General features: G+C 45.5%; 3 protein-coding genes and 4 non-coding genes across 11 annotated transcripts in view; 3 read left to right on the top strand and 4 right to left on the bottom strand.

The window, feature by feature from the left end:
- Positions 1 to 7,929, top strand: part of LOC142889467 (inactive rhomboid protein 1-like) — a 29,347-nt gene extending 21,418 nt beyond the window's left edge. For 4 of the 5 annotated variants that reach the window (XM_076028229.1, XM_076028228.1, XM_076028230.1 and 1 more), the window contains 15 exons: positions 233 to 439; positions 1,707 to 1,829; positions 2,575 to 2,717; positions 2,799 to 3,047; positions 3,137 to 3,248; positions 3,369 to 3,443; positions 3,833 to 3,994; positions 4,289 to 4,389; positions 4,492 to 4,555; positions 4,739 to 4,833; positions 4,956 to 5,031; positions 6,210 to 6,310; positions 6,399 to 6,552; positions 6,637 to 6,860; positions 7,141 to 7,929. In XM_076028229.1, the coding sequence (XP_075884344.1) occupies positions 233 to 439; positions 1,707 to 1,829; positions 2,575 to 2,717; positions 2,799 to 3,047; positions 3,137 to 3,248; positions 3,369 to 3,443; positions 3,833 to 3,994; positions 4,289 to 4,389; positions 4,492 to 4,555; positions 4,739 to 4,833; positions 4,956 to 5,031; positions 6,210 to 6,310; positions 6,399 to 6,552; positions 6,637 to 6,860; positions 7,141 to 7,336 (2,082 nt within the window). In that variant the 3' untranslated portion in view covers positions 7,337 to 7,929. The remainder of the gene's footprint in view (positions 1 to 232; positions 440 to 1,706; positions 1,830 to 2,574; positions 2,718 to 2,798; positions 3,048 to 3,136; positions 3,249 to 3,368; positions 3,444 to 3,832; positions 3,995 to 4,288; positions 4,390 to 4,491; positions 4,556 to 4,738; positions 4,834 to 4,955; positions 5,032 to 6,209; positions 6,311 to 6,398; positions 6,553 to 6,636; positions 6,861 to 7,140) is intronic. The other variant, XM_076028231.1, reaches the window with a different exon arrangement.
- Positions 678 to 749, bottom strand: trnac-gca (transfer RNA cysteine (anticodon GCA)). The gene has a single exon. It is a non-coding gene; the product is annotated as a tRNA-Cys (tRNA).
- trnac-gca (transfer RNA cysteine (anticodon GCA)) lies at positions 5,247 to 5,318 on the bottom strand. Its single transcript has one exon. It is a non-coding gene; the product is annotated as a tRNA-Cys (tRNA).
- trnac-gca (transfer RNA cysteine (anticodon GCA)) lies at positions 5,543 to 5,614 on the bottom strand. The gene has a single exon. It is a non-coding gene; the product is annotated as a tRNA-Cys (tRNA).
- Positions 7,930 to 8,052: 123 nt separating the features above from the next.
- Positions 8,053 to 8,146, top strand: trnai-uau (transfer RNA isoleucine (anticodon UAU)). Its single transcript has 2 exons — positions 8,053 to 8,090; positions 8,111 to 8,146. It is a non-coding gene; the product is annotated as a tRNA-Ile (tRNA).
- A 24,642-nt stretch (positions 8,147 to 32,788) lies between these two features.
- On the bottom strand, positions 32,789 to 37,535 carry foxj1b (forkhead box J1b). Its single transcript, XM_076028226.1, has 3 exons — positions 37,139 to 37,535; positions 36,335 to 36,993; positions 32,789 to 35,578 (listed from the first exon to the last, which is right to left on the bottom strand). The coding sequence occupies exons 2-3, from the start codon at positions 36,911 to 36,913 to the stop codon at positions 34,676 to 34,678; spliced, it is 1,482 nt and encodes a 493-aa protein (XP_075884341.1). The 5' UTR covers positions 36,914 to 36,993; positions 37,139 to 37,535; the 3' UTR covers positions 32,789 to 34,675.
- Positions 37,536 to 41,351: 3,816 nt separating this feature from the next.
- ubald1a (UBA-like domain containing 1a) lies at positions 41,352 to 65,866 on the top strand. The gene is made up of 3 exons (XM_076028227.1): positions 41,352 to 41,870; positions 42,789 to 42,848; positions 62,638 to 65,866. Exons 1-3 carry the CDS (start codon positions 41,763 to 41,765, stop codon positions 62,965 to 62,967), a joined length of 498 nt encoding a protein of 165 aa, XP_075884342.1. The 5' UTR covers positions 41,352 to 41,762; the 3' UTR covers positions 62,968 to 65,866.
- The last annotated feature ends 4,832 nt before the right edge of the window (positions 65,867 to 70,698 follow it).

Raw genomic sequence — 70,698 nt, 5'->3', positions numbered from 1 at the left:
TAATATATAGTATCTGGAGTATGGTAATTAGTGTATGTAGTGTCTATAATACTCACAGTGCCTAGGTATGTGTGTGTGTGTGTGTGTGTGTGTTTGTGTGTGTGAATTTCTAGTAGGTATTCCTGATTTCTCCTGTTCTGTTCTGTCCTGTCCTGCTTTTGCTCCCGTTTTTGAAAGAACCTTAACAAAACTCCAACCAACCGTCTCTCTCTGCCCGTCTGTCTCTGTCCAGATCGTAGACCCGCTGTCGCGAGGCCGTGCCTTCCGCGCGGTGGAAGACGTCGACGGCTCGAGCGTCCTGCAGACGCCCGTCACGCCCGGCACTGCGTCGCTCTGCTCCTTCTCCAGCTCCCGCTCGGCCCTCAACCGGTTGCCACGACGACGCAAACGGCAGTCTGTCGCCGTCATGAGTCTCAAAGCTGCAGCGGCGCTGATGAAGGTGTTTGTCATTTTGTTGTTACTGCAGATGATAGTTTACATGTCCTGTATGTAATATACACTACCACTCAAAACTTTGGACTCACCCTATGAATTGAATGTCTTTTCTTTTCATTCAGTTCATTCACATTGCAGTTTGTCACTGAAGGCATCAAAACTACGTATGAACACACATGGAATTATGTAGGAAACAATCAAAGTGTAAAAGGACTCAAACACGTTTTAGGGTAAAAGACTGAAGGGGGCATCCGGATTTGAACCGGAGACCTCTTGATCTGCAGTCAAATGCTCTACCACTGAGCTATACCCCCTCTGTGAGAACAGCACTTTCCCTTTGTTGAGGGCTCTGACACCTATTGTGTGTAGCACCACGCCCCCCTCTACCTGTCACTGTGTGCTACAGTGCATCAGTTCTACACTGAAGGCATCAAAACTACGTATGAACACACATGGAAGTGTATGTAGGAAACAATAAAAGTGCAAACATTTTCTATTTTCTTCAACATAGCCACCTTTCATAAAAAACATTTTTAGAGTTGTTTGACGTGTTTTTCTTTGCTGCATAATTACATACATCTCGCTCATATATTTGATGTGTTCAGTTTCTATCTGCAGTGTAGAAATTTGTAAAGTAAAAAAAAAATGCATGAGAAGGTGTGTCCAGGGTGTGTTGCAGAAGTGCTGGAGCCGAGTTAAGAAAAAAGAAAAAGATACACATTTCAATATTTTAATCTGCTTTATGTCGGGAGATTCCCAGAAAAAAAAAAACCTACATAATTTTTGTTGTGACGTGACCAAAGTGTTCCCACATACAGTCCTGGATTTGTGTGTTCCGGCATCTGAGTGCGGGCCGGTTACATAAACCATTGGATCCGATTGACTCGGCGGCTGCAGATTAAATCCGGGCAGAATATGTTACAGTGGAGCACAGATGTGTTTCTCTGTGTGACCCAGTGGCAGACGCCTCGTCCATGTAAAAGGGGTGGGAGTGGGACGTGTAGTGAGCGCGTGCGAGGGGGGGTTTACCCAGCAGATCAGCAGATGGTCTGCTATAATACACGCGGGATGCTCAGCTATCTGCTGGACATGGCGTCCAGAAACGTAATCTACAGTAATGCGAAGGTCACCGCCGCTGTGTCACCCGGCGGGCGCAGAGGGGGATTTCTCCAAATCGACTCTCCGTGTCCTGCGGCTCTCCGCTCCCTCGCAGGGTAGAATCCACTCCAGGTGACAGTAATCATATGTTGTTGTGCAACCATGTGTGACAGGGCCGGACGCTGGGTGAGAACACAGCTGATCGCCGTTGCCGGCGGAGTTTCATGCCTCCCAGTTTCTTTGAAGACGACACGGTGGACTTCCCCGATGACTTGGACACTTCCTTCTTCACCAGAGTAAGCGGTGACGTGCTCTACTTGAGATTTGAAAAAAAAGAGAAAAAAAAAAGTCAACGTGAACTCATTTTATTCCATGAAGGCCGAGTGTGTAAATTTTTAGCAGCATCTAGTGGTAAGAAAGCAGACTGCATAGAATACATGCTGTCCACATCCGACACCAAATGTGGACTAGATTTCAATGAACTCATACTTTAGTTATATTACTTTACACTGGTGGAAAGTTAAATGTTAAATGCATTTAAATGTCCCAGATTGCACACATTTCAGTTGTCTCTGTTTTATCCTCGTCTTTAGTGGAGTAGCTGCTTGTGTTTATCTATCCAACCAAAAACCCAGCAGATCTCCATAAAAACACCACCTTTAGCTCCGTGTTTACAGTCTCCCACACCAGGGAAATCCAGCCTTCCTGGTACAAGTCACGCTTTGTGAACTTGACTTTGATGGACTTTTCTCATTCCTGGGAAGGTCAGGGACTCTTATCATTGGTATTGCTAGAAAACATTTGGGAAAAGTGATTTTTGCGTAATACAGGAGGTTTACACTAAACAAAGTGGATGAAAGGATTTATGCTTCTTCTAAACAGCTACGCTCCACCTTTAGGTATATTCCAGAGAAAATGATCCAAGCAGTGATTAATTAAACTCCCTTTATGACACCAAAAATATCCACATCTCTTATCTATGCGTGTCGCGTCTTCATTATAGCTCTGGTTTTAGGACTGAGACTGGTTGTGGTCTTTCAGGACGGCCTGCCGGATGAGCTGTCCAGCTACGCAGATGAAGTTTTTGAGACGCCCTCGGAGGCCGGCGCGAACCAGCTGGACGAGAGCGAGCTCACGGGAAGTCCGCTGGACAAGAGCGAGCTGGAGAGGAGTCACCTCATGCTGTGGGTTCAGATCTTAACGAGCCCACCACACGGCTCAGGTCTTCCTCAGTCTCACCTCCATCATCTCCTCCCTCACTGCAGTCCCCTGGAGCGCGGCTGGAGGAAGGCGAAGGACGGCTCCTTGGCCCAACCCAAGGTGCGGTTAAAACAGGAAGTGGTCAGCGTCAGCCGGCAGCGGGGCCAGAGGATAGTGGTTCCGGTCAAGCGGCTGTTTGCCAAGGAGAAGAGGCCGTACGGGCTCGGCATGGTGGGCCGGCTCACCAACCGCACGTACCGCAAACGCATCGACAGCTTCGTCAAAAGGCAGATCGAGGACATGGATGATCACAGGTGATGGCCGCTGGCTTGGTTGGACAGTTTGGTGCGTTTTCTCTGGGAAAAAGAACAAACCTGATTTCACCCTGTGCTCCCAACTCCAGGCCTTTCTTCACCTACTGGATCACCTTCGTCCACCTGCTCATCACCAGCCTGGCTGTCGCCATCTACGGCATCGCCCCCGTGGGCTTCTCACAGCACGAGACCGTTGACTCAGTGAGTTTGCGTTGCCACTTGGTCTGCGACCTGTCTGCTGTCATGGCATCATCATCGTTCAGCACCAAACACTCACAAGTTGTTCAAGCTTTCTTTTTATTTGTTTTTATTTTTTCAAAGGTGTTAAGGAACAAAGGAGTTTATGAAAACGTGAGGTTCGTCCAGCAGCAAAACTTCTGGGTGGGTCCCAGTTCTGTAAGTATCCTGATGTTACTCTCCCATCTTTGATCGTCTGTTCTTGAACCACTGAGCGGTTAAAGGGATAGTTCACTCAGAATTTGGATTGCACCCATTGACTCGCCATAAGTAAACAGCAGTGCACTTTGACTCAAATGGAGCTTCTGTTTGCGTTCTGGTTTCATGCACATTAATTTGGCTCCAATAAGCCTCTGTTGGGTCGACTTCTTCAACTACATGAAACTCAGAATGGCCTCCTGGATTAGATGTCGACTGTGCCAAAGGCTGAGTAGCTACATTTAGATGCTACATCAAAAAGCAGACAAGATGCTCGGCTACTTTTTCAAAGATTTATGAGACGGCAGAGATATTAGCCGTCAGAAATCTGAACGTTTCTTGTCCTGCAGGAGGCGCTCATCCACCTGGGTGCAAAATTTTCCCCCTGCATGCATCAAGACCAAGAGATCCACAAACTGATCCAGGAGAAGAGAGCCAGGGAGAGGGAGTCTGGCTGCTGCGTCAGGAACGACCGCTCCGGATGCCTGCAGACTCTGCAGGAGGAGTGTTCGGTCAGTGTTCTGAGGAGAAGTGACTTTGTTCACCCAGAATATTTATGTTTTTGCTTATTTATTTATTTATTCATTTATTTACTGAGGAAGTCCTTATAGTTCATTTCTATTTGTATTTTAAATACAAAAAAGGAAAAAAAAAGTCAAATTCTAATCATCATAGCATCTACGCTAACCTCATCAGCCATAGCAGGGCTTGCTGCCACTTCCTGTGTTTCGTCGTCGTCTCCATCCGTCCACCATGCAGAGGCAGCTGTCACATGATAAGTGATGAGTGCTGTGTGTCTCCTGCAGAGCACCCTGGCAGTGTGGGTGAAGTGGCCTCAGCACCCCAGTGCTCCCTTCCTGAACGGCAGCCTCCGACAGCATGGTGCAGTCTGCCATCAGGACCCCAGGTACACCAGTAGCTCACCAGTAGGAACTCTTGCACTGGTGTCTAGAGGAGAAATTGATGCTTCCAACTGTTTCATTTATCACCTGACTTTTTGATTTGGCAGAATTTGTCTGGAGCCAGCCTCGGTTTCACCTCACGAGTGGCCTGATGACATCACCAAGTGGCCCGTAGGTCCATTTGCATATAGCACATACTGTAGCGTGGGTGTATGATTTTTGGGTATTGGAAGGCAGGTGTATTCGTATCAAACATTTTAATTTGCTTTAGTCATAAGGGTGTACAGATTGGCTGCCACCGCTGCTCTCAAGACATCCTTGTCCACAAAGACCTTTCTGGTTTTTGACCTGCAGGTTTGTACGAGATACAACTCTGGGAATCACACCAACCTCCCTCACATTGACTGCACCATCACAGGCCGGCCCTGCTGCATCGGAACCAAAGGACGGTAAATGCTGAACTCTTTGTTTCATGTTGGGAAAGAGACGGGACAGAACCGTCGAGTCAAAGACAGTGAGTAACAGCAGCAGGATTCTAAAGACGATTCGTTGCATTGTTGTGTTTTCTTAGATGTGAGATCACTTCGAGAGAGTACTGCGACTTCATGCGCGGCTACTTCCATGAAGAGGCGACACTTTGCTCACAGGTAGGACGAGTGGAGGTGCGCACCATGTGTTTACAGACACTACCAGTCAAAAGTTTGGACGCACCAATTTAATTTAATTTCTTTTCATTCTCATGACTATTGACATTGCAGTTTGTCACTGAAGGCATCAAAACTACGTATGAACACACATGGGATTATGTAGGAAACAATTAAAGTGTAAAATGACTCTAACACGTTTTAGGGTAAAAGACTGAAGGGGGCATCCGGATTTGAACCGGAGACCTCTTGATCTGCAGTCAAATGCTCTACCACTGAGCTATACCCCCTCTGTGCTATACCCCCTCTGTGAGAGCACCACTTTCCCTTTGTTCAGGGCTCTGACACCTATTGTATGTAGATCCATGCCCCCCTCTACCTGTCACTGTGTGCAAAGATATAGTGTATCAGTTCTCACTGCAGGCATCAAAACTACGTATGAACACACATGGAATTTTGTAGGAAACAATAAAAGTGTAAAATGACTCAAACCCGTTTTATGGTAAAAGACTGAAGGGGGCATCCGGATTTGAACCGGAGACCTCTTGATCTGCAGTCAAATGCTCTACCACTGAGCTATACCCCCTCTGTTCATTTAAGCTCTTCAAAATAGCCACCTTTCATAAAATGTATATTTAGCGTTTAACGTGTTTTTCTTTGCCGCATAATTACATACATCTTGCTCATGTTGTCATGATGTCTTCAGTATCTATCTGCAGTGTAGAAAGTTGTAAAGGTAAAAAGAAATGCATGAGAAGGTAGTGTATATTTGTGTTATTTTTATATATAATAAACTTATGTTTCTTATATATTTTTACATTTCAGTTTCAGTTCCTACCTGTGACCCACATTACTCGATCACATATTAATTTATTTTAATCTAGATGACAAAAGCATTGTTTTTCTCATTTTGGGATTATTTGTTGGGAGAAACACAACTCTTGTGGGAACATTGCAATGTACATATCTAATCTTGGCCCTTGAGTTTGACACGCAAGATCCTAGGAACTCTAAAAGTAACACTTACTCACTTTCCTGCTCCAGGTGAGGCTCGACCTCACAACCTCGGCGTTGCTGTGCATGTCACTGTCTTATAAGCGATGCCGCTGGAGCTTGTGAGAAGCTGCAAACAGGCTTTGAAATCAAGTTGAAGCAGCTCTGTGATGGTCTTGCTCCTCCAGGTGGCCTGCATGGACGACGTGTGTGGTTTGCTGCCTTTCCTCAACCCAGAGATCCCAGACCAGTTCTCCAGACTCTGGCTCTCCCTCTTTCTTCACGCCGGGTGCCGTGAATTCACTTCTCCAAAGATTCCACCAAACATTAACGGCATGTTTTCCCAGTATTGACCAGTGCCTGATCTGTGCCCACAGCATCCTGCACTGCCTGGTGTCGGTGTTCTTCCAGATGACGGTGCTGAGGGACATCGAGAAGCTGGCCGGCTGGCTCAGGATCTCCCTCATCTACATGCTGAGCGGCATCACAGGCAACCTGGCCTCCTCCATCTTCCTGCCCTACAGAGCAGAGGTTTGCCGCGACTCCGGCCGACAGCTGCAGGAAATCCCAGTCGCCGCCTGCTGGTCACTTCTCCCCCTGTTTCGTGTCTTTCAGGTGGGCCCTGCTGGCAGCCAGTTCGGGATCCTGGCCTGCCTGTTTGTGGAGCTCTTCCAAAGCTGGCCCATCCTGGAGCGGCCGTGGCGGGCCTTCGCCAAACTGCTGGCCATCTCCGCCTTCTTCTTCTCCTTTGGCCTGCTGCCCTGGATCGACAACTTTGCGCACATCTGTGGCTTCGTGTCTGGGCTCTTCCTCTCCTTCGCCTTCCTGCCCTACATCAGGTGTGATTGTTGTTGTTGCTGATTGGTGCATTTACAAAGTAGAAGCTCGGCGCTCATTAGTTCAGTAGCTGAGTTTGGAGTGTTGGAATAAAACTACTGTCGACTGTGCATAAATGTGGAATCTCTGCTCACCAATGCAATGTCACATACACTTCAAGTCAAAAGTTTGGACACACCCTCTCATGCAATTTCTTTTTTATCTTTACAACTGTCTACACTGCACCCCCAGTTCCACTTTGTGAATGAATAACCTCCCTCGTTTTTTTTTAATCCTGCTCAGCTTCGGCCAGTCTGACATGTACCGCAAGCGGGTCCAGATCTGCATCTTCCTGCTGGTCTTCCTGGCTCTTCTCTCCGCCCTGGCCGTCCTCTTCTACGTCTACCCCGTCAAGTGCGACTGGTGCGAGTACCTCACCTGCATCCCCATCACGGACAAGTTCTGCGAGAAGTACGACCTGAACGCGCACCTTGTCTGATCACCGGCCTCGACTGACTCTGCACTGCTGGATGTGATGCTGTGCAGCTGTGACAGAGTGGGAACATGGTGAATGGAATAATCAGTGCCACAACCTTTTTAATGGTACAACAGATGCAAATTAAAAACTCTATGCATTGGAGCTTCTCCACTGGACAGTCACATCTGCAGTCGACCTTTTTATATTTTTTCCTTACTTTTGTCCAAACTGTTATTGCCTATTTCATTGGCTATCAGTGTTTAAACCTGCAGAGAAATCTGAAGTTCTTATACGTGCCTTCCTGAACCGCAACAACAAAAGCAACAGTGACTTAATGGGATTTGTGGCATTTAAATGACGTTGTGTGCTGTGTGTGAAATCATTCATTGTATTTCATTTTTTTTAGCGACACTTGAAGCTGGTTTTCATCACAGCCTCTGACACATTCAAACTAAATTCTTTTTGTATTAAAACTGAAAAAAACCCAACAGTACAGGGATGCTTTTCTTAACAAAAAAAAAATCTGTCTGTGTTTGTTGTTGAATTAATTTGTCATTTCTCATTTGCTATGATGGCGTTTTAGCCACCTGAAAATAAACGCAAAGAGAATCAGTTTTCGGTTCTTTGTGAGCTCCAATCAAACAAATCAGCTACGCAAAGTTGCATCTTTTCACCTCAAATGCTTCTTGTTTAAATAGAGAATATTCAGGTTGGCTGCTGTTTTGTTGCATTCTGTGGCTCCAGTGGCGCAATCGGTTAGCGCGCGGTACTTATAAGACAGTAACTTGCAGAGTGATGCCGAGGTTGTGAGTTCAAGCCTCACCTGGAGCACTTTCATCTTACTCCCGTTATTGTCATACTTTGTTCATAGTGGCGGTCTAATGTCCATCAGTCTGAAGGCCTCTCAGGAGTAACATGCTGACCCACCATTTCAACAACTCAAATGAACAACTCATTCATTTGAACTTTGTTTGACAGCGGAGTCTCAGACTGGGAGAAAAAGGTGAATCCAAAAAAGAGAAAACTGAAAACCGTGGGGTCTGTGCCCACTGGTAAAGCTGGTCAGTGTAATACTTTAGAACCAGCAACGTATAGATGCTGAGGTTGTGAGAAAAATAAACACTAGAAAATGTTCATAAAATCTAAATGATAAAGTTTAGACATGGAAACTCTAGACTGTCTTTGAGAATGCAGAAGGATCAAATTGAATGCAGAAGGATCAAATTAAGAGGAGACGACGAGAAAACGCTTAGAGGAAACAAAAAAACAAAAAAACACCCAATCAAGATTGCTGGACTCCTGTCCACTAGATGGCACCCTAGGGCAAAAAGCCTAGATCGTGTATCGTCACACACTGCTTAAGCTTCAATCGTAATTATTAGTGGATTGTTACCGTGTCCCTCTCTCTCTCCTTATGAATGTCATTAACTCAAGCAGAGGTTTAGTGCACAACTCTTGTGCTCCCTGCTGCTCCTTGTCGATTGTCCTTTACCAATGGGGTTGTTCATTCTACCTTCTCTTTTTTCCTCCTTGACACACACACACACACACACACACACACACACACACACACACACACACACACACACACACACATGCACGCATGACACGCGAGTGCTCTGACATTCATTAAGTCTTCTGTAATAGAGTCTAAATAAGAGTCCACTAAAGTGGAGAAAGAAGCTCTGACAGCACAAACAGCAGAAGGCACAGGAGTACAACAGACAGGTGCACCTCTAATGAAACCAGAAAGTGCAAATCAACCTTGTAATCTCAGTTACATGTTATTACAAAGCCAAGCATCATCTTCTCCCTTGTTGTGTTTCTTCGCATGCAAATAGAGATAAGGACATTTCCTAAAGGCAACCCAGCAAGCCAGGGTTATTGATTGTCAAACCTTTTGACATTTAGTTCATCAGGTTACTTGAAGGTAGAGGTGGAGGGCCTGCACAGGTTTTCTCCTTAACCTTTTGCTGCTAAATCTCGTTTTTCATGTGTGCTGAAGACACAGAGGAGACCCAGCCGGGGCTGATGCTGCTTTTTATCGATCAGGTGACGAAGCACGTCAACAGTGAAACAGTGGACGACTTGAAGATAGGTGAAGGTAAGGTGCGGACCTTGCCGAATCTGCAACTTTAAAAGTTTGCTGTCGGAGCAATTTGCGGATGCTCGCTTTACTGGACTTCAGCTGCATCAGATGATTAACAAGCCGAGATAAAACATTGATGATACAGAAAACAACATATTTGGCCCTATGAGCAGCTCATGACTGCTGAAAATTATTTCTCCCCCCACCATCACCCCCCCTCTCTAGAGTTGGGATCTACTCCAGGTTTCTTCTTCTTCTGCTTTCTTCTTCTTCCACTCTGACATTTTCCCTGGCTGCTGTCGCTTAATGCTGCTTTGGAGGCACCAGTTGCTTTTTTATTTGATTGCCCAAAGCGCTTCGAGATGTCTTTGGATGGGAGTTAGCGCTCAAAAAATAAAAGTTGATTGATTGATTGAAAATGAGGGAGTAGCAGAAAAGGCATCATGGGGGCTTTCCCTACAAAGCCGGGAGAGGAGTCAGTACCTCGACTGTACCAGTGCAATATGTGAGATCATAATGGGCTGATTTCCAGAACTGCATATTCAAACATAAATGATCTAAAAAGTGGACGATGTAAAGAATGTACTAGGACATAGAAAAGAGGCACTCATCATTATTGTTGAATTATGTCCAAAATTGTAAAAAAAATTAATGACAAAAACACACTAGCCTCAGGTGAACATTCCTGCTTGATGTCTCTGACAAACCATGAAGGCCTGGTCTGGAACTCTGGCCACAAAGTGTGCGTTATGATGTGCGTGCAGTTCGGAGGAGTTTTAAGCTAAAATGTCATAGCACTTTCACAGTCGAGGTTCCCCACTGAGGAGAAAAACCATTGAACAGCTTCTTGTCTTATGTGGTGCTGTGCTGCCAGTAGAAACCCCCTCCCCCTCTCCATCCCCGTCCACCGTGTGACCTCACAGTCCCTCCGGTCTCCTCATGGGTAATTAAACAACCCCCCCACCCCGACCCCCCACCCCCAACCCTTCCAACACGTACACACCCCCACATACTTCTTCACAAGACACCTCTATCCCGTCATGTCTTCCCTCCCCCCCTCTCTGTTCATTTCATGGTTCCTAGTTTCATCGCTCATTCGTCAATTGCGTTTTATTCCCAGCCTCCCCCGCCGTCTCTGCACCTCCCCCGGTGACTCGCCATCACAGCGCCGATAGAGATGGTAATGTGATGGGGAGAGCATGGCGTCCAACGGCTCTGCATCAGCATCAAATGAGACACGAGTCCTTTAAATACCCAGTAAGTGTTCACCATGTCACAATCATCTTATCTTCACCACTCTCATTCTGTGGTTTCATAGATAGATAGATAGATAGATGGATAGGTAGACTTGCTGTGTTTGCATGCAAAGGCACCACTGAAACGGGACCCTGACAGCTGGCCAACAGGTGGCCACTGACAGACCTTCTCTCTTCATTGTGCAGGGAACAATCAAGACACACACACATACACACACACACACACACACACACACACACACACACACACACACACACACACAATCTCTCCAGACTGAGCTCCTAGGCCATCAGGTGGAGTGGGCCCCAAAAAGGTGTGTGTGTGTGTGTGTGATGGAGGATGGGGAGGAGGCTGGCAGGGCTGGAGCGCACCTGTCTGATGATCCACCTACAGCGGAGGAGATGGTCAGTAATGTTATCGGCTCCAGTGAAGCCTCACGGTGCTGAAGACCAGCTGGACCGACTCAGACCAACAAAACCGCCTTTGTCTCCTCGTAACATTTTAGGTAACATTGAAGGTGTTGGTTGATGATTGCCAAATGTAAATCTACACATATACACAAGCTAACAACAGTTTTTGGTTCCTCCGTCACACACCACTGTAGCCTGGCTCACAGTTAAATTGGCATCACCGATCCACTAGCAGAGGAACTAAAGATCATCATTTCCTGTGCATCTCTTCGTCACTCATATCAGAAAATCTTTCCTTCCATAGATTTGTTTACAAACCGTCCCTGCCTGTGGTTTCATTCATATTTTACTACCAATAGGAAGTCTCTGTGTGGCTTTGATCATTAGCTGGCATATATCAACTGGTCCAACAAGTTTGACAAACTTTGCAATGACTTATAACATGTGAGTAATGAAATAGAGTGAAATGAGATTGGTTGGTCTATTTGGGCCCATAATGTAGTGAAAGGGATTTCCGTGTCTGTTGGCGGCTGCTTGCATCACTCACAATCAGTGATACAGTGATACTACATGCGTTGTGGGAGTTTCGACCTTCCAGGCACGGCTACATTTCCAGAGGACCTCCTTCTAGTCTTCACCATGTGTGCTCCAGTTATGCTAAAGACCTCCTCTTATCCTTTACCTCTCAACGGCTTGCTAATTACACACACGCACGTCTCATTAGCGTTGACAATACTCTCTCTCTCTCTCTGAATGCCCTTTGAGAAAGTCTATGGCGGTGGCTAATTCTCTCATTCTCTAATTCTCTCATTCTCTCATACCTTGAGTATAGAAATACATGCAACCTCCCCCTTCTGTGTCTATTGTGTCTCAATAGATTTATTTTCGTGGAATTGTTACCTGATATTCACAGACGACTTGGGGTTCTTAAAGGAAATAGAAGAAGAGCATTGTCGCAAGAAACCAAAGTAACATGACGAACGACAAAAACATTAGCTGAAAAGGTAATAGAGCAGTTAATTTCAATGGCAGCCAAAAGGGGGAACAACAAACAGGACAGCTGAAATTGGTGTTCCTCAAGGTTGTACATCAGGCCCTATTGTGTTTAGTACAACGATGCTTAAATATAACCGTCACAAGTTTGAGTTGTGTGACATAAACAGGTTTACATTGTAACTCTAAGAATGACAAAATAAGGGAGAAAACTGGAGAAAGAAAGCACACTGAGTTGTTCAGTCATGATATAAATTGAACATCTGATGAAAGTCATTGCTTGTTCCTAAATTTGAACGTGTCTATAGGCAGTGTAACAGATGACTACTTTATTATTATTTTGTAACCATTTATTTAGTTATTTATTTATTTATTGTCATTTTACTTTACTTTTACTTTGCCCTCAATTAAAATCTAATTTCTAGGAAATTTAATTAAAATTAATTGTTCTACTTCTGTGGTTCTTTTGCCACGGAACTATCCTCTTCTCCTCTGTTTCAGGAGATATGGTAAAACCAAACCCCATATCAAGCCACCTTATATAGTTTTGACTCAGTCAAAAACTAAGTGGTCTCACGCACGCAGTCATACGCCTGCAGGGGAATGTGGCTCTCTTTTTGCATTGCTCGTCCTTCATTGTTCTCTATGAAATGGTATGATTTGCCCATGCGATTCGCTCTGTTCCAGTCAGTTAGCAATTGGTCAACAGTGAAGCAGTGCTGGGGCCATTGTGTCCAGTGTAAGACAAGAAGGTGGTATCACAGCGGGGCAAGTTCGGGCATGCCTTAACAATATAAATACAACTGCTTGCTCTTACGTATCAGCTGAGATGGTGCGATCCTGACTCAGCAATGGTGGACAATGGCCTGAGTGAAGTGAATGTACAACGTAGAAGTGAATGTAAAAATCCTGCCCAGATAAAAATGTTAGGGAACCCTCATCCAATGTGTGTTTAAAAAAACAAACAAAAAAATGTCAGTGGCACAATGTGTGGCAAACAGAGCGCCACATCGCATTTTGTCTGCGTGGTTTTGGCCCTAAAACTTCATTATAGTCAGAAACTGGAGGCGCCCACAGATGGCCTGCATCCATCCTGCATCTTTCCACTGCGCATGAGGCAGATCAGCCTCATCCCATCTCTGTCTTCCAGAGCAGCAAATCATCTGCCGAGATACAATTTAACAACCAAATAAATGTCTCATGAATATTTTTGGGAGGCATCATGCCTCCAAACTCTTGTCATCAAGGTCATCACTTTAATCTCTGCGAGTCTGCATGAGCTGCAATTTCGGCCTCACTTTCCATTTGTGCAGCGCCGTGAAAAAAAGAAAATCTGAGATTGGTGCACTGGAGAATTGATTGGTTCCCTCCCATTGTGCAAAAAAGCCATTTTCAACTTGAACTTGGACGATTGGCTCATTAAATCTGTTGCGAGTCTAATGCCCAAGGTCTTCACCATCCTGACAGACTTCAATGGCCGTCCATCATGCACTGCAGAATTGACTGGGTTAAACGGGTGGAAAATTCCACAAGTGACCCCGCGCCTCCTTTAGATCAGCAACAGCTTTGGTCAATACAATTAAAAGGAGCCCAGTTAAATAAATACCTTTGCCCATCTGTAAACTTCACCTCACTACTTCTTCTCACTTGGTGTTCTGCTTTTGTGGCCTTACAGGGAAGACACACACACACACAGACACACACACTGAGAACACACAACTTGTACTAGTCAGCTGGTTTATCTTAAACACTCCAGCATGTTTACTTTGGGTCACCTGCGTCAATAACAGTTGGATGCGGCTCTTCCTCCAGATAAGGGGCCAGTCTCTGGTTTCCTCGTTCTTCTTCTTTTATCTCCGAGCAATGAAGAGATTAAAGCTCCGATTTTGCAACAACAAAAAAAAAATGGATGTATCGTATATCACAGCCTGTGTGCGACGGTTAGACAGGTATTTGTTTTCATAGGAATCACAAGCGAATATCCTTCCATTTGCTTTTTGGCTCTGCCCTGCCATCATCTCTCATTCCTGACAGCCAGGGCAAGCTCGGACTTGCACAGTCAGCCCTCCCAAGGTCTGAGGCATGCACACACACACACACACACACACACACACACACACACAGACAATTCTGCCTTCTACTCCAATCAAATCGAGACATTATGAAGGTCCCCCGGCACTAAATTGCTGATTTTTGGCGAGGACGCAGCTCTCGAGACGAAGGCCAATCATTTGTGGCTTCTGCTAAAGAGGCTGCAGTCACAAACTCGCCCGCCTGACCTCCAGCTATTGTCAGGAGGGGTTTTGGGTGAGAAGGGGGCAACATTTTGTGACAGTGTTTTTGCGCTAATGCTGCAGTCATCAGCATAAGACGCAATTGTCCCGCTGCTGTGTTTATGAGGAAGTGGCGCGGTATTTAAAATGGACAAAATACATGCATTTTTTTGAGCTCCTTGTGTGAGAGAATGCAAATGTATGATAATGACGCGGTTAGGATGCAAAGTAAAGGAAATGGATCTCTGGGTACGTACACTGAAGTTTGTCATGCCCCCTTTCACACTGTAACCCTTAAAATCATCTACATGTGACCTCGCTAACAGTGCTGTAAAGTCATCTACAGAAGAACTTTCTGCACTCCGCACCAAATTCCTCCAGAGAGCTGGTCCAGGTGCTGCCGCACACGTCAAAAAGTGGGATGGGATTTTTTTCAAAAGGACTGATGAAGAATTTTGCAAAGACATAGCAAGAAATTCCATTTCACGTGCACGGTGGCAAACACAGATGTAAGTAGACCAGCAGTAAAAGGACATTCATGTAATAATTGAATTTATTACATACCCTTTATTTAGTAATAAAATGAAATCCAACCAAAGTAACCTTTCAAATCAGTTGAGCATATATGAGAATTTATATCTCTACTTGCAGCCTCCAATTGAGAAAGGCGAGAGGTGTGGATACAATGAGCGTAATATGAACTCAATCAGACACACAAGGCACTCATTAGTGTGTTCAATTACTGGAGGGACAGCTTATAAATTTGGAATTTAAAAAATGCAAACCAAGTGGCCGATATGTATCCAGTGGCACTTTTGATTTATTTTCTTCTGCACTCAGTTGGATTGTCTCCAACGTGTGTGAAACGCAGATGGTGGTCCTGATGATTACTGCATGTGTAAAGGAGCACTTTCAAGATATTGCACTGATCTGATTGACCGATAGATACAAATATCACAGAGACACTGTTTGTGTCAATAATTGCTGTTGTGAAAAGTTTAAAAAGATTTACATTTTACTTTCCGAGGTGTAATCGCACCGCCACACCTTGATATAGATACATTATTTTTATTAAATATTTGGGCGCATCCTGATGCGTCTTTTCTGTGACCTTTTAAAATGGGAACCAGAAAGGGTTATAGTACATCTCCTCAGAAGGTGAGTTAAGGTAACTTGAGTTGATCCCTAAAGCACCATTTCCATTTCTGCCAATTTGCAACATAAACCACTTTTGCTGGACAATGTTTGTCTCGTTCTGATAAATAAAAAGCAGGTTTGAAAGAGAGGGTCTGAGTTTTTAGCAATCACAGGGTCAAAGAGAGCCACAGCGTGTGGGACATGCTGCTAATAATACGTACTCAGCCTACAATTACTATGTCTGGTCTTGAGACAACCTTGTCATGAACCATTTCCTTTATTCTTCCTTTCAAGTTAAATGTAGAACAATTTGTCCTTAACAGCTTTCCTGTCTATTGAAAGTGTTTCAGGGTATTGGCTACATAAAACCACACGCCTCCTCTTAGAGCCCCTACAACACCCCAGTGCATAAACCCAGAGACTCCCTCCCTCCCTGATCGTACAACGTTGCAGACACAACAAGTTGCGGTGGCGGTTGTTTACAAGGGATCCTCGCTGGTCCTGCCAGCCTCTTTACGATCCGGGGTTAGGGCTGCAGCAGTAAAGGCCCCTGCCAGTAGCCAGCGGTGGTCGGGCCAGTGCATGGGAGAGGCTCTCCGCAGGAAGCTATTGTCATGGTAAACGGGGGCACTGAATGGAAGAGGATGGCCAGGACACGCACATGAAACAGAAGAGGTTTGAGAAGGGGAAGAAGACGAGCGGCCGACCGACCACCTCAGAGACGGCACAGATGGCGAGCAGCGCCTTTAGGTTTCCACAAATTCATAGGAGCTGATTCGTCCCCGTGCCGCCTTACAAATTCTCCCGAAAAAGCCTCCTTTTAACAACATAATTTACAGATTTTTTGCACTATTCCATTGCCGTAATTTGGCTAATTTCCCCAATGTGGGATTAATAAAGGTGTTCTATTCGATTTGATTCTATTCTATGAGGAGGATTGTCAATCTGAGAAAAATGTCTTTAACTTCATTTATTTTAACAGTAGCTCTTAAAGGACGAGGGGTGCTTAACCCAAAAAATGAGATATCACCCTTTTTCCACTCTTCAGTGTGTCGATGTAGCCTCTTGTGACAATTTCTAATCAACACAACCCTTCAGGGGTTTCAAGGGAAAGTAATTCCACCCAGTTCCAAAAGAGTGGAAGCTCATCGTGAAGCGTAGAGCCACTTTAAGAGGAGGGAACTTTTAGAGGGGGAAAAAGTAAAAAACGACTTGGACGGCATCAATCAAGTGTGTCTGAAACAGAAATGAGATTGAGTTTTAGCCAAAGCATCACTTGTACCTGCCATATAATTTGAAATATTTTTGGACCAATCACTGAGCCGTGTCGTACTTCCTAAAGTGACCCACCTAAATCTGGAACACGGTGTTATGAATTTGCGCACATGCTGTTTCTTGAGTTTTCGGTCAATGCTTAACCTGCTTTGTCAGTGCTTCACTGTAATCCGTATCAAAAGCCATCTCCAAATGGATGGATATCAATTTAATTACCATTATTGATAGAGATCCAACACACAACAGATTTGTTTTTATTCAACACTTTAATGATTTTCTTTCCTATCCTAAAGTTGGCAAATGCTTGTCGGACAGGATCTTTAACCTTACTGTTATTTATTCAAGGACTTGTGAAAACAATTGATGTAAATAACAAGCAACAAAGAAGAACACTGACTACATTGAATATTGGACTCTAAGCTATATTGTATTTCTTTGCAACACAGCACAAAGGTAAGGCTTTCAGCTGCTGCAGAGCGCCAACTGCTTTCAGCCAGTAATATCGTCACATTTAGACATCAATCAGTCTTCAACAGCACTGTAATATTGCACGTCAAAAGAGCACAAAGTGGTTCAGAAACCCGGGGCTCACGTAATACGAGGTGTTGCATAAGGTGCCGCATAGAGAACATTCAGGACTAGTCCTTAAAGAACAAAACTTTTTTATCCTGCTTCAATGCAGCAATTCTCAATACATACATCTCTCTGCCTTTATCAGCATCAAGACTGGATTTCGCTTTTCCATATTTTATTTCTTATTAAAAGGAGAAGTATTTCATTTTGAATGCAGCATTAGAAATTTAATGCCTCCGTACAATAATAATAATAATAATAATGATAATAATAATAATAATAATAATAATAATAATAATAATAAACTTTTATTTGTACAGCGCTAAATCACAACCAAAGGCGTCTCAAAGCGCTTTATACAATCAGAGATAGTATAAGATTCCAGAATGACAATGTCTCAATGAAATTGTGGTGATTTACTTCCAGTCTCTTCTAGAAACCTTGGTAAGGCCACACACGCTCTTGTCACGTCACTACGGCGGTTTACAGCACTAAACATCTCATTGCGTTATCTTGAAGAAGGTCTTCCTTCGAGGTCAGACTCTCTCTTTGCATCCCGGTAACCTCTGAAAACAAGTTGTCGATATCATTTTTATTTTCCCCAGTGAAAGACGACGAAGGGGCCATTTGTCAGCTGCCTGGTCGCAGCTCGGAGGACAGAGAAAGGGTTAAAAGGCTCAAGCTGCCCGATAATCCTCGACCGTTAAAAGCCCTCCAGGAAGACGTGACGTGTGTGAGGTAATCAGTAAAAGATTCAAGTGTGCACACGCGCGCGCGCGCACACACACGAAGACACACACACACACACACACACACACACACACACACCACTAAAAGAACAAAAAACGGAGGGAAAACACCGGGCAAAGGAGGGAAGCAGGAGAGAATAAACACTCCTCCTCTTACTCCTTCTCCTTTTTTTTGCCCCCTTGCAGCCGCCGTCTCCTCCTCTTCTGGCTCCCGCCTCCCCGCTGTGTCAATACGACCTTACAGAAACTTTTCACTGCGGTTCCTTTCTCAGAAGAACTCCGTCCTCCTTTCTTCTCCTGCTTGCGCTCTTACGTTCTTTCTCCTCATGCAGTAATTGTTTGTCGTCTTTGCAGGTGGGCAGAGACCACCTCGTGGGAAGATGCTCCGTCCCCCTCCCCACCTCTTCCCAGCAGCCACTACCTTGATGTGAAGGCCCACCTTTCACACTCCATATACAATATCCACTTCACTAAAGTCACTAAAACTTCACAATTTTTTTAGTCAATAAAGGTAAACATGTCATCATGGCTGTGGCAATTGGAAATGAATATTTCACTATTTCTGTTGACATGCAGATTTGCTAATATTCAGAAAATGCCCAGCAAGCATCTGCTGATGCTCTGTATAACAGCTGTCTTTCGGAAACGGGAAAACTTCTCCCACACATGCAGAGTCTTATTCTGCACTTTCCATATCAATCATGCTTTAGTTCACTCAAGGACACACAAGTTCCTCCCTAAATACACTCATTACCAATGGTGTCATCACCATAGCCCTCGTTCGCCGGCTCCAATGGGCCGATCAGACCCCGGCCAACGATCTTTAATTGCCCTCTGTGTCGTAGCGCCAGGCATTCAGAATTTGGCATTTAGATGTTTAATTGACTGTCACTTATAATGGGACTATGTTCATTCAAGCAGGATGCCAGGAGGTAATATGAAAAACGCCCATGAACCCGTCAGGCAGGAATGGCAGCGATCGGGCTCATTGTTGCCTTGCACGACACAATTGAGTGTAAGCAGCCTCCACCGTTACTCAAAGTCTGCGCACGTCAGAACACGTGGGTTGTCACTCTGGAGTCTTCTGACCTTGGACGTGGAAAGAGGAAGCTGAACTAACCTCAGGAAAGAAAACATAGAAGCTCGACAGACAGCTCCACCGGTTATATCAGCAATGGTAGCATTAGCAGCTGTAAAATATACACGTTTACATGATGATTTGTGTGTGGCATCAGCGTGATATTGTGCAGTTAGAGCAGCAAATTTCAACAGGCATGTCTTCCTCTTGCACTGGGCAGCCATATTGGATTGCCAGCTGAGGTTGTAGTAGAAGTTCCTCCATGTTTCTCATCTGAAATTCTGAATTTGATGTGATGTAGGTGACCAGGAGGTGGATAAATATAACCCTCAGTGTTGCCTTCGTTGCCATGTTGCCATTTAAAACCATTGCTTGCTGACACAACAACGCACAAGCTATTGCTAACTTAGGCTGAGGGGAAGTTGACGAGGATATGCAGGAAGCCATGTGTAACTTGAAGGTCACCCTGATAACTGCAAGGTGGGGGGTCGGGGGTGAGACAAAGGAGGGTGAGAAGACAAAGGGTGAGACAAAGGTGGTGAATTGTTTACAGTGGGGCAGAGGCACCGCTGGTGGAGTGCATTACTTACTTGTTGTCTGTTTTCTAAACCACAAAAAAAGAATGCAATTTTTTTATATATAACATTATGAATATTGAACTACAACCTGCAAATTATAACTCAAAACCAAGCACTAAATCACATCCAAAAACGTCTCAAAGTGCTTTGTACAATCAGAGAAAAAGGAACCAACTGGGCTCCCAGAGCAGGCAAAGTGCGACAGTGGCCAGGAAAAACTCCCCTGTGGGAAGATACCAAGAGCAGATCTGGACTCCAGAGGGCCGTCATCTGCCCATGACCAGTTGGGGTGAGAAGGAAATACAAAAAATGGAGAGAGAGAGAGAGAGAGACAGAGAGAGAGAGAGAGAGTGAGAGAGAGAGAGAGAGAGAGAGAGAGTGAGGGAGAGAGAGAGAGAGAGGGAGAGAGAAGTAGCCAGAGTGGCAGACAGGCCAGTGTGAGTTGCAGGGTTAAAGCTCTCCCAATAAACAGTAGATGCAGGTATATAAAAATAATAATTAAAACAAGTGTATGTTTTTGTATCATATTCATTTTACATTTTTGTTTCCTTTTATTAAACAAGGTGATAAATATCATACCGCACGGCACGCTTATTACTGAGACTTAATCGTGTCATAAGATGTGGATTCTTTTCTTGCATTTTCCTGTGGGTCGTCCCCATCAGTGGTGGCCACAGCCAATCAGCTGCCACCATCGAACCTTACCAATTACTTCATGCCGTCTTTTACTCCATCCATAATTCTCCTCTCTGGTCTTCTTCCAGGTCTCCAACCTGCCACTTACAACTTCATCATCCTTCTGAAACATTTTCCTTTCTTCTCTTGAGGGTTGTTGGGACCTCATTCAGAATTCCATGCCACACCCTGCCACCAACACGCAGCTCCGTGCCCACTCTGGTTTTACACGTCGATGGCCTCTTCCCCGCCACCTCCCACAGGACCATAGATGTTAACTGGCATTGTTGGAGGATGAGCGGAGGGTGGTTTTTAATAGTTCATGATTACTCAAGAGAGGGGAGCCCATAATTACAACCACAAATGATTTCACACCCCTCACCCCCATGATGTGCTTTGAACCTAATCACAGGGAGGCACAGAAGGGGCGTAGCGGAGAAATTGGAGCTCAGACAAAGGAGGTTTGTCCTTTGTCTGGTGACAGGAAACTGAACAAAAAGGAAAATGTGCTGCATTTCAGCATGTACTGTAATACTTTGCATTCTTCAGAGCCTGCGTCATCTCAAAGTTGAAAGCTGACGTTCCTCCTCAAGGTTTCTCTGGTGCAACACTTTGATTATACCTGTAGACTGTAGCACAGCAGGTGCAACGCTTGCACTCATCCACCATTAAAAGCTCCAATAGACAACATTTTCGACTAAACATTTTTTCAAATGTGATTGACATATGGTTTGCCCTGCTACTGTACACACTTCCTATCTTCCAGTTCTCTATTGGTCTTATGCTCAAGAAGCAAAGACTAGTTGTGAATGGTGATTTCCTTCACAGTTGTATAGATTTGAGCTTCTCATCATACGGAGCATTGTAGTTTGATATGGGTGGATACTTGAATACATATTTGGAATCCCGTCGTCAGTGTCAACAGTTTCCAAAATGAATCACCTTTTCATGTTGCTACTCCTCCCTGGCAGCCAGTGTCGTTTAGCATTCTGCCCCACACGCCTCCCTGGCTCGCCTGATGCCAGACAGGCCGCCAGGCCGCGGCACAGACACACAATGGCCAGACTACATGTGCTTAATGGAGGTGCAGACAAACACAGGAATGCTGGGAAGAGGACGGTGCAAAGGAAACGTCTGCCCACATCAGCCAGTCTTGAATAGAGATTGGCCAGGAACGCGTAAACTGGCCCTGCTGGAGTAAAACGCTTAAATAAGAGCTTCTCCTCTTCATCTTCTTCTCTTTTATTTTCCGACTCTTCAGATAAAGGAGAGAAAAGCTGGAACACGAACAAGTCTTCCAACACTTACCCCCAGCACCGGCTTTTCTTCCTACTTCATTGTTTGGTGTCCAAAATGTGGGTATCAAGCAAAGCAAAGGAGTTATCAACATTATGGAAACTATGGCAGGCTTCACATTATTCCAATTTATTTTGCCTCAATTACTTACTTATTTTCCTCCATAAATTCTAAGATAATCACGTATTTGTCCCACTGCAAGGTATCAGTGTTTACAGCGGAAGATGTGTTTTTCATAGTGAGCTTATATATACATTGACAAGAATCTAAAGATCTAAAGATGTTTTACAAGAGGAAGTGGTGGACTAAATGCTGATGAAAATCTTTCCAGACTTTGTTTTGTGAAATTGATGGTATGAGACATTACTTTGTTGCATGAAATAAAAAAGATTGTTAATGTATTAAACTAAAACCTCCTTCAGAGGTAAAATGCTAATATATGCTAATCCATTGAAATTAGTTTAATCTCGCTCATTGTTCTTGTTTAGTTTTGGATTTAGTTCATTTGCAAAGAAAGGTTTACTAAATGAAATATGTCTAAATAAAAGTTAATAAATCCCATATCATATTGTTAAATTGACTGGAACACCAGCCGAGTAGCTACTTAAACAATCCCTGGTGGTAACACCTGGTACTACCACCAAATAGAAAACCTTAAAAAACAAGAGCACTCCAGGGTGCTGCTTTGTGAAAGAAAAATTTAACGCTTACAAAACTGAACAAAAAAAAGGTTCTAATGGCACAACACTGTCTATTTGAAGATCCTTTGTTCCATTCAACTCAATAAACATTTTTGAATGTAGCCTGTTAAATTCCCTGAGGAGGCTTTGTGGTGCCTCAGCTGCCTTGCCTCAGTAGTCAACAGGCTGAGTGCTCTTTGGGTCTGCAGACACTGATCACCGTGTCCTGACACTCTCCCAAATGCTAATTGACCAAAGACTAAGACCTTCCCAGCTCCCTTCCACTTGGCCCTCACTGCCATTTACATTATACTCCTCTTTCACCATCGCGCTGGTCTCGTCATTCTTATCTTCCAAACTTCTGTCCTGCCCTCATCTTTCAGACTCAGGCTGTCTTTCATCTCACTGTCTCCTCTCTCTTTTTTGCTGTCCCTCTCTGTCTTGACATGGTGGCCTTGTATAATGAGCTGGGCCAAGCTCCTGTGGTCCCGATCCAGGCCTGCCTTGGCTGTAATGCGGCTCGTTGCAGAGCCATACACTTTTCAGTCCGGTCGCCTTCCCTCTCCTCCTTTATGTCTCTTTTGAGTGTTTGTGTGTCTCAAATTCAAATGACAAATAGACACAGCGGGGACCAAGAGTAGACAAGGACAGATTAGCAATACGATGCCAAAAACGTTGCAATGTCGTTTTTTGGGGTTTCTGGACTCACATTTTTGAAGAAACCATAAGAAGAAATACCATGATGGGCCAACGGAGTGACAAGTAGATTGTCACAGCTCAGTGCTCAGGTCCTCTTGAAAGGAAGGCAATTTCTAAAAGCAACTGAGGAAAAGACCAACCTGCTTCTACTGTTGGGTTGTTTTTCTGGACACAATCTCATAAAGTTCTACACTTCAACACAAGTGTGTATTTAAGTATGTAAGTACTACTTTACACCAAGATAAAAAAAAAAAAAAAAAAGGTAAAAAACGTGGTGTGCTGTTGTCGCATTGTGAATGACCCAAAAAGAAGCAAAAATGGGCACTTCATTTGAATGACATGGCAGACGTAGCTAGTGGTAGTTAGCATTAGCATCTGCTTTGCTAGATTAAATGCTCATCACTATGATGGGACATTCATAAATTTGACAAATTGTCATCGTTATTTTGTCTGCAATTCACCAATAGAACAGGAAACTACTTACTCCTCCTCCGTCCAACCATAACGCGCTATTTTCACTTGAAGTGAACTGGTCACATGATCCTGTACGTCACTATCTGGTGACGTTTAAATGTACCTCTAAATCGCAAAAGTGATATATCTATAACACCTCATGTGTAGAGACATTTGAGGGTTTTTTCCAAGTTTAGGTTTCCATGACCAGTTTTTTATTGCGATATTTATGTTTTGTGCAATTCTAAGGGTAATGGAAACGCAGCTAATGTGAGGATGACCGTAGTCAACACAGTCACTGCACGTGCATCATATCAAGTGCAGTGAAGTATTCCAATGGAAGTGTGTGATTTGGATATTGGTCGCACCACTTTGTTGAAGGCGAAGTTGGCAAGGGACCTTTACTTGTGTTCACAATGATAGACATGCTGCATTAGAGCATAATACACCAGAAACAGTGCCCTGCCATTTAATTTCAGTTTCATTCAACATGAATACGGCTCCATACTTGATCAGAATATTGGGTTAAAGAGCTGTATTGAGTTGGAGCCTTGTCTTCAGAGAAAGTTAAAGAAAGTGCAGGTCAACCTTAGAAACTTTAAGGTTCAGCAGTGGAAAAGGTACATATATATACTGAAAGCACAAGAGTCTGTTTCACTGGCTTAACTCATTGTGAGAAATGACAAGACTGAAAGGAGAACGAAAGTTTGTCTGACTCCCTAAGTGTCTCTGATGGGTCAATTATGTGAGTTATCAATCAAATTAAAACGTACAAGTCAGCTTTTTTAAAGTTTCTTTTTATCTGACAGACAGCACTGATGCTCACAAAGTAATGCGACAATGTAAAACGCATTTGAGTTGAGCTGAAGCAAGTTTCATGGATGTTGAGCTCTGGCTGGGTTTTAAAATGTTGTAAAAAATAAAAAAGTTGGCAATGCTTCTATAATTTGGTTTTGACTATGATGCTGGTTAAATTTCACCCCCAACTTCCCAACTTACAATTCCCATGAAGATGATGACCAATATCAGATTCCGAGGCAGACTAAACATGCTCACATGGTTTTCACAATCTGTTCTAACATGGTCCAACACAGTGAGTTTTCTCAGATACTATGTGGACGCACTCCCATGACTGTCTCAAGGTCAACCCTTTGAGGTTACGAGGTTTCATTTATACCTCTGCTGATTGGCCATCGGAGGGCACAGCATGTTCGGTTGCACCGTGGAAGGTTTTACTGAGGGGCCATAAACAGCTGTTTCACTTTGAGGAGTAAAATCCATTCAATCCATCATTGTTGTTTTTATTTCCTCTTATATTTCAGCCGGCAGTGTCTTGACTGGCAACTTCAAGCATAGCAACTTACCACCGGCTTACATCATGGGATTTTGCCCTCACTGCAGTGACTTTATTATGACATTCGGCTGCAACTTCACCTCTGTCTCTGCCTCTGTCTCTGTCTCTGTCTCTGTCTGTCCTTCCGGCTTCCAGCGTCAGCCGTCGTAGCTGCCTCTCATTTCCAGGGCTTGTTTTTTTGTCTGACTCTCAGCCCTCAGTCTTCACACCGCACAAAGCTGCTGCCTCTCATCTTCCCATCTTCAGATGTGCAGAAGTCCTCTGTTCGCGTCTCCATTGTAGGCTCGCTGCTCTCCCTGCGTGGACACCTCCCGCTACCATTTCCCCGCAGAGTTCCTGAATCGGTTTGTTCTCCAGTGGCTAATTTGACTGTTCTACTTGCCAGCCCAGCAGCAGGGGTTTAGTGTAAGTGTGTGTGTGTGCACGCGCACTCCCTTGCCAGCTGATGTTATACAACAGCACTTGTTGCCTCTACACACAAACACCTAATTTGCCAGCAACAAAAGAAATACCCCCACACACTCAATCTCTCCGCTCCAATGTTGGTCTTCTGTTTCTTTTTCTTGTTCAAAAGCGCCTCTGACACTTTACGCCGCTGTTTGTCAGGGCCATCTCGACGCTTGGGGTGCCGTGCGGCGCTAACAGCGCGTCTCCCCCACCGGCAGGCCCTCAACGCGACAAACGTGCAGAAGGCCGTGACGGCAGAGCGAAGCAGCGATTGGTTCCAGCAGGCTTTGCCTAATCAGCACATCAAGTGCGAGCTCCTCGAGTGGCTCTGAAACTCAGACGGCGAGGGGGTCGGGTGGGGGACAGGAGGGAGGGCACACACACACACACACACACACACACACACACACACACACACACACACACATACGTGCGCGCCCGCTGAATTTAAATGCATATGTGTCACCAATCGCATGCAAACACGGTGCTAACGACTGAAAGGCTGCGCGCGACTGTGCAATGCGTAGAACTCTTGTTGCGATCTAGTGGGACCCGCTCAGAGCAGCGGAGCACAGGATGTGCCAGCAGGCTGACACACACACACACACACACACACACACACAAACACGCACTCACACACTCACACAAGCCTGAAACCTTACCTGTCAGAGGCAGGTGTGGACTCAGGGGATCCAATCAGTTTTAATTAACCCCTTGTGGTGGTTTGTAGGAAGGGGGAGGGGTGCAGAGGGAGGCTGGGCCAGAAATTTCTGCCTGCTGTTGCAGGAAGTTGTGGGTAAAACATGGGAGAATCGGCCAAGAAAAGCAGCAAACTATTGGGTACCCTGAGGTGCCAAATAGATAGCATATTAATAGTGAGTTAGCCCAGTAGCCTGCAGGGCTATTTCAGATCATATTTGCATGCCAGTGTTACCCTGAAGTCAAATGCAGGTGTTCTGCCAAAAATTGGTCGTGGCCCTGATGTGCCATTGGATTTTGGCCTTGTAGTGCCAAAACCACTATTTTGGTGTAAAAAAAAAAAAAAAGGTTGTTTGGAAGCAGAGAAACGTTGGAGGAAGAATAAAGAGAAGGTTGCAAGAATGACTCCGTGCAGAGCAACAGCTGCAGCTGTAGTGCAGAGTGGCATCTGCCCGAGGAAATTAGGTCTCAGACCACACTTTGATCAGAGCCTTTCCCGATTTTATTTGAGTTTGTGACTTTTCTATTTATGCAAACGCTATGGTTTTGTCTTTTGTGTGACTGTCTCATTGCTGTTAATGCCTCGTGTGCCCTTTCTTGTTTTGCTGTAGAGCTTTAAGCCTTGTGAAGAGGAAGAGGTGACAAAATATTTTTTTACAAGTAATCAACGAGAAAAGTATAACAACCATTCTTGACAGCAAACAAACGTAAACAAACAATAGCAAAGGTAATTATCGTAAATCTCGCGGGACGAGATTTTACGAGAATTATGGTTTATGGGGCACACCATTCAGACCTGTGTTTGATTGGACACGGTGATAAAATCCGAATGATTGCAAAGCCCGAAATGAATATAGAGCCGTTTGGCACACACAGCTTTCTACTGCCCCTTTTCTACATACATCGAAGACATGCGTCCTCACCAACATTGGCCCTGTATTCATTATTTAGGAATTGTTGGTTTGTGCAACCATGCCCCAGTAGATAAGGTGTCACCCTGCGGTCACCGTTATGCAACCAGAGCTTTTCTCTCGACACCTGGACGTCGTTCTGGCCAGGAACTGTCTTTCTGAGCGTTTTTTACAAGAAAGTGTTTAGACTTTAGTGTTACTAATGCAGAGAAGATAAACGCATGTGTGTGTATGTGCGTGTGTGTGTGTGTGTGTGAGTGCGCGTGTGTGCAGCTCCCCCAGTGAGCCAACGGCTTCGCCGCTTCACAAAGCAAATCGCAGCTAATCAAATAAGAGCTCTCAGCAGAGTGCAGACTCAGGGAGAAGAATAGTGGAACTGTGTGTGTGTGTGTGTGTGTGTGTGTGTGTGTGTGTGTGTGCGTGTGTGTGTGTGTGTGTGTGTGTGCGTGCGCATGCTGCCTGTCTGCCTGTTTGTCTGTCTGGAGAACACAGTGCAGGCAGTCTAGTGGCTTCAAGAGGTCCTAGATAGGAGGTGGGGGGTGAATAGATGAAGGACACACACACACACACACACACACACACACCCTCCTTTACAACCTTGTATTATTATTGAGTCTGATGAGCACAGATGAATGCGCCACACACACAAACACATAGGTTGACGTAAACAAATGTGTCAAGTGAAAAAAAAGCCATATTGTTGTGTCTTGTGCAGCAGATTGTGTATCTTCATCGTCTGTCAGTCGGCTTGTCATCGATTCAGCCTGATGTCTTACGTTATCTGAGTGCTCTTATATTGGAACAATTCAAGACTCCTAAAAAGTCAAAATTCCTACTAAAATCAAACCTTTATCTTTATCACTGAGAGTAAAATTCAATGTTCTTATGTTTAATATCTGAACTGATCATACTGTATAATAGTGATGATGTTTTTAACAATAAACAGCAACACACATAACCACAGGGGAAATTTTAGTATTAGTATTTTAGCTACAACCGATCAAGTGATGGCCTCCCTGCTCTCTTTGGACAGTCTGGCTAACTACTACTACTACTACTACTACTACTACTACTACTACTACTACTGCAATACAATATGTGCTGCGCTGTTCAATGTTTAAAACATTCACTGGTCCCCAGAATAGAGCAAAGTATCCGGAGCAAAAGCATTTTTGCCGTGTTTTCAGTCAACTGAGAGTTGCAATGCAGCTTGTTGTTGTTTTTTCTGTTTTTTTGCCCTTTTCCCTGGCACCAAACTCTGCGCTGGCTGCGTGGCCGAGCTCCAGCGCCTCCCTGACTGGCTCCTCTCCTGCGCCCTCATCCACACTCACACACTCACCCTGCTGACACGCTGCCCTCTGGCTCGCCCTCCGCCAGGGCCAACCTACGCTCAGTTGTATCTGTTGCCTGAGCAATCGCCGCCTGGCTCGGCTCGGCTCCGTGTGCGGGTGTGTGTGTGTGTGCGTGTGTGTGTAATTGTCTCTAAGCTGTGTGTGTTTTGTGTGCATGTGTGGCAGCTGTGTGCCCTCCTCCTGTGTGCCTGCTGGACAATCGGCCGCTGGTTGTCGCGACCACAGAGACCAGAGGCGTCGGAGCAAGAATGTCTTTTACTGAGCGAGCCGCGGATGCCAAGACGCACACACGCGCATACACACACACAAACACACACACACACACACACACACGCATGCATGCATGCAAGCAGGCAAGCACACCACAAAGTTCCTGTGAAATTGCTGATCCATACAGACGTGTATATGTGTAATTTGGATTTTCTTTTTCTTTAATCACACATGTAAACAATCCCAATTTGAATGGTTCAGTACCTGGCCATCATTTAGAAGAGCGACAGGCTCTCTGGAGTCTGTGACGTCCATTGCCAAGTGCGCACAATTCCGTCCACTAAATAAAAACTGGAACGTCTGAGAGGTTAAGGTGCACAGGTTTTCGGCTAAAGACCTAAAACCTGGAGAGCCAGATTAGCAGTGATAATCTGCCCTTCTTTGTTTGTGTATAGATTGACTTGAATATTTCCTGTAATTACTGTATTTTCTTTGTATTATATTTAGTGCTGCAACAGTGTAGTTTCCCTATTTGGGATCAGTCCAGTACATCTATTCTATTCTAGAATGTTCTAGAATTGTTAGATGTTTTTCTACTGAGGACAGGATCTAACTTAACTAACCTGTTCTCTTTGTTTTGTTGAAGTCTATATTTCACATCTGAGAAGACTGAGAAACTTCGACAACCCCAACTTTGCAATTTAACACGGCTCACTCTGACGAGACACTATTTATAACACATTTTTTTCCGTTTGTGTCTTTGTTAGCCTGTCCTAACAAAAGTATTGTGCAACGTCCACCTGAATACAATAGACAACAGACATCTTGTCAGCCCATCTTACTTCATTACAACAGGAGAGTTGAAAATTGAAGTAATCAGTGAGTACCAAACTCTCCGCCGATGCAATAATACAGCATCATAATAATAAACAGCACACATGGGGGTTGAATATTGCTCGTTTAGCTGATTAGACAACAACGGGAAGTGCCATGTCTGTCATTCTCATGATGGAAAATCACTTTGAGACACCCACACGAATGCAATTTCCATCACAAAAATGAATTTGACGACAGTCACGCGGTCACTCTGACTGACGTTTCAGTCGGGCGCTGGGCGAAGCCGGCAGTGCTTTTCCCCGGACTCCCTGTATATGTTAACTAGCAGCCCCACTTATTTGTCACGTTTAGGGAATCGATAAATGTCCGCTGCGCGAGGGAAATTGTAGAAAAGGTCAAGCTGTGAAAAATGGCACTCAGAGCACTTAAAAAGAAATAATGGATACGGTTTGTATGATGTAGATGTCTGATTGTGGTGCTTCAGAAGTTCTGCGGAGAAAATGCAAGAACTTCAGAGTCCTCTCAGCCTTTTAAAGCCCCGCTATAGGTACTGGATCTGTCATTATCCTCGCTGTGTACTCTGCGGTGGTGCTGCCGGCGCCAATTTGCACACCTGCATTAGCTATGTGCAACGTGCACCCCCGACTAGATAAAATTAGCACATCAAAACTAAAAAATCTGCGGGGTGTGGAGCAAATTGTAAACCCAGTCTTCATTAGTCATCGCCACATTCAGAAGAAGAATAGATCCTGTCAGTCTAAAAAAAAAAAAATGAAAAAAAAGGGTAGACAGAAAAAAGCTTCGCCTGAAAGGAGACGGCGAGAGTCTGATGAGAGTGATGATCGTTTCATTGTGTGCAAACACTGTGTAGGATGATTTCTGAAATGAGGGGATCACCGCCCCGTCCCCCTCCCCCAACCCTCCCCGGACCCTCCAACCCTCTTTCATTCTAATTTGCCATCCGCAGTTCCTTCGAAAATGGTGCGGGCCGTCTAAATGGAGGCCTCATTTGCATTTCATCCATAAACAGCAGCCGCTCGAGTGCATTTCCTGTGCCGGGTCCCCGCCTCTTCTGACGAGTCCGGAGCAGCAATCGCGACCGCATCTTCATCCCGCTCTTTTTCCCTTATCAATATGTGATGAGGGCTTTTGGAAACCGGAGCTGGCCGACCGTTTTTCCCGTCGCGCCGGGGAGGTGAAGTTTATTGGCTGCTGACATCAAAACTAAAATCCTCCGTCGGATGAATAGGGCCGCTTTCCGATAATCATCTTCACTCACAGGAGTGATCTGACACTGCAATCACTCCGACTCAGGGGTTCCTCAGGGGCCGTAAATCAGCCCCGGCACCATTCCACGCACCTTTTTTTATTCTTCTTCTTGCATTGTGCCACAGTCAAGGATCTAATTAGTGAGGCACCCACAGTCATGTGCCTTCTATTAGCTGTGGACCATAAAAAAAAAAAGTGGCCGGACCCTCTGTGATGTCACACTGGGAGGGGCACTTCTATCGCAAATCTGCTTGACCCCTATTTATGAGACTGACTCTAATCTGAGGGGTTCCATGACGGCAATAAAAAAAAATAACGAGGAGGGCAGCTAAGAGGTTATAAACCATTATGAGTGGGGTTGGCCCCGCGGTGGCAGCCTCAACTTCCTGCTTTGAGCGCGTCCGCGTGCTGGGCAGCCCCAGCCGTCTCATCCGCATGGCTGAATAGAACCGCGGGACTCTGGCTCCACGGAGATAGCGTTATCTGGCTCGCCACGGGGCTCCCATTGCTGCCGTATATGTACACACACACACTCACACACACTGAGTGTCGTCTGCACAGCAGGACAACACGCACACAGACAATCAGTGAGGAGAAGCAACAAAGAAGCCTGTGGATCAGCACAAACATTACGTGAATATCATTTAAGCAGCAGCAGACCAACAAGAAAGCAATATGAGAGTTCACACACCTCGGTGTACCTTGGCTGTGACATCCATGTGAGAGGGACACTGGCGCTTCTCCTTGACCTGGAGGTGGGATGACCCAGGATCAGCCTTCCTCCCGTCTCGGCCTTGGATGTGGCCGCGGTGTTCCCTGCTGCTTTTCGGAATCTGAGTTATTTCAGCCGTTCCCTGAGATCTCCACACATGACCTGCCACCGGCAGGAGCCGCGTGCCAGAGGAACAGGGGATAAGCCGCATTTCTCCACGTTTTCCCCCGACTATTTCAATTAAAAAGAGATTTGAAAGTGCAAAAGCACATTTTCATACAGGGCACCCAATCAATACAAAAAAAATAAAAAAAAATACAACAACTGAGAAAGGCCCAAATGAATAGTGAAGGTTCTGCCTTCAAGGCACTGCTGGTTTTGTGCTATGCAAGATATGCACAGCCTTAATAAATAGTTTTCAATGTACAAAAGTGTTCAATGTCATCAATGTGATGATGCTAGCGGTGTCCACTCTCTGCTCTGAATACATCTGTCCATAATCCCAGAGGGCCGGCGTTTCCCATAAGTCACTGCCATTAATCCTTATTTAATAATAATTATTTTCCATGGCTGTAAATTACTGTTGACCAAAGCATTTACATGGTAAGAAGTTTTAGTTATTTCATGCAACTGACTGAAATCGGATTGGCAAAGTCTCGACTCCTTTAGATTTAGCTGCCCCACTTTATATTTATGGTTTCATATTGTGCAAATTTTACTTATAGTTCTAGAACTCGGCTTTTGTGACTTGACAAAATGGACCACTGTCTCTGCCATGTTAGTGAACTGACGCCCAGCCAGATGTTTGCTTATCGCACAGGGACCATCTCACTGCTCACTTAAAAATAATAAAATAAATAAATCTCTCTCTAAAAGCAGCCTTTTGTGATGTCACAAAGGTATTCTACTGCTCTGTTGTGAATGACAGCATCTCCACCCAGGTTTTGTTTCTGGATTCTTAGGCCACCTTATAGCTGCCTTATTTTTTCCACTTATCAAACGTGAAAGGTCCAACATGTGAGCATCAATATTAGCATAAAGCTGTTAACAGAAGAAAACACATGTTGTTTTCTAGAGAACCACATAGTTTTATTAGATGGAGAGTGATGCTTCCCCACTGAGTAGTGTGACGCTGTCGTACGAATTGAGGTGGTAAACAATGTGGGCAGTAAATGTGTCAGCATTTGCACAATATCAGTGTAAGTTTATGTGCTTAGAGTTGATTAGCATGTGTGTGCACGCTTTCTCATTATTTATGACTGCTGTGCAGGGGGTAAAATTACTCATTTGCACTGATGCAACTAGATACAATGACTTTTAACTTTTTCTTTATGGCTGTATGTTTGACTTCCTGTTGTGATCAGTAACTGAGCAAGTCCAGACCTGTTGCTGCTGATTAATCATAAACTATCCCTATCCTTGTCATCTCTTGACTTCACACAAGGACACAAACACGCACAAACACAAAATGTTTTTTTTCTTTTTTTTTTAATTTAAACCATTTATTGCATCAAGACATGATTGCATTTCATAAAACAACATAAAAAAGTACAAATGAAAAAAACAAACAAAGATTTTGGAGGTCGTATCAAACATAATCAATATGATATTTTCCAGAAAGAAAAATTCAGTCCTTTAAGATTTAGTGTACCTGCTCATGATTTGCCCCATCGCACAAAACAGTAATGTCAAAACGTGGTCGAAAATGTTTGATTTGTATCAAAGCGAATCATAAAAAACAAACAAACACCAAGAAAATCAGCAAGATAATCAGCAATTCCATCACCCAGTGACAGACAGCACAAGTCTTCCCATTTTTATAAATCCATAGAGGAATGCCAGCAAACTGCATAATCCTGATAAACATATTTGGCGAAATATAATCAGCAAACTCCTAGTCGTGTAGATATGTGAAGTGGGGGGAGGGGAAAAATGGTTGCTGTTCTGTTAGACGTATTGCAGTCTCGAGCTCAATGATTGGGATCAGCATCTGATGTTCAGAATAACAGCGTAAGCATCACAGACAATATCCATTGTCAGATCATTTGTAACACAATGAAAAAGAATTGAAACCAACCATACCAAGGACTGAAGCTGACCTCGCTCTCCTAAAACTGCAAAACTATCAAAGTGCATAATGTTTCATTTCCGGTCGATTTTCAGGTCTTCTCCTCTTTTTGCTTCGCAATGTAACTGTAGACAAATGGCAACTGTTACTGCCTGGCTGCATGCTAATACACTTTAGAGAATATATATTAAAAAATGTTCTATATATAGCTGAGTCACAAATGACTGATTTCTAACAGCGTGTCTTCCCCTCCACACTGTCTCGACAGATCCATCTCTCCATCAAAACACAATGTCGACTGATGGGAGCGGCTCCTCTCACTGCATGTTAGTAAAAAGTGATGTAAAATGCTAATGTAGCAAAGTATAAACCTGTCTGGGTTCTCGTTTTTCTCTGGCTGACAGTGTTTGTTCATAGAGTGCTTTGAGGGAGGCTGCTTGAGGTGTTTGTCTCTTATTGTAGCCACTGGAATTACAAAAAAAAAGTGTAAAAAAAAAAGAAGTCATCCGAGAGGTGCGTTCCAGTCCAGCCAAGCACTTGTTTGTTCTTCCACTAGCAAATATCTGGCTGGGAGTCTCTGCAGTCCCTGAAAACGCAGCACAAAGGACAGTTGTTTGTACGGTTTCCATCCACAGCGCCGGTTCGGCTCTTCTCTCCCTCTCGAGAATTGGCTGCCTTTCATTCTTCACAGTGACAATCCCTCACGGTCCATGTGAAGCTTTCATTTAGCTGAGAGGGTTTCGTTTCTCTCATTAGAACTTCTGGTTTTTGGACGTCGGTGCAGGAATATTTTGCCGACGTCCTGCCATCAATCACCGGACGGACATCCGTGGGAATAATGTCAGGAGACTAGTCGGCCAAGGACTAAATGGTCAGGCCAGTGTCTTTTTAAAGTATGCGTCGTTATGATGTCACAAAATCACCTCCAGCTCAGTGTCCCTGCAACCTGCTGCCGCTGCCTCCCTGCCTCCAAGCGCGTGGAATGTCCAAAGAATAATCGGTTTTAGCACGAAAATTACAAAAAAAAAATTGGCTGAAACCAGAGAGACAAAATGTGCTGGTTAATTATTTAATTGCGCCAGCTGGAGTCTGGGATGAGAAATAAAGATCCAATGAAGTGCGCGTAACGTGAGAGCTTCACAAGCACGCGTTGATGCGACTGTGTTTAGATTTATGAGACAGAAGGCCACCGTTACCGCCTTTAATCAGGTTTGCCTGTAGTGTATGTGTGACTGATAAGGTGTGAATGAGGTCTGGTGGGGGGGGTGGGAGGGAGAGGTCATAGGTCACAGATAGGCGTCCGCCCGTTCCCACGGCTGCATCTCGGCGAAGAAGCTGTCGCACAGGCCGAAGCTCTGATCCAGAGTCAGAGGCACGTGCTGCGCCTCCTCCTTGATCTCCTCCCAGGGCTGCAGCACCACCTCCTCCCCCGGCTGCTCCAGGAACAGCGAGGCGTGCTCGTCAAACTGCTGCTGCTGCTGCTGCTGCTGCTGCTGCTGCTGCAGGTGGTGGCCGTGGCTCAGGAGCGGCTGCTGCTGCTGTGTCACATGCAGCTCCCCCAGGTTGCAGTCCTCTGAGGCGATGCTCAGCTCCATGTAGCTGTAAGGCAGAGGGTGACCCAGGTGAGCCACCACGTCCCCCCCACCACCGCCACCGCACCACCTGCTCAGGCCCGCCGGGTGCTGCCTGCCCTGCACCTCCTGCATGTCGCAGCCCAGCGAGCTGAGCGCCGTGTTGATGTCCAGGTCCTCGAAGGTGCACGAGTTCCCGCCGAGGACGTCGTCGAACACGGACGCCAGGTCAAAGTCGCCCCTCAGGATGTCGACCTTGTGGGCCTCGCTGGCCAGGAGGGGGGACTGGGTGGCTCTCAACGCCTTGCTGCTGCTGCTGCTGCTGCTGCTGCTGCTGCTGGGCGTTGAAGCAAAGTGTTTCCTCTTGCCACTGACCACCTGATAAGGCGAGCCGTCTCGGCTGTGCTGATAACCTGGGACCTGTTTGCTTGATCTGTGGCCGCCACCGCTGCTACTGTAGTGGTTTGCAGACATCCTCCTACGCTTGAAGATGCCGTTGACGAACATGTCGGCGTACTGCGGGTCGATCTGCCAGAAGCCCCCTTTCCCTGGCTCGTCCTTCTGCCGGGGGACCTTCTTGAAACACTTGTTGAGGGACAGGTTGTGACGAATCGAGTTCTGCAACCACACACAAAAAAAAGGAAGGAAGGTGGGGGAGGGAGTATTAGTACACTGGCAGCCAATTATGGGTCTATCATGACCCAGTAGAGATGAGATGAGCTGAGAAGCAGAAGGGGGGGGGGGGGGGGGAGGTGAGGGTGGCGGGGGTGGCAGTGCATTGTTGTTGTTTGTATGGGACGGCAAATGCACCTAATGAGGCTTTCTAGCCGTGCATTTCAAACATGATCAGCTGTTGTTTCGCTGCCTGCCCCTCTCAGGGAGCTTCATTAACGCACGTGCACGAGCACTCGCACGCACACCTCAAGTGCTTCAGCACCATTCCCCTCAGACATGTACAGCAAATAACAGCAGTTTTTAGCTGGGTGGAACATTCGGAAATGTTTTTTTTAAACATCATGTACACACACACACACACACACACATATTTATGTATATATATATGTATATATATATATGTATATATATATATATATATATATATATATATATATATATATATATATATATATATATATATATATATATATATATATATATATATATATATATATACATATATGTAATGTATGTATACATGGATTTCACAAGGCCTACATGTCTTTTGAGGAGGTTTACTCCCCATCAAAAAGCATTTTCTTATATGGTGTCAGTGGGATCAAGTGTTCGCCCTGCTCCCCTCCTCTCCTCTTGCCTCACCATTTACGCGACTCATCAATAATGAAAGGGGGTAAAGTCAGCTCTGGTCTCAGTTACCTGCCAGCTGGGCTCCGCGTGTCTGTAGTAGCAGAAATTATCCGTGATCCAGTTGTAGATGGTGGACAGAGTCACTTTGGGCTGCTTGCTGGCCTGCATGGCCATGCAGATGAGCGACGCGTACGAGTACGGTGGCTTGACCTTCGGGTTGCTCTTGTAGTCCACCTCGGCGGGCGCGCCGACCGGGTGGATGGACACCTGCGGCGGGTTCGCGCAGCCTGCGAAGCGCGGCGCGCCGCTGGAGTCGCTGCCGGAGGTCACCGGGCTGCCGAGGTACAGAGGCATCCCGGTGGCCGCCGTGTCCCCGGCGGGCGGGCTGGACGGAGACTCGGTGCCTCCTCTGGGGAGGCACAGCCGCTTGAGGTAGAGGTGCTGCTGGGAGGACGGGCAGCCCGCTCCGGCCCCGCCGGCTCGCTCCGGGTCCGCGCTGAGGATGGAGAAATTCTGGAGCCAGTGGAGGCTGGTCAAGCTGTCATCCATGGGGGCCGAGTCCGATGCGGTGACTTGGTCCTCCGGGTAGAAAGCCAGCCATCTCTCCTGGAACTTGTTGGCAACGTCGGGGCTGCCCAGAACCGGCATGTTGGCCCTTAATTTTATAATTTACGCACGGCGACGACTGAAGGGAAAGATCTTCAAATAGACATCTAACCTTCTGGTATCTGTTGTTAATTTAAAAAAAAAACGAAAAAAAGAAAGAAAAATAGAAAAAATAAACAGAACGATGAGTGCCTCTGGTTTCATGTAAAAGAAATGAAATTGAGCCAAAGTCGCCTGCTACCAGTGGGTGATGCGCAGTGCTCCTACCTCCTATCGCTGCAGCTCCCGGTCTGTGCACCTGTTGCGGTGCCTGCTGCCTCCCCACTCCTCTCCTCTCCTCCTCTCCCCCTCTCTACTCTCTTCTCCTCTCTCCCCTCCTTTAATCTCCACAGACTCGGCGGCTCTCCGTGCAACAAGTGCGGCGGGGGCAGAGCGACGAGCATCCAGCGTGCACACTTTAGAACGCCGCGCTGGAGGAGCGATCAATTGCCGAGCCAGGCGAACCAGTGCATGTGGACTGTGACACTTTTAACCCTCAAACCCTCGGATCGAACAGACTGAGGCGGCAGGAAAGAAAAGGAAAGAAAAAAAGAAAATGTTGTGGGCTCGAGGTGGAAGAAGTCGCTCATAACCCCCAGAAGACTGCCCACCGTCCCTTTAAACGCCCGGTGGGGACCTCTGATTGGCTGAGAGGTCCTCGCTCCCCCAGGTTTCACACCCCCCCCCGCGCTCCCCCTCCTCCTCGTCTTTCCCTGCTGCGCACAAAGCGGAGCGTTCGACTGCATGACGGGTTCACCGCCTTTGTCTTCGTCCCGGAAACGGGCTGAAATTGTACCTCCGTGGCGCGCGCCGCGGCGGGTGTTTCCAGCCATACACGCGCCACAGGTCCCGCTCGAAGCGCACGTGTGTTGCAACCGATACAACAAACGGCGTGTGTTCACTGCGTGCTTTTAGTCGGTTTAATGAGCGCAGTTGTGAGCACGAGTTGCGAGGACCAGTAGTTTTACTTCATTAACGTGAACTTAGAGACGGAAATACATTCAAAAGCAGTGTAAGGAGAATTCTTTCTTTCCCCCCCAATAATAGGGGAAGTCTGAAGCAGTTTACACTCAGAGAAATATTCTCATGTTGGTGGAGTCGAGGCATGAAAACTTAGTATTTTATTTCAAGGTATTGTAAACTCGGTTTCTCAAAACGTAATTTGGGGCTGTCTGACAGAATCTCAAATAGACATCTCAGCGTAAGGGTTACAGTAGAAATGGTGTTTCAAAAAAAGAAAAAGCGAAAGGAAAGGATTCACTTTAAAATTTTGACTTATTGCCGAACAATGATGATAGAGAAAAGAGAGAGTGATTATTTTAGGTACAATTTAAGTGTTTTGAGTTGAAAAGATGTTCAATGTAGGTTTAGTCCTTATGTCCTTAAGAATAATAATAATAATGATAATAAACATTTTAAGAGGCTAAACAAATATCTTTGCACTGTTTGATTTTTTATTTATTTTTTTTTTTTTCAAGAAAACCAATCCAAAGTCATATTTTGTTCAAAATTCACTAACTATAGCAATGGGTCACTGAACTCGAGATTTAGTTTCTGTGTTTTATTTTGAAATCTTAATAATGCATACACTTTTCACTTTTCAAAACATCAGCTATTATGGTTCTTATAATAATTTTATTTATTATATTCTTTTTCCTTTAAATTCCTTCACATCACTTGTGTCCCAAATTAGATCTGGATAATCACGAACAACTTCTACTTCTACTACAACTTAAATCAGAGTCTTATCTAACTTTTAGTAAAGCAAAAGTATAAGGCAATGACAAACATTCTGTACATGGTTCATATTGCATATAATCTCAAGCTTTTGTTAATTTATTTCAAAAGCACATAGACCTTTTTTTGTTGTTGTTGTTGAGAACTTGAAGACAAATTCTTGCTCATTTGATGTCATTTCTGTCAGGAAAAATCCATGAGGGCCATAGTGATCAACAGCCAGCACGATCAACAAAATCAAATGTGACTTGTTTGGAAGAATGGCACACACATGCAATAAGTGTGCAGATACACACCACTATTGTACTGGTAGTTTTTATGTATATATATATATATATATATGTATATATATATAAAATGTTTTTTTGTTTTTTACTTGACAAATAGCAGCCTGAGCGTGTCGCATTATAAAGGGATGAGTGAATAGTGGAGGAACACTGCCCCCTGCAAACATACACTGAACTGCAGCTTCACAAGTAAGTCTGTCTTCTCCACCACACCATGTGTGTGTGTGTGTGTGTGTGTGTGTGTGTGTGTGTGTGTGTGTGTGTGTGTGTGTGTGTGTGTGTGTGTGTGTGTGTGTGTCCAGATATTTTTTGAAACTTTAGTCAAATAGCCCAATACTTAATTTTACTGATTGGCAACAGAATTCTTTCTGTGAAAGTGGTATGTTGCCTGCTAAAAGTGGTGTGGAATAAAAACCCTTGAGTTCAGACCAGTTTCCTGCTTTATTTGTATCATTTGTTTTTTGTGCAGGATGACCAAACAAACATGAAAACTACAAAACACAAAGACTAATTGTTTATCATTACCCTGTTCTTACATGTGATAAAAGTGCACAAGACTGTTCTGATAATTATTAGAATGGTTCTAATTCAGAAATGGCTTAAAATGAATCCAAAAGCCTGGATACAATTTCCCCTGCTTAAATCATACGCTTTTCTTAAGTGTCCAGAAAAGGGTTATTAAATTTATATATATATATCAGCTGTGACGTCAGAAGTCAAGCAAAACTGGAACAGATGTTCTGGGCTAGTATGATATTTATGTCGTTGTCTTACACTTTCTTACAAAAGCACAAACGTACAGACAAGATGTATTTTCTTTTCCATTAATTCTAAATTAAATTGTTATACACTTGTGGCCTTAATATTGACAATTTTGACTATGTTCTTTTCTCTCTAAGGTAGTTAGTTACACGCACAAATGACTTAACACGTCAGTAAATTCAGATGTATGTACCCTTCTCTGCCGACAGAGGTCAGTGTTTTCCAGCTTTCTTTAACGCCCTGCAGCTCAGGCCTCTGTTAACGTGCCATTGATAAAACAATGTTTACAGGTAAAGGTTACCCAGGATTCTTTGCGCTTTTTGTTGCCGTCGCTGGGGCTCAATTTGCCATGAGCGTGTATACAAACATCCTCGATTGAATATTAAATAGTTTGTCTTGCATTTTAGAACTAATCCGATATTATAACGAGTCAAGGTGATTCTTCACGAAGTTATTGTTTCGATCCATACGTCACATTGTGTCCGTCGTTTATTGCATTACCAAAGTAAAACCTGAATGCAACCACAACTTGTAACAGACGTCATCACATTTTGTTTAATCGTTACGTAATTTGCGCTGATTTCATTCAAATCTAGTTAATATTAGGGATCGTACTACGTCAGTTTGTCAAGTTAAGTCGACAAATCATCTTGTCATTGCTGTTGTAATAAAATACATTTTATTTATAAGCGCAAGGACACTTTCCAGGAAATAAATGCAATAAGACAACAGATAGAGGCTACATACAGAAAAGAGCAAGATATAAATATAATAAATAAAATAAAAACCAAAATAAAATAAAGCAACACAGTTAGACCGAGTAGCATAATATAAACAGGTGGGTTTTGAGCCTGGATTTAAATATATGAGGAGAGTCTATGTCACGAATGTCTGATGGGAGAGAGTTCCAGAGTTGTTGCTGATGTTATTCATTGTTGTTCTTCACAACTGTCGGAAGTGTTGCTGTTCTGTCTCGGAACAAATGCAGTGTGATGAAAAGCCGTGCTGCTCACAAGAGGAGCAGCGGTGATGTTAAGCGCCACCGCAGTGCTCCCTCCCTCCCGAGGGTGCGGAGGAGATGCAGCAGCGACGAGGCTGGAGACACTCAAAAGCGGACAAGAAGACGCGACACCTCCGAACACGCGTCCGTCAGTGGCCCGCTGTCCCCAGTTTGACTCTGGGCGATGTCATTGGTGATGGTGGACTCGTTTACCATATTTGGCAAAGTATTGGTCCAAGCGCGCTAAGGGAATTGGACGAGCGCGGCCGTCATTCACAAAAAAAGAAAGAAAGCCAACCCCTCGAGAGCTTTACAAACAAAGCGCGTCCTGATGGGAGTTGTAGTCCAAAACAAACCCCCTAGCTGACGTTTACACTAGTGTGGAAAATGCCACCGCCTTTGATTGTTTCAATGCCACACTTTGAGCTTTGACCTTCCGTCGAGGTGTACGTCACGGCGAGCCATTTTCGCAAAGGTTTAACCAAAGTGTCGGATTGAATCTTTGCAAGACGGTTAAAGAGCGGAAATGTCCAGAGCCTGCGAGTGAAGCATACAAATCCCACCGGCGGAACTCGCTTCTGATTGGCTGCTCCCTGCTGTCAATCTCGGAAGCCGCGCCCTCACCCCCCCCCCCCCCCCTCTCTCTCTCTCTCTCTCACGCTCGCTCGCTCTCTACGCCGTGCCACTGCTGCTCCTACAGTAAATATTTGTGTTTGCTCGACCGGCTGTAATGGTGGACGACTGAGGCGGTTGGAAGGGAATACAACTCGGGCGAAGAGGACAAGAGAGGAGGAGGAGAGAGAAAGAGAGAGAGGGAGGGAGAGGGAGAGAGAGCGAGAGCGAGAGAGAGAGAGAGAGAGAGAGAGAGAGAGGGAGGGAGAGGGAGAGAGAGAGAGGGAGGGAGGGAGAGGGAGAGAGAGAGAGAGAGAGAGAGAGAGAGAGAGAGGACACAACACAACAACGGTCGGAAGTGTGTGCGTGTGTGTGTGCGTGTGTGTATGCTTGTATGTGTGTTTGAGAGCCGCCAGTCGCCGCCGAGTTGGACCACGGGCTTCGTCGAGGAGAAATGGATGAACTCAAACATCAAGTCATGATTAACCAGTTCGTCCTCACGGCGGGTTGTGCGGCAGACCAGGCGAAGCAGCTTCTGCAAGCGGCACACTGGCAGTTCGAGGTAAACAGAACAAAAAAAAAAAAAAAAAAAAAAGGGAAATAATAATAATAAAAAAAAAAACTGGAGCAGAGGGTGGAGAGGGTAGCGTGGGGCAGCGACGAGGCTTTACCGTTGCTCGTCAGTAGTGTGACGTTAGTTAGCCACACGGCTAATGTTTATGTTGCAAGCAGCGACCGTTAGTTCAGAACCTTCGCTTGTGTTCCACTATAGTCACTTTGTGTTTGTTTGTTTTTTTTTAAACCTGTCACGGATGACACGCGCGCGCGCGAGCACACACACACACACACACACACACACACACACACACACACACACACACACACCAAAGCGTTCGCTGCCCCCCCACCCACCACCACCTCCTCCACTCTCTGCTGCCGTGAAGTTATGTAGTGTTTTAAGTACGCGTCCGCGCTTTAGCCCTGCTAAATCTGCACCGACCGAACACACACACACACACACACACACACACACACACACACACACACACACACACACACACACACACACACACATACACACACACACACACACACACACACTACACAGTTGGAGGGCGAGTCGGTCGGTAGCACATCCAATTAGACTTTTCTCTAGATTAAATACTATAATCCGACACATGACAGCGGTCTGCGAGCGAATCCCAGCCAGTGCTGTTACGCAATATAGGTGGCCGCCGCCGCGCTGTATCGACTAGCCTACTAAAAAAGAGTGCTTTCACTTGTTTAGTCTGCATCGAACCACGTATACATAGATCAGCCATGTACGTTTGCTCTCGCCGAAGGCTATGTTATTCCGTTAAAGCTGTTTAAAACGATCTCTCCCTCGCTGCTTCCCTCCCCTGGCAAACAAAGTCGCATTTTCTAACGTGTCAAATCTCTTGATGCCTTTCACCCCCCCCCCCCCCCTCTTTTGTTGTAGACTGCCCTCAGTGCCTTTTTTCAAGAAACAAATATTCCATATGGCCATCATCATCAAATGGTGAGTGAGAGAGTGAGTGGTGCAAGAGGGGGGTTGTGTTGGTGATCACGAGCGATGTAATGCGAAGAAATGCCCCAATTGTGTCACTGTGAAAGCCTCCCGCAGATTTCATGATTTATTCATACAAAAGGCGCATTTGAATGTTTTCTGTGGCGATCGAAGCGGGCCTTTTTCTTTTTTTCTGTTCTCTCTCTTTTTTTTCTGATTACCGAGCCCTTAATAGGTCAAGAGGAATGATGATGTACCAACAATAACAAAGCACATGTCGGCCATGTTGTGAGCTTCCAGAAATAAACACAGGCAGGCAGACAGGCACGCAGCTGCAGCAGCGACCAGCGGAGAGGAGGCAGGCAGGCAGGCAGGCATGTGAGGGCTTTAGGAGAATAAAGAGGAAGAAAGAACGAGAAAAATCAATGAACTTTGACAGAGGGTTGTTTTTTTTGTTTGTTTTTTTTGTTTTGATTGTTTCAGTCACGATGGATAAAGTAATTCAAAACCATTCGTTTGTCCGTTTCCTGATGAGGAAGGACAGCTGCCCCTCACAACAAGATTGTTGTGTTGTAAATGTACAAATGTGTTTTTGTTCCGGATAGGTTGTGTCCTTTTGTCTGACACAATTGCTCATTGGCTCATTGGGAATGATAAAAGGCAGACGAGTCTGAGCAGAGTAAACTGGAAGGCGTTAGGGCTGCAAGAAATTCTGCTCATGCAGGGGGGGGGTGCTGACCATTATGAAACACTGGCAGTATTTTGGATAGTGAGCAGCAGTTGGGCTCTGACAGCACGCAGGCCTTTGTTTGCAGCAGTGTGCAACGGCAGCATCCTACATCAGCCTCTTGTCTTTGAAATTATTTTTCCTCATTCTTATTATTATGTATAAAGGAAGGGAAATGTGTGAGGATTTGTGTATGTTTGTATGTGTGTGTTTGTATTTATGTGCATGTAAGTAGCCACAACAACAAAGTGTTGGCCGTGAGCAGAATTGACTCTAAATATCTGTTTAAAACAATGAACAACACAGTGTCATCTAGGCTGTCGGTTTTTCACCTCATGGGTCTCACTAATGAAATATCTCATATTTGACTGTGGAGCTGAACAACCTGCTGGAACTGTTTCATTCCGTGTTGCCAGATGGGTCTGAGTCTTGACTGCTCTTGCAAAAAAATAAAAAAACATATTCGATTTTGAGATATCTCGTATCGTTGTCGTCACGCTTTTGTATAATCACAAGTTTACGGTTCACCTGCTTTGTATTCCAGCGCCAGCATTCGTCTGTGCGCTGGGTGCTGTGCGCTCTCATCACTGTATGTGCATAGTGTGGCGCATGTGCAGAGCGGGTGTACGCGCATGTGAGTCACAACAGTGCTACAGTAGGGCAGCGTGTCCAACCTTCCCGCAGCTTATCAGGCCACAGTGTCAGTTGGTGTGCAGATCTAATCCACTTTGCTGCTGCTCTCACTCTTCACTCTGCCGCCGTGCCCTCTCCTTGCACACTTGAGCACGACTGGCATTGTGTCTTGTTTCTGCGACGCGTGGAATTCTGCGGCGTTGCGTGGAGCGAGTCGATCTCGTCGCTGCGGCGGACGCTCCGGCTCGGAGCCGGTGGGCGGCAGGTTGTGATGTGGGTCAGTTAAGTTTCCCACATCAGCGTTGATGCTTCATTTGGCGCAGGATGCAGCAGCGAGCACATGGCAGTGCATGCAGTGCTGTGTTTTTTTTGTTTGTTTTTTTTTGTTAAAAAGAAAAAAAAAATAGTCACGCACTCAGCTCTGATGTAACGGCCACGGCTGCAGCACCCATGATGCTGTTTATTGCAGAAGCCTGGCAGGCACGCAGTGTCTCAGCTTGCAGTCGTTGCTTTTGTTCCAACCGAAGGGAGGCTCAGGGGTCAGGCCGACGTTAAACACATCACGCTGGACCTTGAGAAGATGGATGAGTGGGGTTTTAATTCTGTCGCGCCACTGCATGATTGGAATGAGCTTAACCTCCTCACCCCCGACTGTGTACCTGCCATGTTGTCTACCAAGTCATTTACCGATCTAAAAGCAGCGTCGTGGGAGGAGGACCGTTTGGGGTAGTAAATGTGAGTCATTTGAGAAGTTTCATTTCTAACGAAGTGTGACGACTTTTTGTTTTGTTTTTGATGGGAGGTTTCCCCGAGTCTGACTTCTCTTACCTGTTTGCATTACCAAAAACTTGGTTGATTCTCAGAGGTTTACACGGCCATCAGACATTGCGCTGAGTTGGCCCACTCCTCCTCACAGTCCTGACCAGTCATTCTCTTTCCTCCCAATGCCAGACTCAGGCGGGTGTCTGTACATGATGTAGAAGTGCTACAATCTGTGCGAAGGCAGCAGTTAAACGCTCTTTTGTTTCCCCGTGCAAGTTGAAACAGACAGCTGGCAGAGATGTGCAGCTACATGACGGATCCTGAAGAGATTTTCCATTTGTCTTTCTGTATTGAAACTTAAACTTAAGATGCCGCAGCTTTCATCCATGTGTTCCATCATGGACTCCCAGACCCTAAGCTCAGTCTGGGCCCCTCCCTGTCCACTCCCTGTCTTCTCCACACACACACACACACACACACACACACACACACACACACACACACGCGCCCTGCCTTTAAAAACACTGCAGCCACAAAAAATTCCTGCAGGATGCCATGCTCCTGCCGGCCCAAAATGGATCCTTTCACAGCGGCGGGGGGAGGCAGCACATCTCGGAAACATGGCACCATGTGGTTGGGTTTATGCACTTCTGCCGCTCATGCCTCCTTCCACAGTTAGCTGCTTCTGCTCTGTTTACAAATGCATGAGGCAGGGAATCCGCGGGCCTTCTCCTCCTCTGTCGGGGTGAACCAACACATTTGCTCTTCTTGCTTTTGTACAATCCCTTCATGACCTCCAACGTTTGGAACTAAAATGAATTCACAGAACAATGCCGGTGCTTTTATTGTTCCTCACAACCAGGAATGTTTTCGTTAATCGTCCACACATTTATGGAGTAATGATCGTGCGTTGTAATCAAGGGCACTCGCTCTCTGCCGGCGAATGTCTCTCCACGCAGCAGCCACAGTAAACTAAATGAACGGATCCTCATGTGACCACAGAGGAGGAAGTAACCCAGCTGGAGCATTCCGTCGCTGTCAGGGGAACATGTGACCCCCATCATGTGACTGAGCTATAACAAAGTGCACAATGCCAGCTTCACATGCGTGCAATTTCTGACAGAACGTTTTTTTTTTTTAAATAATGTCGTGATCTCGTGCTGCAGCCCTGCAGTGAAATCTGAGCTGCAGTCTTGGATTCCATGTTGTCTTTTGTGGGTCAGGCTAGTAAAAACAATGTCCACATTCTCCTCATGATAGCAGTTGCTGAGAATAAACATTCTTGGTGTTCTTGATCCGTTACAGAAACTCTCTTTTAGTCGCATATGTAAATTTCTTTACACAGTAGAATGCATTGTTCACACTTCGTTGAGCTCACCTTTTCGTTTCCTTATTCATGAAATGAGCGCGTTCAGCTGTGTTCAGCGCTAAGTGTTTCTAGCTTCACCTTCTCCTTTTCAAAGTTTGAGGCCTTGGCCGCCGCAGCGATCACCTGCTTTTATTGCGCCGTAACTCATGTGCCCCACAAGCATCACGCACAAGGCGAATGCAACAAGGAATTTATGGAGGCCAACGTTCAGGCCCAACTCAGATGGCGCAGTGACTTGGCACCAGGAGATTGGGCACCGCGGGGATGTGATAAAAGTGGGCGGGACGTCGCTTAAAGGCAGTTTCCTGGCAATATAAAATCTAAGACGGAGGAAGGAGGTGTGTGTGTGTGTGTGTGTGTGTGTGTGTGTGTGTGTGTGTGTGTGTGTGTGTGTGTGTGTGTGTGTGTGTGTGTGTGTGTGTGTGTGTGTGTGTGCTTGCAGGGGTGTTTCTGGTAACTACAAACACTGGGTTTGGGTGCTTTGGTGTTTGGTTTATAATACAAAGGCTTTCTGGAAGCCAGATTCTCTCATCCGTTTCAAACGCCGTGTCGGTGAGATCTGAAGTGTGTGGTGTGCCCGTGTAGACGAGCAGAGAGCTATAATTACCTCTTGTAAATCACAACGTGAAGGAGGAGGATGATCGCCGCTGGTGGCTCCTCTTGTCGGCACACCAGCCATGTTTGCGTTACAGTTTTGGTGCAAAACTGAATTGGTTAGAGTCACAATATCACTAAAACACAACTGCAAACTTTGTTTCCATCGACTCATTTTTTGGAGGGGCTTGAGTCTCGGTGAAGTTGTGAATGGCCCCAGGGGGCCATATGTTGCCTGGTTAGCTTTTTAATGCGGCCCGCCAAACTTGAAGAAATCATATTGATAATAGTAAATAAGTAGTAATATAGCTGTAGTTCATCCATTTTTTTCAGTGTTTTAAGAGTGATTTCAATAAAGAGCTAAATACCTTCTTCAAAGATCGGATACTTTGTTGCAACACCTTTGTTCATTTTCAATAGACATGAAAACACATTTTTTGCATATCCCATGATATATTTATTTCTCCTATGAGGTGGGTCACCGAAACACTCCATCCATCTGCTGCTGCTTTGGCCCCGCTGTCAAATTTTAGAAGCCACTGTGGCCCCACCAGTCAAAAAGTTTGCCCACCCCCTGTTCCAGGATGTGTAGTAAACAATGAAAATTAACATAAAAGAGCATTTGTTTGGCCGCAAGGTGCGTTGAAACAGGTCAGTCAGCCAGTGGCTGGCTTTTAGGTAAAGATAACATATGGAAACACATGGAAACATATGGAAATGGAAACGCAGCTACACCCAGTTTTAATGCAACAAAACTTTGTCACCATTTCGACTGTATGTCCCAGACATATGTGTGCTCGCAGCCAGTTGTCTCGCACGTCTCAGTTAGTCAGCCATGTCTGGAGCTGTTAATACTGTTAATAAGTAAGAAAATATGTCCACGCTGCCATCTGCGTACGTGCACGTGCGCGTCTGTCCACAGCCGGCCCAAGACGTTAGCCACATCTTAAGAGGCTTGGCCTGCGACTAGCATGTTCCAGCATGTTACCCCGCATGTTTTCCAGGAGCACCACTTCCCAGAACCGCAGAGGAGCGAGTGCGCTCGCACACACACACACACACACTGGAACTTTGGCTCAAGGGACTAAGTGAATGGGAATCCATGTGGGATGGTTGCAAAGGCCAGATGTGTTTATGAGCAATGAGGAGTACACTTTCTTTGGGTTTCACAATGCAGTGGAGAGCGCACACACACAAGCAGCACATGGAACCATAGTGTGGTCTGAGTCAAAGGGAGTGTTGTGAGTCTTGCTGGCTGTTTGTCTTCTCTCCTGGCTGCTCGTGTCAGCAGCATCCTGCGTGCCGGCCTGTCGCCGTCCCGCTCCCGACTATTCCTGCCCCGTCACCTTTCCTCTGCCCGTGTCCATCCGCTTCCTGCTTTACCGACTCACATTGGTGACCTTTTGGCCACATGACCGGTCCGTGTCAGAATGTGGTCCCTCTCCTCGGTTACGACAGCAGACCTGTACTTGACTTCTGTGACACTTCAAACGCTGGGCCGTTTGTCTTTCCAGCTATGTGAGCTGGAGGCAGCGTGGTAGATCTCATGCACCAGAGGATCTTTGGATCAAAATAAAGCCACACGTCTTCAGGTTCCTCGCTCTAATTCATGCAACGTCTTGGATGGAGTTGTAATTGCATTTTCAGTCTTCCTCCACGTTACCCTGTGAAAAGGAATTGGAGTGGACTTATAAAACATATGAGCTGTAAACATTTAGACATAATCCCCAATAAATTCAACTCAGAAATGTCCTTTTTGAAATGTTCTTCATGGATACATAGACATGTGTTCGCACATCTGCTGATGATGACACAACACTTCGTATAAATCAAAAGAGCCCAAATCCCGGATAATTTCTGGGATTAACAGGAATTATCGCTAATTGCCGTGGAATGTTTTCACAAATATTCCCAATGCTGGAAGAGATGGTTCACCCCAAATTGATATTTACTCACTACTTGCCTACATTTTTGATGGAGGCTTTAATGGCATTGACTAATGTACACAAACATAGATCAGACTCAGGGGGGCGGGGGGGATGGGTGTGAGTTTGGCTGGACCATTCCTTTAACTTCCAAAATAAGGTTTGTGTAACTGCAACGGAAGCTCTCTGCCAGTTTCCAAAGCTAGCTTTGTTTTGTAATCCTGTGACCGAGTGGGCAAAATCAATAGATCAATTGATGAAATGACTATTTTATCTGTTACAGAAATTCTGTATCCTACATGTTGTGTCTAAAACTGTCCATAGAAAATTGCCCTTCAGTTATGGCTGCTGAATAGTCCATTTGTCACCCGTGTCAGCGGGGCCTCGGTGAAGCTTCTGTGTGCAGCTGTCTCAGATTAAGAACACAATTTACTCATTGTGAAGACAGCGCAGGAAGACTTGGATTTCCCTTTTTCGGGCAAACAGAATTCTGTGGAAAAATAAATGAACAGCTGACAGCAACCCTTGGAGGTGGAGGTGGTAGAGGGGGGCATATGAGTTGAAGATGAGAGAAGCGAGTCGTTGAGACTAATCTTTCAAACTCCGGTGTGAAGCTTCAAGAACCCGTCGAGCCGACCTGAATGTTTGATTGTGTTTGTGTTGTGTTTTCCCTCGTGATGACCTTTGGCCCAGTGGTTTCTGTTGCCAGACTGTTACCAGTCAGCAGGCCAGGCTCCGTGTTCTACACCAGCGTGAGGCACTGAGCACTTATTGTTTAGGCTGTTAGTCATTGTTGTGTGAGGGTTGCAGTTGGTCACAACCTGCAGCGCTTCTGTTTGATTTATATGTTTTTGTCCTTCTGTTTCAGTGTCTTTTTTTCTTTTCGTTTTTTTCAGGCTCTGCTCCAACTCTTTCTTGCTCTTCCTCGACCACTGACCTCTTGTTTCTGCTCCAGGTGTTTTTCTTTGTTTCGTTTCCGGCACCGTTCGTACCCTCGCGCTCTCTCGTCGACCCCCTTTTTTCGAGTAACACACATGACACACGTGAAAACAGAGCGCCGTCGAGCTAATAATCAACCGGCCGCTAGCAAAACACGTCCCCCGTCCGTCCGCGTAGTTAAGATTAACTCGCACACAAAACACAAACATACACTCAGCTGCTGGAGGTTGGCCAGGGTCGGGTTATAGTAGCGGGAGGGTCAGGGGCGAGGAGTGGGAGGGGCGGCTCAGTTGAAATATTTAACTGCACCTGTCCACTTCCTTGAATTAGTAGGAGACGGAGAAACGTCTCGTTTCCAGGCACTCCCTCCGACGACGGCCTGCTGTTGCTGAGTCGTCACGGCTCATGAATGGGAGCCGCTGGTCTGGTTTCGCAGTACGTGGGGGGTTCACACAGGCCGAGGATCCAGTGTCGCTCCACATCCTGTTTGTTTGGAGAAAACAGTTCCTTGTCAGAAACGTGTTGCTGCTCACGAGCTGCACCGCACTGGCCCACTGACGCCACCTCTAAAGCCGTTGGTGGATAATCTGTGGGCCAGATAATTCGGCTGATTAATAGCACCTTGGAATGATTTACAGTTGCAGTACTTACTTTATTATTTGCAATTATATTGGTACGTATACATGTCTGTATGTGTATATGTGATGTATATATGTATATATACATCACATATTTATTTATTCATTTATTTATATATATTGAAATGGTATGTGTTGTGCGTCTGCCAGTAGGTGTTCTGATCTCTAAAGATCATCATCTGTTGCAGTTGGCTACCTGGCTACAATGTGCAGCTGGTGTCACTGGACCTTTTGAATCGGCTCCAGTGTGAAATGTTTCGATGGAACAACCTTTCAACCTTCCAAGCGGCTGCACAGCCTGGCGGCTCCGGGGGCAGAGAGGACTGGCCGGAGTCGAATCGCTGAATGTAGCTTGGTTGCAACACTACTGTGCGCTTGCGCTCGCTGATCCATAGCAGAAGGACCCTATTTGCAGGCGCCTGGAATTAGTTTGTGTACTTAAGGTGTGTGTCATCACACTGCGTGCCGAGGCCAACCAACCACCGTTCTGGCACCTGCGCCCGAGCGTCGGCATTGGGAGTAAATGATAGACGCAGCAGCAGCCGAGGGGATCCTCCATGTTGACGGTCACTGGATCAGTCATGGCAGCAGTGGAACCGGAGCCTCTGTTGAAGATGATTTTCCATTCATTTTAACCTCCATTACTCTTCCCCGCTGTATGACAGATTATATTCTGGACTTTTTCTGGAGTCGATGGCAAATAACGCACTCGTGGTTTATAAAAGCTTGCTTATCCCTGCTTGTGCACAACAACAACGACTGTCTTTTGCACTCCAGTTCTTGTTTGTTTGTTGTACATGGATTGACTTGACTTCAATGTCTCTTGGAATTACTGTGTGGTTTATTTTTGTATTGTTTTTAGTGCTGCAACAGTGTAGTTTTCCAATTTGGAATCAATAAGGTACATCTATTCTGGTTTATTTATAAAGATTATTAGGAGGAGGTAGATTTAGACAAAAAAAAACCCACTCCTACAGAAAAGGTGGTTTTATTTGGCTGAAGAGACGTAGGGGTTTGCTAATCTATTAATAGACCGTGAATGCAGTTTGGTGTTGGATTAATGGATTGCCGCGGAAAAAAGAGAACATTGCCATTGATACTCCTACGCACAGGTTTTGTATTATGTATCGTGTTGTGTTGCACCCATAACTCCAATCTGTGATTGAGTACTAATTAGTCGATTGGTTGAGCCCGGTAATTACTTCCTGTTTATGGTGACGGTTGTTGGAGCGTCTAGCAGGTCCAGACCGGCTCCCCTGCTGCTGATCTGTCTCTCTGAGGCGCAGACAAAGAGCGGTGCCCTGCCACACGAACCCTGAAGACTCATCCACTTAAATATTTAAACGCTCGAGTCGTGCACGCGGCCTGTCGCGCTTTGTTTGATCTCCCTTCCCGTCTTTCATTCTGCCCTCTGTGGCTTTTATTTTCTTCTTTTTCATAAACTTCTCTCACTTCTCCATTTAGCCCTCATTCCACGCGGCGCTCAAGCGGCATCCATCGGCGTTGTCAGCGCTGCGGCGGACTGTCGTTGCAGCAGCTCGACGTTGTCGGCGGCGGTTTATTGGAGTTTTCACTGACAGATGACGGAGGGATCGGGCCCTGACGTGCCGGAGCTGGGAAACATTGGTTGCTTGTTTTGCTGGGTAAAGATCCGGCCAACATTTGTTTGTGAAACACGATGTCAAAACATCTCGTTTGGATTTTCTCGAGTCATAACAGAAAATTGTTCTGTCTGCATGTGCGTGTGTATGTGACACTTTCAGCTGTCATCAAACACAATCGAGAGTCCGCGCTGGACTTCCTCTTCGTGTGGTCGTTGGGTAGCGCTGCACTGTGTCACTGCACCGTCCGTCGTCCCCCCCTCTGGTGGACAGAGGCCTGCAGTGTCATGGTTGATGAGTTCGGCTGGCATTGTTCTCACAAGGCCAAGCAAACAGAACCAACAAAAGGTTTAATGTTTCAGAGTGCCTGTAAACTGCTCTGAGCACGCACAGTGTTGGTGCTCTGGAGCGCCAGGTCCAAATCTGATGCTGCTGGAACCAGAGCATCCTCCCACTCAGCCGGTAGGAAGTCCAGTCCAGCACGGTGGCGCTGCTGCTGCTGCTGCTGTTGCTGTTGCTGCTGCTGCTGTTGCTGTGTGTGTTTGTTTCTGGGCTTCACACTAACTTTTTTTTTTACAAGGTGCACAATGGCCTCGGTCTTAAAATTTTAGGAATGCACTGTAAACAGACAGTTGTAAACAAAGTAAATATTCCCATTTCCTGTCATATTTACTGATAAGTGCTTTCACAGTAAATGCGGAAACCAGAATGTTTTAAGTTCACCAACTTCAGATCAGAAGTTTTTCAGCAACAAAATATATTGATCACACACTCAAAAATGGATGGAAATTTTCACTCATACTAGTGACTGAGCTGCCTTGAATTAATAAAGATCCAAAAAGCAACAACAACAGCATTTTTAACAGTGGGCAAAAAAACAAGGTTGGGATGAAGTGTTGCTCAAACACCACAAAGCATCCACTCTCTTTCTCTCTCACTCTGTTTTTGTATCTGTCTGTGTGTGTGTGTGTGTGTGTCTTGAGGGGGCCTTTGCTCACGGTCACGTAGTTAACACAGCAGTACTCGTTTTGTGACTTTCTTCAGTCATGTGGTTTGCTGTGCTCGTGTTGCTGCACATCGCTGAGATGTGGCGAGGAGGTACAGCAGAAACAGCGGCATTGCACCCCTGTTTTAAGTGCACAAGTGAAAACAAAATAAAACCTAGTTGTCTGTTATTGCCAATGAACGTTTGCATCAGTATTTGACAAATGAATTTACACCATATTTACTTCATTTATTTCAGTAGAACTTCCTGACCACTGCCTGCTTCCTGTACTTGTGATTGACTCAAAATCCCTGATTGGAACCTCAGCATTCAAAGGTTTTGTCTTTGCTTTTATTTAGCATTGTCCACTGTTCTTTGGGAGCCAGTCTTGTGGTGCAAGAAATAAATGTTGTGTGTCTAATCTGCACATACAGTAGCTGGACTACGCTCATGCAATGAGTATTACGGAACAGGCAGTGCAAACCTCACTAATCTTCTCAAATTTTCTGCACAATCTTTCAAATCTTTAAAAATCCCACAAGTGTATTTAGTTTCTCGGAATGTGAAAGTTTTGAATTCGGCCCAACAGCAGCAGAGTGTTTGGAAATATGGAACAGAAGTCATGTTGTACGTGTTCAGACTGCATACTGCCATCGCGTCCAAGTTTGCATGTGTTGTTTTTAAATCTCTTAATTCGATGGAGTTCCTCTCTGACTGCTACTCCCTGAGTGGAGACGCCAGCCTGCGTGGTTCACGGCCGTTCTGACGACAGACTGGACGGAGAGGAAGACCGGAGTGGGAAGTGAGAGAAACATGGAGGATGAGAGAAAACACACACACACACAGGTTTAGACTCACAACAACAACAGAGGCTAATAATGTAGTGAGGGGCTGCGTAGTTTGAGTGAAACATTTATAAAGATTTAACCCAGAAACCACTTTTATTGTGCCATCATTTTTATTCAATCTTTCAGAAGAACACAATTGAACTTATTTTGGTACGAAAGTGTTGGAGGGGAATGTGGAGAACGGCTGTGATGACGGTGAGATTGTGGTTTTCTGTGCTACAGAGTGGGACATTAATGGTCAACAGAGAAGAATTTGGTGTTGTCATGAGACCATGAGTAGTTTGGTGAGTAGTTGAACACTTATAGGCCCGGTTTTACAGATAAGACTTAGACTAGTCCCAGACTAAAAATGCTGTTTGAGCTGGCTTAACTTTAAGTCACTGCACAGACTTATCTTAAAATAGTCACAGATTTTGTTGGTTCTGGATTAAACAATGACAATTGCAGGAGGGTGGATTAGGATGTGGACGAAATAGAAGTTTATAATAATCCTGCAAAGAGGCAGATTCAACTCTTCAGTTTAATACTGTTTGTGAACGCACATCAGGAAAGATGCTTGGCCTTGGCAGTATGGGGGGAAAAAAGTAAGATGTACATATTTACATATATGCAAAATCCACTTTACAAATTTTTCCAAAAATTAAGCAATGTTTTCACACAAACAAAAAACAGCACAAATACTGGAATTTTTAGTGGTGAAGTCGTTTTTATTTTGTTTAGTCTCCTTTCTGGAATATTTCCTGGAATGCAGCGTTTTCACCTTGGTTAATTTCCGCAGGAGTTCTTCAAAAGTCACACGAGAAGCGGTGGGAACCACGTCAGACTTGGCACGACAGGAAATGATGCGAATGTTGTCGTACACATTGTGTAGCTCAGTGAGTGCCATGGAGTTTGGTCTTCTGTTAATGCTGCTGTTAATGTGTTTTTTATGTATGTAAATACTGCAAGTTGAACAACAACATGGTCAGAATTTGGAGTGCAGAATGGCACAGTTTTCACCTGGAAGAAGACAAGGCAATATCCTGGCATTTTCTTCCACTAAAGATTCTGCCTTATTGCATTTGATTACATTTGTGTAGTCATTTTCAGACACAAAAGGGATTTTTCAAAAGCCTGTAAATTCCCTTTTTTTGCTAAGCGAAAAGGGGCTTTGATGTGTCCCTCTAGCCTAGTCTTATACCTCTGTACGTTCGCTCCACTTTTCAGATAGAGCACAACTTAAGGGTCGGACGTTGTGCGACATACATGGGAGACGATTCAAGGCCCTTTGTAATGCCACAGTGGGCCTCGAACCTTTCCCCAGATTAGCCACAACACCCAGAGACCGGTGTTGTCCTCCTGCCCTCCGAGACCCCCTGGCACCCTGGTTTACAGCCCCTTTCAAATGTGGAAGGTCCAGCCAAGCATTCCAGCTCAGTATTAGCAGGAGGCTAAAACCAAGTGTTCTTGCTGGAGGCTGTAGCTATGCTATTGCTGATCCATAGTGAGTTTTTATTTATTTTTTTTATTTCAGATAACTAATCATGCAGTGTTGCGTCACTGGAGTTCCCAATGACAAAATAAAGTTCTGGATTTTGAATAACAAAAATAACAGCTGATTGTTATTGGACGAGCAACTGCAAGGACTGATTTTTGATGTTATGTAACATAACGTCACAGCTCATGTTTTCATCTTATCATAGCATTTTTATTTTATCACCATCAAGTAAATAACTTGGTGTTAATAGTCTCGATGTCTGAGATCATTTCGACTGTGTCTCATCTGTGTTTGTGGACAAACACACACGCACACACACACGCACACACACACACACGTACACACATACATGTCCACAAACAGAGAGTGTTTAAGGGATGCAGAGCCTGGCTACAGGTGTTGAGAGCGTGTTGCGTTGCTGCTCGGCCAGCAGCAGCAGCAGTGAGTAGCAGTAGCAGAAGCAGCAGCAGCAGCAGAAGCAGCAGCAGCAGCAGCAGAACCAGGTCCCTCCAGCCACAGAGCAGCTCATCCCGTCAGCTGCAGCAGCTCTGCTCCCCTTCGCCATAACAACCGTTCCCATGGCAAACACTCTCTGTTCACTCTGTGTTTTGAACACAAACTCGCAGTGTCTCTCGCTTTCTGTTATTCCTGCCACTCCATCTGTACATGCAGAGTAAGAGAGCAGACCTCCTTCCCTCAGCCAGTCCCACTCTGTGCACTTCAAGGTCCCATATGTTTTCAGTACCACGTCACTTTATCGTGTTTCTTTTAGATGTTTTTACCCCCCTTTTAATTCCAGACCAAAGTGAGGTAGTTTCACACAATTAATCGGTCAACAAGTCGTAGATCTCCTGAAAACAGCATATTTAGCCCTTTGTTTACAGTTTTACACAGAAAATGATGGGTTTTAGCAGCCTGTTAAAAGTGATGTTTTGTTGAACCTCCCACATTTGGAAAGGTTTCCTCAGACAGACATTTGGCCGATGGTGTTGCCGCTAGACTAGGGAGAGGCGTCTGTGCCCTTTGTGACATCACATAGAGGTGGTTACTAGAGCTTCCTCTTTTTGACATAGACTGTTGTGACAAAGCTTTGGTGAACTGAATCTTGCAGGTGGAATCTTCAAACAAGGCAAAACACATCATACAATATGTGTGTGTGTAGACACACGCACACACAGAAACACACACACACACACACACACGCGTGTTTCTAAAAATAGACTGTTTTGTTTGATACGCGGGCCTTTCTTCATCTCTGTCTGTCTGCCAGCTGGATTATTTACTTGCTGCTGCTGCAGCAGCAGCAGAGACGACTTTAATTAGAGCTCCATGTGTTTTGACATGAGACACACAATTTACCGTCATAGAGACGACCAAAACAAGTGCACCTCAGCACGTACGATGTGTGACTAATTCAGACCAAGGTCAGTGGCTTGCTTGATCTTGCGGTCTCATGACTCCCACCAAAAGAAGTTTCCTCAAGTCTCAATATGCTCCCCTGAACAAAGTTAGCAGTGCTCCTTCTCTTTGTCATGCATTGTCCCATGAATTGTGTGAAGACAGATGGAGTCTTTGGCGAAGGCTGAAAATCTTCAGTTCAGCAACAGCAAATAAAAGGAATCACCTTCATTTATGTTCAGTGTGTGCAGTGCAGAAAGATTGTGTCTTTGCGTTCATGTTGAAACCGTGAAATTCTGTGTGTATGTCATCCATTTGAAAATAGGTCAATGCATTTTATCATCATGCATCAGTAAGGTCCTTAATTCTTTACAGGGAGACTTGATTCTGAAGGTCCTTACAGTCCGACATTTCTAAAAATGTGGTTCCCTCATGTATTGTATGTCTACACAGTGTCAGACATACATTATAATTGTTCAGTGCATCTTCAAGAGTTTAATTTAACTATTCATTCAACTTTAGCCAGATAACCAAAAATAATATTCCACTTTTGTAAAGATCTTGAGCTATCTAGATCTAAAATCCCATAGAATTCATAATTTGCTTGTTTTTAATTCATCATAAACCTCGCAGAGATTTAAAAGAAGAACCGGTCCACCTTCCCAATCAGCTGTCCAAAAGCCAATTGGATTTGCAGACGCTGCTCCGTTGCAGCGCTGCTCCGCTCCTGCCGTGGCCAGCGTGGCGAGAGTTAATCTGCCTCGAGGCTGCTTGGTACGCACAAAGCGAAAACGCACACTAACCTTCTTCCTCAGTGTGCCGCACCAGAGCAACAACTGCTTGTGCTACTTTCACCTCCTGCCGTCTCCGCTGCCGCAGACGCGTTGAACGGGCCGGGCTTCGCCGCGTCGCATTTGTTGCGTGCTGCTCGGAGGCGGCGGCAGCGGAGAGCCAACCAATGGGATCCGGTCAGTTGGAGAAGACGACCGCTGCGTGTGTTTGGATCCCATCCTCTTCCTCCCCACGGGTCGATACTGTCTGCAGCTCTTCACACTGGCCATGGTCTCCTTCGTAGACGGACTCACGCGGAGATGTGTCGTGCTATTTAGCCAGTGAGGCTTTCGAGGCCCCATTTCACCCTCACGCTTTCTCCCATACGGTGTCTCGTGAGAAGTGGTTGAGAGCGGTGTTCCTGTGCAGAAATGATGTTAGAAACCCTGATCGAAAGGGGAAAAGGGAGGATGAAATTAAACCTTATTTTAAAGGCAAATGTGGGTATTGGGAACAAAACCAACAGAAAAGGGCTGCCAGTTGCCATCAAATCAACAAAGAAAGCTTAAAAAAAAGAGGACTCCTTAAAATAAAATTGAGCTCACTATCGAAAAACTAAGGTGAGTGATGAGTGAACAAATGAAAGATTCCTTAAAACAAAAAAAGCCATCTACTCTAGCATGCCTGGGTACTGGGTACCACACACACAAACACACACAACTAAAACAATAATAGAGCAAGGTTCCAATAATGCAGGAGGACACTCTTTCTAGAGTAGCGTTTCTCAACTGGTGGGTCGCGACTTAAAATGAGTCGCGGGGATGGTTTGATTGGGTCGCGGCTTCGTGGGCAACAATTAATTTACTACACGACATGATAGGAAGTGGGCTAGCGTTTTTTTTGGATAATATGGATAATAAGGAAATAGACTAGTTGGTCCTGAGACTCCATCATTTGAGAACAGCTGTTCTGGAGATGCTCCTATGTAGACAAAAACAACAGGAAAAACAGCAGAAGAAGATGCCGCTAACACAGAAAAAAACCTCAAAGAGGTTGTGAATGTTGTTGGCGGTGAATGTTTGGACGTTGTTGCTGCTCGACATCCCGACAGTTTGACGCTGCCTGACTTGCTTGTCTGTTGTTTTGCCCCTGGAGAAATGGGTTTCTTTGTTGTTGTTTTTTTACTTGGGTTTTCAGGACCACAGATGGTCTCTGTACACATCCTCACAGTTCCCATCACTGTTTTTCGCAATCACCAGATTCGTAAAAGTCTTCTGGAGGCTGCGCCGCTTGCTCTGTATTTTTTTTTGCCAGGTAACGGGTTTTGTGGTTTTTCAGCTGCTGTCCCGGCCACTTTGGTGTGATTGTGTTGGTCAGGAGTGTTAGTAGGGAGTGTTATTAGCTGTGTTTCCGTTACAGTTTTTCACAAAATAAAAGTATTTCTAAATTTTCGACAAAGTACAATTGGGATGTGCAGGTGTTTCCATTGAATGGTGTGAAGCGCATAAGCCGTAATTCACATAAAAAAAACTTTGAGGATGGCGGTGCAAAACATTTTGCGTCACGTCCAGTGTGAGAAGAATGTTTCCATTACACTTGTGAGATATACCACTATATGGACACGTCTGAAAAACCACCTCATGAGAGCGTAAAAACCTTTTAGCAATATTTGAGAGGTTCTTTAACGTGTAGGTCTTTCCATTACCAGTTTTTTCATTGCGATTTTTACGTTTTGTGCAATTCAAGGGGTCATGGAAACGCAGCTAATGATGAGCCACAAGCTGGGAGACCCTCCGGAAAAAACAGCTCCTTTTTTTCCCAATTCTGCGGTATTCCACGATAGATTCTGTTTCTTTTGGCCGGTTCTGGTGTTCCATGAACATAGAAATGGTGGGAATCATTGGGCCCTGAATCTGATTCCTCTCAAGAGTCAGTTGAGGTGCTAGAAGTGATTCACCGTCCTGTGGCAAGTAGAGAAGCTCTGCGATCTCTGACTGAAGTAGTGCCAAACCTGGTCAGGAGAAACCTTCAAGACTCTCATGTGGTATTTTTGCTCAGTTAACAAGAACATGACATCAGATTCTGCAGTGCCGCTTTTGTTGCAGCAACTTCCTGTTTCTTTTTCCTCTTGCTCTGAAGTGTTTTAACGGCAGCCTTGCCGAGCTCGCCGAGAGCCAACCAGTTACACAAAGCCGAGGGCCGGCGCTTCAGACGGGAGCTTTTCAGGGTGGATTAGTGAGATTCCGGATTCCAAGTCTTGCGCGATCCGGCTTCAGCGCCGGCTGAGTTCACACGGACGACGACTGCGGTCCAATTAAAAAGGCCTGGCGGAGCATCGGCGCCCCGCCCTCCGCTCGGCCGTGCGTGGAAACATCCAAACCTATAAAAGTCTCTTGGCTGACTCCAGGGATTCTTCTACCTGTTAATCAGAGAGTCTAATGATAAGATATCTCAGGTCAGCAGTTTTTTGTCTCGGACGACTGAAGCCATCTGCCTCTGTAAATCCTGCGGACCCCATAACTGACGGTGCCAAGAGCAGGAAGGACCACTGAGGTTGGCTCAGCATTCCAGGGTGTCGCTTTACCACAGGAAGCAGTCGGAGGGACATGAGCCAGCGTTTCCCAGTAGCGCTCACACCGCCTGCACCAGTACAACAGCGCACCACTCTGAGAAAGCTCGGGCCGTGCCCTCCCGGTGCCCCTCCACCTCACCACCCCCAGGACTCTACTGCTGCTGGGCTAATATGCAGCCACCAGCACTTTCAGGGGGCGAACCGGTCCGATTACCCTTCAAAGGCAGAGCCGTGTTGTTGTTCCTGACGGCTGCGTGTCGCAAGCCCGAGATCCCACTGAAGGGGGCTGAGTGCAGATTAGATATGCCGGCTCGCTGCTACTCCCAGTAGCCGGCTGCAATTCCTGTTTATTGCCGTGCTAATGTTTTTCACCCTGTCAGCCGACATTGATTCACAGAGGTCCTGTTCCACTGAAATCCTGTTTCCAGAAAGTTCTTCTGAAATTTGGCGATTTGTAATGTAGAATTGCACTCCCCTCTCCACACACACACACACACACACACACACACACACACACACACACACACACACACACTATCTTTCTCTGTGCACATATTTCTCTGATAAAGCGGATTCAGTTTTCTTGGATCCCCCCCCACTCCCGACAGGATGAGCAGCAGTTTTCTCTTTGAAACTACTGTGCTCTATGTTCTGTACTGTCCCCTCTTCCTTTCACTGCTTGAAACTGTCGTGTGTCCATGTTGACACTGACAACACTTTCACATCTGTCCTGGGAATGATGTTCAAGTAGTTCATTCACGTCAAATGAAGCGAAATATTCTTGGAATAAACTGAAATGTTGGCAGTCGCGAACTGGATGGAGCGGCTGGATGATTTCAACGACGGCGTCATTTCTGTATTTTTCAAAAATTAAACTCCCAAGCCGCTACTTTTAATTCCATGTCCGTCCCGCCCCTGACTTCTTGCCGTTGAGCGTTACGGCCAAGCGTCTGACCTGAATCAGCGGTGAAAGTGAAGTTGGCGCCGCTGGTGGTGGGGAGGCGGGGGGAGGAACTGTGCATGAATCACTCCACTTTTCTATTTCGCTTCCAAGCCTGAAACGCTGACGGAGCTTTTTCCATCCACCGTGTGGAAGCCCTGGTGCTCCGGGGCTGCCCAGTCTTGTAGGTGCTCGTCCCGCCGTCCTCGCCAGCCCGTCGGCCAATCGCAGCTCCACCCGACAGCTGAACTGCACAGTGTTGAAGTCGATACGTCAAGTTGACGTTTCACAGTAAAATGCAGCACATATAAAAACAAAATCCACCACATTGTACATTGTGATCTAAAATCAAGTGGATCCACCGTGTTTTCCAATCATTGACATCCTGCCTGAACAATTCTACCCGCTGCTATTGAAGCGGTTGCTATTGAAGTGGTTGATACCGGCGAGGACCTCCTGGTCATCGGCGCTGAGGGACTCCGAGGAGGAAACGCAGGGCGGCCGCGCTGACGCCTTGCTTGCTATTTCTGACGAGCACGACATGTGGCCACGCTGGCCTCGCTTCAAGGTGGTCCGGGTGGTTCTTGGCCCATTGTGAGCGGAGCGGCCGAGGGAACTCTTGGCAGGACAGTAACGAGAAGCTGCGGTGAGGGTGAGGGGTCTTCAGAAGGCCAGAGACCCCCCCTGCGTCAGTGTGCTTCAGTGTCGTCAAAACCTCGGCCAGCCGCTCTTTTCAGCCCACTGGCAAAGTTTGATCCGACTGGATGCGTTATTGCCATGTGCAACAGGAAGTGGATGTACACAAAGGAGTGTACGTCGACGACCAAAGTCCCAGAGGAGCCGGCGGTGCCTGGAATTCCCCCGACTTTCCAGCGGCTTGATTAAAAATAACGTCGACGGCAAAACTCTCTCTTCTTTTTTTCCCCCAAACATTTCTAAAAAGTTGCATTTTTGAGATGTTATGTGCACAACGCTGTCGGCTGGTTTATCTCAGTTCTCCAACTACTTCTTCTGGAGGATAAACAACTTTGTAATGGATGACTTGTATTTCTTTTTCCCACTAGAGCAATATTGGAGTTTGTTCATGGCTTCTCAGGCCACATCAGAAGTCATGGGAAAATGAATCTGCGAGCCCATTAAGATTGCACTGTGTTGTTTTTAAAGGTCCAATGTGTAAAATGAATTAAGGAAAGCCCGCCTGACAGTGAGCTTCATATTCAGGGCACTGTCTGCTGGGCTTCCTTGAAAAATAGCGGCAAAAGATAGCAGCTAACTAGGAGCAAGATCCTTATTGCTCTTTGTATATTCTTATATATGAGAACCATCCTCAGGCAAATTACTTCTATGAGCACTTTTACCAATATAAAAATCATAAATCAAGCCAAATGTTACACACTGGACCTTTTAAGTTGTTTCAGAAGATATTTGCACTACCTGTGATGGCTCAGAAGAGTCCTAGTAAGAGTTCTAATCAGACTCCTGCATGGCCTTCGTACACTAAACCCTCGAAAGCAATCACGAATCGTCCTCTGCCATCTCTATATTTAATCCTGCATACGTCCACATCCGCCCACGTGACTTATTCTCTCTTCCTCTCTCTCTCTCTACCTCCACCACTCCAGATGTGCACCCCAGCAAACACGCCAGCGACGCCCCCCAACTTCCCGGACGCGTTGACCATGTTCTCCAGGCTGAAAGCGTCGGAGAGCTTCACCAGCGGCGGCGGCGGCGGCGGCAGCCCCATGGCCGCCTCCATGGCCACCTCGCCCCCGCCCCCCCAGGTGGGCGGCTGGGGGGTGTCGCCCAACGTGCCCACCGTGCCGCAGCCTCCGCAGGGACTCTGGACTCAGGGGCAGCCCCCCACGCAGCCCTGCCCCGCCTGGCCCATGGGCGTCAACGCCCACGCGGGCGCCGAGCAGAAGGCCAGTGTAGCCATGGAGGCCGAGAGATGAACGGCAGCACGGGACTCAAACGGCAGCACCTCCCCCTCCTCCCCCAACACACACACACACACACACACACACACACACACGCACACACACACGCACACACACCCTCCAGCTGGGGAGGGGGAGGAGGGGAGATGGGTGGGGGGGGGGAAGATGGATGGCTAGAAATGGTCTTTCACCCCCTCCGAAAAGGATGAAAGGAAAGAGACTTAACACAAACCAAGAAAAACTCAACTTGGACATTTTAAGAAGAGGAGAAAAACCAATGCAAATACTATTACACCATAATGTTTAAGAGAAAAAAAAAAGAACGCACACACATAGTAATAAGCGAGCAACTGAAATCTTTTTTAGTTTTTTTTTCCGAAGCAAATGCGTCAAAATAAGCAGAATATCATTTAGTTAAAAAAAAACAAAAAAGAAAGAAAATGTAAAAAAAAAAAAAGAAAATACTGTCACGCCCAAGGATTTTCTGTGATGTTCAGTGACTTTCAAGGCAGCAAATTTAAAGCGACACTATCCGGTTTTTGTACTTTAAAATGAACGTTTTAATACTTTTCAATACATTACTTTTTTTCTTGCCATTCATTCACTTGTAGCAGTGAGAGTGGCGTCCCGGCCTGAAGGAGGCGCTAACTGCTGTCGCCTGCCCAGGACCTTTTTGCAGGAGCCGGCAAGTCCAGTTAGCCTCCTAGCTGGTTAGCCCTCATGCAAAGTTGCGCGGCGGGCAAACAAATGGCATGTAAGTCCCATTCCGGGTCAGTGGGGGGCGCTGTGTCTAAAGAAGGGCCGCCATTCTCTTTGTTACACGTCCATTAATCATTAAAAGAAAATGTTTTTTTGTTTTTTTGAGAACTTTCCTTTTTTTCAGGTAGAAAAGAAAATGACATAGTGTTGCTTTAATTTTCCTTTCTGGTTTCTTCCTCCCACCGTTTTGTTTCTGGGCCGCTTGTGTCCTGCGTCTGTGATGCAGCATTTTAGTCTTTAAAAGTTGATACGCACCTTGGTGTGCGCACATGACAGCAGGTGGTCAGTTTATCAACACACACACACACACACACATATATACATATATGTGTATGTATATATATATATATATATATGTGTATATATATATATATATATATATATATATATATATATATGTATATTCCCACACACATGCGAGTACACAACTAGAGTTTAGAGGACAACACCTCCATACTGGCATCCCCACCGTCAAAGGTTGGGGGCTCTTCTTACCTCACCTGGTGGTCACCTGACTTCTCTCAGCCAATCAGGGATTCTTTTTACAAAACCAACATTTTTGCCGCAGGACGTGTTTTTAAGGTTGTTTTTTTTTTTGTTTCTCTCTTCCTTTTTCTCTTCAAGAAGTCGCTGCGGTTTGCGCTCACAGCAGTTTCAGACCCGCAACTCAAGATTGCAGATGTCCACTGTAAACACTTTTTTTTTTCTCCCCCTTTTGGAGATTTAGGTTATTACAAGAAAACGGAGAAATCCTGATTTAATATAAAATTGTTTATAAATGCTAAACCCTTGTTTTATCTTGTTTGTTTTTTCATTTTGCGAGGCTGAGGTCAGCGGTTCTGAAAAAAGGGGCGGGTCCATTTTCTTTTTGGAAAGAGTGAATCAAACACAGCTAACACGGCTACGGAGAGAACTCCATCTTTGTATACAGAGTTGCCACTTTGCATGATGATGTGTTCATAATGTGTTACATGTTTTTGTAGCAAACATGAGGTTGAGACGTGCAGGGGGTGGGGGGAGGGGCGGGGCCGCGCAGTCGAAGGCCCAATGTGTAGCATTTAGAATCAGATCTACTGGCCTCAACAGCTGCAACAGCTGTGTTTTTAGCTTTAGACAAACCTATTAAAAGTCAATAACTGTGATGATGAGTTTTTACAGGGTGAAATTTGCTAATAATTACCCTTCATATTTAAATAAAGAACTTATAAGCTGGCGGCAATATTGGGCACAGTAGCCCAACAGGTGGATGGGCTCCAGACATCCCAGCTCAAGACGCAGACATGAGATCAAGTGGGACAGAAAACAGCCATGAACCTCTGACATTGTTTCTCAAAATGCGAGGCGGCCAGTAGCATCGACTTCAATCTATCACGTTGGGCCTTTACATTGTCGGGGGTTGGGTGGGGGGGGGTTGTGGCACTTGTTCCCAAAGGCTTTTACAAACAAAAGCTTGTTTCTCTTTAAAAAAAAAAAAAAAAAAAAAAAAAGATCCGAGTCTAATGCTGACTTGCTACTTTTTTCAAAGGAGGAACAAAGTGAAGCTGATGGGAGGGTTTGAGGGGCAGCTTGATGGAGCCCACCGCAGTCAGCCTGGGGACACTACACATGACTTTAACAGTATAAAGCCCTTCACATACAGAGGGGGTTTGTACAATATTTCGATGGCGAGTGTTTGCTACGTCCCCCGGTCCACTGACGCCGCCGAGGGACGCTTCAGGGACGACCCTGACCTACTGCAATATTTGAAAATGCAGGATCTATCCCTTTGTTAGTTTCTCCTCGTCGGACGGATTATTATTTTACATTGGATAAAAGAAGATAAGAAATATTTTAAATAGAAGAACATTTTTTTAAACTGATAATTGGTAAGTGAATGGATGTAATTAATCAATAAAACTAAAGCTCCTTTTTTGTTATTTAGACAAAACTAATATTTGAGTTCATCCTCCTCTATGCTTTGTACTTTATTTGGTTAAAAAACAAAAATCAGCGCATTTTCTTTTCTGGGTGGGCCTGTTCCTAAATGGTTTCTCATGTATGTTTCCCCACTTGTATGACTGTATGAGACCATTCCCACAATATTTGTGGACTACCTGATAATTAACTTATCATTTTTGTGAACCTAAATAAATATTGTATGTCAGCCTAAACTGCACTGCAGTGTTTGTGTTGGCTCTACAATTTATCTTTGTTACGTCACAAAGGGTGCATTGCTCAAACTTTATTTAGCACACACACACACACACACATTCTCCAAAAAGGAATCGAGGGAGAAGTAAGGATGTTGCTCTAATCTTTGGAGGAGTTCACTTGTAGGTGACAGACCGATTTTTTTCATGTCATTGCCAAAGTGCATTTTTCTTTTTTTATATAATGTGGGACCTTTAATGTTTTTCAAAGGGTCGGCCTCCTTATCAGAGTCCATGTGATGTTTGGGAGCGGAATGAGGACATGATGAAAGCCAAAGTGGACTACAGAAGCAAAATGTAGAAAAAAATATATTTTTGAAAGAGCGAGTTCACTGGGCAACAGTGGCCATCTTCACCTCTGCTGAATCCACCTCTTTCTCTCTCTCTCTCTCTCTCTCTCTCTATTTCAGATGTCAACAAAAGACACTAGCTGTCCACATGTGCACCTTAGCCGCATACATAAACATCCACATGGCACAGGCCAGTGAAGTGGTGGTGGTGGTGAAGGCAGGGTCACAGAGTTCTCCCTCTGCCCAGCCTCCTCCTCCTCCTCCTCCTCCTCCTCCTGCTGCTGCTGCTGCTGCTGCTGCTGCTGCTGCTGCTGCTGCATCCTCTGCAGGAAATAAACGAGATTGCTTATGCTGATTATTGTACTGGCTCAACTTTGCCAGTATTTGTGTGTGTGTGTGTGTGTGTGTGTGTGTGTGTGTGTGTGTGTGTGTGTGTGTGTGTGTGTGTGTTTGTGTGTGTGTGAGAGGCACCAGAAATAGCAACAGAAGCACTACATTTTGAGTTGACTTATTACTGTGCTAATACAGGGTGGTTGATTTTGGAAAATCTTTGGAATTTCCCAGATTTAACATTTGCTGCATAATTGTCGCTGGAAAAACTGGACACTGGGTTGTTGTGTAACTGGACACTACCACTGAAATTTCGGTCATCCACCTTGAAAAGTGCCAGTTTTGGAGCGACTGTGCAGATGTGGTGTTGGTCAGCGCCGCCTGCCGACCATCCCGCCGTCTGTGTGGATCAGCTTGGTTCATCCCACTTCTCCTCGGCGTGGAAGCGGGACGCAGGTTTCTGGGTGACTGGATGGTGTCGACACAACAACACAGAAGGCGCAGCAGCATCACAGCACCGGTCCTGCATCAAGTTTAAACACTGCTGCATTAACCGGCTGCAGTGCAATCACCGTTTCGAACCGCTAAAGTTTGCTTGACCTCCATGTCTTTGTGTTTCAAGGCTGTGCAACCAAATGTGAAGTGCGTGCAGTTTCATGGATTTGCAGCAGGAAGGTTTAAAACTTTTGGAATCTTTCAACAACTTGAACTTTTTTTTCCAATGTTTTTGAGAGTCGTTGGTGGGAAAAATAAATGAATAGGTAAAACTACCACACATACCAAAATTGATAATGATGATAAAGGGGAAAAAGGGACAGTGTTGTGATTCAGTGACGTGAGGGTTCCATCAAGTCCTTTTCATCTTCTCCTGATATAAATGACTGTGTCGTGTCCCGAGTCCAAGGGACTCTCTCCTCCAGAGGTGGGTGGGGCTGGGCTGAATCTGGCAGACCAATCAGCTGCTAGCACCTCATCAGCACTCATGGGGCGCACCTGAGGACGACTGCAGACGACTGTCCAAACGGTCGAGGTAAAACAAGAAAAAACATGACTCAAAGGTGAATGAAAGAATAACAACCTCCTGTTCCTGCGTCCACGATAATCTCCCTGTTTGGCCCATATTTCATATTTGTTCTCTCTTTCTAACAATTTACTTTCTTCTTCTTCTGTGTGGGTTTTTTTTTTTTTAGCAGGGCAGCTTGCAGCAGTTTGCTTCCTGTGTTGTTCAAAAGTAAAAGAATGGCAGTTACGTAACGCCCAGGCTGACTGAAAACCTGTCCGACTGAAGCTTCTGAAGATGGATCAGTGAGATTTCACACTGGATTCGGCCACGTTGCCAAGTTTGCACAATGCCAGTCTTTAAAAAAGATAAAGAAAAAAGAACGAGCAAGAAAATATCTAGCTAAATGTTTTATCAGAGGCAAAAAAAAAAAAGAAGGTATTTCCTCTATTGTATTGATTCAACTACAGATAACAGGACTGTCAATCACTGCCAATTTAAATTAAATCCATTTTCTATTCAAAGCTCGATCAGCATTTTATCATCCACGTGACCGTTCTGGAGTTTCAGGCATGGAAGGAATTCCACTATGAGCCTGTACAATGGAACCATGTGGTGGCTGTGTTCCTCAAGAGACCAACACAAGAAAAACAGGACACATCTCCGTCCATCCTGCGCCGCGATGTCGTCTCAAGAGTGCCAAAGAGACACTGCAGGACAAACTGTGAGTTTGACTAATGAAGGAGAGAGAGAGGGAGAGAACAATTTTTGAGTGAACTATCCCTTTAAGGGCGGCAGCGAGGACACTGTGGGCACTGCAGGGGGAGCAGCGCGGACCGAGTGACACCGGGTGTGTTTGTAACCCAGCACCTCACCTTCACCTCCAAATGTTGGAGAAGCAGGAAGTGGGAGAAAGGTGACACACACATACACACACGCACACACACACACACACATATAGTGAAACATAAAGAGCAAACAGAGCGGTCAGCAGCAGACAGAGGCAGTGAGTCACAGTGGGGAGATCTACTGGTGAAGTGGAGCGACGACATGCAGCAACAGGCCAGCCGGACCTGCTGGGCTCCTCCGGGAGCAGACATGGGAAGAAAGGCATGATGGGAGGGGATCAACACGCAGGTCCTGAGCCTGTTGCCCGAGCCCGGCGCCGCAAAGTCCCAAAATTCCTCTTCGTCAACGGCCCAAATGTTCCAATCCGAAGCATTTAAATGCTGACGTGCGACCACGAAGCAAGAGCAGGTCGGGCGCACTTTAAAATTGAGAATTTATATTTCAACAAAGAGCCAGCAGGCAGCGTCTACCAGCGCAGCACCGACAGCAATCTGACTACACGTCACAGCTAGCGTGGGGGAACACGCTAGCTGAGGAACACGCTGACTGTCTGCCATATTCTTCATGGCCATTAGATGCCGCTAGGTCTCGCACACTGGGCCTTTAACAACTGTCGGAGTGGGAGGAGTTTGAAATGCTACAGTATGGAATGCAATTTGGTAAGCAGTTCTGCGCTGGTCAATATTTATATAGTTGACATTCCAGATGAGGGTAAGCAAGAAAATAATGGTGTGTTATGGGGGAAATAAACAAGTTTTATCTCAGCACAATTTGGGTTAAAATTAAGAATGTGAGGGAAAAAAAAAATCTGAATTTTTGTTTGTTTGTTGGCTCCAGTCAACTACTTTGCTGAAGGCTGTGTTTAATAGGCCACATTGCTGACAGAAGATTTCTTCCAACTGCAAGATGATTTCGACTTCAAACTGCTCTTAACAGATACTGAAGGTGCTGTAAAAATGTTGCAACGCAGCCCAGATGCTAATGTTGCTACTAAACGCGTTCTCTCAGTATGAGAACATTTTGTTCTGTCACATGATGTGGATCATGGGCACCTGCATGGTGCTGTCCGCATTGCTGTGTGTGTGTGTGTGTGTGTGTGTGTGTGTGTGTGTGTGTGTGTGTGTGTGTGTGTGTGTGTGTGTGTTTGACCGCAGTGAACCTGTGACAATGGCTGTGTGCCATTTCAGACACTCTGTGGCCGAGATCCTGAGTTGGACACAAAGCCGGCATTATCCGCTCTCACTGCTGTATCAGTGCTGCCTGGCTGGACGCATTGGTGCCAAACACACACACACACACACACACACACACACACACACACACACACACACACACACACACACACAGCACTGAAACAATACATTACACTGGGTATGTACACATGAGGTGACTGGCTAGCAGGGGAAGTGACGCCGCTGTTGCTGTTTCTCTTCCTAATTCACGTGCTTCAAAAAAGGAACAGAGTTTTGTAACAAGATGCGTCCTGCGCATATTTACACATGTGTGTGTGTCTCTGTGTGTGTGTGTGTGTGTGTGTGTGTGTGTGTGTGTGTGTGTGTGTGTGTGTGTGTATTTATAGCCTTCGCTGCGCCTGTCAACAGTGACGGTGTGTGTGTGTAGGCTGCCATGACGGGTCAAACTGGCTTGATGAAGACAGTTTAATTCAGCAGACTGCTCCTTTGCATCCTGCTGCGACTGCGTTTCCTCTGTTTGGAATGTGAGGGAAGTTTAAAGGACAATTTCACCATTCACATCACGTCGAGCCGTGTGATGTGCTCCAGTGCTGCAGCCACATTTAGCTGTCAGACACGCCCATGACTTTGCTCCAGGCTCCTCCCCTCGCGTTTTGCTGGATTTTTAATGGCCTTGTGTGAACAAATTACCGTCTTCTCTTCCGATCAAACAGCAACTTTTTTTTGGTGGGGAGTCTTCTTGTCCCCCCCCACCCCCCTTCACTGTTGTCTGCGAGCTGCAGGGAGGGCTGGCTGACAGCAGGGGTTCGATCAGATCGGATGAAACATTAATGATCCCTTTGGGGGATCGCGCGCACACACTACACACACACACATTGACAGTACACATCAAAGACAGACTGGTTTTGAACAAAGTGATGTCTTTGAGGGAGGGATGCATGCAAACCGGCAGTTGACAATCTCAACACAAAGAAGGATTAATACATCCAAGTTGTCGGCTGGAGGATTTGTACATGTGTGTGGAACAGTGAGGTGACTCTTATTGTGATAAGATAAAGTGACTTCAAACAATAAGAGAAAATAATAACGACATGGTGTTTTGTTCTGGTTGTGCGAGGGGCATTAAGAGGTGTTTC

This window comes from Nelusetta ayraudi, unplaced genomic scaffold (genome assembly GCF_046127955.1).
Source record: "Nelusetta ayraudi isolate G7.1 ecotype Tasmania unplaced genomic scaffold, CSIRO-AGI_Nayr_v1 ptg000022l, whole genome shotgun sequence".
Classification (NCBI taxonomy): domain Eukaryota; kingdom Metazoa; phylum Chordata; class Actinopteri; order Tetraodontiformes; family Monacanthidae; genus Nelusetta; species Nelusetta ayraudi.
The sequence above is the reverse complement of the archived record's forward strand: the minus strand, read 5'-3'. Positions and strand labels throughout refer to the sequence as shown.

What these genes read in the sequence shown, in the direction of transcription:
- foxj1b (XM_076028226.1), bottom strand. Translation starts at nt 36,913, where the DNA reads ATGCCGGTTCTGGGCAGCCCCGACGTTGCCAACAAGTTCCAGGAGAGA. An exon ending in ACGCGGAGCCCAGCTGGCAG is followed by an intron (nt 35,579 to 36,334) that starts GTAACTGAGACC and finishes GTGTGGTTGCAG; the next exon opens with AACTCGATTCGTCACAACCT.
- ubald1a (XM_076028227.1), top strand. Translation starts at nt 41,763, where the DNA reads ATGGATGAACTCAAACATCAAGTCATGATTAACCAGTTCGTCCTCACG. An exon ending in CGGCACACTGGCAGTTCGAG is followed by an intron (nt 41,871 to 42,788) that starts GTAAACAGAACA and finishes CTTTTGTTGTAG; the next exon opens with ACTGCCCTCAGTGCCTTTTT. An exon ending in ATGGCCATCATCATCAAATG is followed by an intron (nt 42,849 to 62,637) that starts GTGAGTGAGAGA and finishes CCACCACTCCAG; the next exon opens with ATGTGCACCCCAGCAAACAC.